This window comes from Cannabis sativa, chromosome 3 (assembly GCF_029168945.1).
Source record: "Cannabis sativa cultivar Pink pepper isolate KNU-18-1 chromosome 3, ASM2916894v1, whole genome shotgun sequence".
In the NCBI taxonomy this organism is placed as follows: domain Eukaryota; kingdom Viridiplantae; phylum Streptophyta; class Magnoliopsida; order Rosales; family Cannabaceae; genus Cannabis; species Cannabis sativa.
Window position 1 is genome coordinate 22,246,926 of NC_083603.1, and position 72,089 is coordinate 22,319,014.

The 72,089-nt window shown below is 33.9% G+C and overlaps 3 protein-coding genes across 3 annotated transcripts; 2 read left to right on the forward strand and 1 right to left on the reverse strand.

Annotated features, from left to right (window-relative positions):
* Positions 1 to 2,748: 2,748 nt before the first annotated feature.
* On the reverse strand, positions 2,749 to 17,664 carry LOC115697656 (uncharacterized). Its single transcript, XM_061112444.1, has 4 exons — positions 16,465 to 17,664; positions 15,376 to 16,348; positions 3,550 to 5,432; positions 2,749 to 3,408 (listed from the first exon to the last, which is right to left on the reverse strand). The coding sequence occupies exons 1-4, from the start codon at positions 17,662 to 17,664 to the stop codon at positions 2,749 to 2,751; spliced, it is 4,716 nt and encodes a 1,571-aa protein (XP_060968427.1).
* A 3,693-nt stretch (positions 17,665 to 21,357) lies between these two features.
* LOC133035983 (uncharacterized) lies at positions 21,358 to 22,154 on the forward strand. The gene is made up of 2 exons (XM_061112445.1): positions 21,358 to 21,639; positions 21,735 to 22,154. The coding sequence occupies exons 1-2, from the start codon at positions 21,385 to 21,387 to the stop codon at positions 22,152 to 22,154; spliced, it is 675 nt and encodes a 224-aa protein (XP_060968428.1). The 5' UTR covers positions 21,358 to 21,384.
* An 8,691-nt stretch (positions 22,155 to 30,845) lies between these two features.
* Positions 30,846 to 33,393, forward strand: LOC115709383 (phenylalanine ammonia-lyase). The gene is made up of 2 exons (XM_030637471.2): positions 30,846 to 31,360; positions 31,495 to 33,393. Exons 1-2 carry the CDS (start codon positions 30,981 to 30,983, stop codon positions 33,242 to 33,244), a joined length of 2,130 nt encoding a protein of 709 aa, XP_030493331.2. The 5' UTR covers positions 30,846 to 30,980; the 3' UTR covers positions 33,245 to 33,393.
* Positions 33,394 to 72,089: the final 38,696 nt, after the last annotated feature.

Genomic DNA, 72,089 nt, shown 5'->3' on the forward strand with positions numbered 1-72,089 from the left:
TTTTATAGCAAAACTTTTTATAATTTAAAATTATACACATATAATTTCATAATTTAAATTTTATTATACTTGCAATCTTAATTTTAAATTATTACACTTAATTAGTTTTTTTTTTATTTAAATATTTAAAAAGTAAAAAGTGAAATAAGTTGAAGGATTTTTTAGAAAAAAATGGCTACACTTGTTATCGATTAGCTTGATGCCTCATACTTAGTTCATCTAATTGTAACAAAATAATTAAATATCATTTAAAAATAATTAATTATTAAAAATTTTATTATAAGAAGAGAATTTTAATTTGTGTAAAAAGAAGTTTAATTTTTGTAAAAAAAAATAAATTTTATTGCAAATATTATAATCTAATGGCTTAATTATTAAAATAATTAGAGTAAGAATTTAAATATAAATAAAAAAATTATTTATAAATATTAATTGCTAAAAGAAGTCTTATTAAATATTTAATTAATTATTTTAAGAAAATAGTTAATTATAATTAATTAATTCTAAAAAAGAATGTTTACCTATTAGTAACCTGCTATTACAGGTAAAAAAAAATGTAACCATGATGGTTACAATAAAAATATAACCATTGAATAGTAAACCTAATAATAATATATTTTGAAATAAAAATAATTTACACAAACAAAATCAGCACACTCTTAAATAACAATATTGGCTGAGGTCTTGACTTATTTACATGTATACAACATTAAAATAAAACTTATTATATGTATAAATTGAATAATGCACAGTGAAATGAATGAAAAAAGGAGATCCTAACACAAACACATTGATAATATGTATATATATATATATATATGAGTACCTTGTGAATGAATTGTTTGGTGAGATGAGATTCTTGAGCAGCTTTATGAGATAGCCGTTCTACAAGCATAGCAGTTTTCTTGAGGGCCCTATTTTCTGGAAGCTCATCTACCACCTCAGATGACATCTTCTCAGCCACCAAAGCCACCTTTTCTACCATCTCTGCCACATTTTCAACCTCTTTCACAACCATCTCTGCCCTTCCTATACATACATATAATTTCATTTCAAACAAAATCAACCACACATTATCTGGGCTGATGATGAGTGAAAGAAGAGGGGATTAATTTCTAATAATGACTATATATTATACATAATAGAAAGACGAAAAGAGAGAGAAGAAAAAACAAACCAGACCACAAACATCAGCCCAAATATTGTGACTCTTCTGAGAAGAGTAATGCCCTCCTCCTTCACCAATTGCACTTTAAAACCTGATCACCCTCAAAGCCAAAACCGAAGAAGAAGAAAACAATTCTTAGATACCAGATCAAACTTTTGAGATCTACAACTTCAATCCCTTCACCTCTCTCTCACTGTTCTCCTTCGTTGAGGCAAAGTATAGACTTGATTTTTTTTATTATTATTTCTCTCTTCTGAAACCCTAGGAAAAGAATGAAATCCTTCACCTCTCTCTCTGTTTTCCTTCGTTGAGGAAAAGAATGAATTATTTTGTTTATTTCTCACTTCTAACACCTTCAAGAAATTGAAGGAAATGAAATTGTAATCATATACGCCCATTAAAAACAACCAATATATAGAAAGTTAAAAATGTATATAATGATATTGTAATTATTAAGGCCCATTAATTAATGTATATATGGAAAGTGAAAAATATAAATGAGCAAATTAAGATTAAATTAAAAAAATTAGAAGTAGAGAGATTAGGAGATAATGACAATTAGGGTGCCATGTGGAATTCTTTGGGCATTCTTTTATATATATATAGATTGATGATTGATATGATATTCTTTATATATAAAAAGAAAGAGAAAAAAAAACTAGCCATAAGATATTATATAATTCCAATTATATAAATTAAATTTCAAACATGTCTACCAAACTTTTAGTGATTTTTTCTCTAAAAAAAACTTTTAGTGATTTTTATAAAATTGATAATCCACCAAGTAAAATTGCATTCTTGAAAAATTGAGTCCCTCCAAATTCTGTAGATGTAGACTGATCAACCTGTCGATGTGCAATTATAATCTTATAAGAAATGGTTAAAATAAATTGTATCATTTATAATTGTTGATAAAACTAATATACCTATAAGAGTAATCTAGTCGTACTTGTTCTCATGTTTGAATTTTCATGTGTCAAACCAACCTGTAAAAACATAAATATAATATCATACATCTTTAAAAATACTTCTTTGTACAATAATTTAATAAAAAAAATATAGGAAAATATATTTTATGGTTAAGATTAAACAATGTGGTGGAGAATGACAAATCTAGTTGAGAAAGTGGCATGTAGTTATCGATTTGATCATCAGTGTTGAAGTCATGTGAAACCTAGATGATAGAACATTTACCTTTTTTTTTTTTTTGAAAAATGAAATATCAACTTCATTGAAATTTAGCATTCATCATACAGAAGAGCTTGAAGCTCATCAGGAAAATCAATCCTATGAATGCTACGATCAGTGAAAAATCGGGATCGCCTAGCAACAAAGTGGGCAACGCGATTTGCTGATCGTCTTACAAAACGAATACTAACATTATTTAAAGCTGACAATAGACTTTTACAATCTCTAATAACCAAACCAAAAGTAGAGGACATAATTTGATTACTAAAAATTGCTTGCACCATTACCATACTATCAGTTTCCATGTCAACTTTATTCCATCCTTTGTCTTTCAACCAACTTAAAGCTTCTTTGATGCCAAGAGCTTCGACCACCTCAGCTGGGTAGTTTCCTCACTGATATGTGGCTCGGAGATCAACAATGTGGCCCGTCGAATCTCGAGCAACAATGCCGAAACCATAAGCACTTTCTCTCTCAAATAACGCTCCATCAACATTTAACTTGACTGTATAAGAATCGGGTTTAGTCCAACGCTCAATGTTATTATCATGTTGCAAGAGTTGCAATGATAATAAACTAGTTTTATCTTGAGCAGTACGCCAGTGGTCAAGTGTAGTCCATGCTGAATGAATGACTTGAGTTGGAGAGGAAGTCTTCTTCTCCCAAACAAGCTTGTTTCGAGACTTCCAAAGTGCCCAACAGATCATGATGGCACGGCAAGCTATATCATCACCATACAATGCGAATGTAGAGTCAAGCCAATAACCAATAGTTGATGAAGTATCGGATTGGATGGTGAACCCACAACGCTCCCAACAGCTGAAAGCAAATGAGTAATTCATTAGCACATGAGAGGCAGTCTCACCCGCATTGCGGCAGACAGGGCACAAGGAGGATAGATCAACATTCCTTGAAGCCAGTTCAAGGCATGTGGGGAGGGTATTGGTGACAGCGCGCCACATGAAGTTCTTCACTTTTGGTGGTATTTTAAGATGCCAAAACCTGTGCCAAAATCCTGAGTTTGGTTGATTCTGCTGACCATGTTTACTAATCTGCAGCATATCATAGGCACTACGGACAGAGAAGGAACCAGATCTTTCACCCCTCTAGGACCAACAGTCTTCAATTGGTGTAGCACTCAATGGGATTCCAAGGATCAAGTGAGCATCTCGAGAATTAAACATATCTTGAACCAGGGGAATATCCCAAGATGTCTCATGAATATCCATAAGAGAGTTGACCATTTGGTTGGTGAGGCCGAGAGCATTGGAAGTCACAAAAGGATTGACGGGATCGGGGAGCCAAGGGTGCTTCAAGATACTTGTTGACATTCCATTATCAATGGTTCGTTGACAACCCAATTTAACCAAGCTTTGTGCACTCCAGATGCTACGCCAAACAAAACTTGGATTGTTGCCAAGCTCTGCAGAAAGAAAATCAGAGTTGGGATAATACTTGGCTTGGAACACACGACTGGCAAGGGATGTTGGGGAGACAAGAAACCGCCACCCTTGTTTGGCCAGCATCGCAAGATTAAAATCATGTAAGTGACGGAAGCCCATACCACCGGAATGTTTGGGAATTGCCATACGATCCCAAGACATCCATATGATTCCTTGACCTTTAGCACTTGAAGTTTTCCACCAAAAGTTAGCCATAATCTTCTCAATCTCTTGACAAGTTTCCAAGGGAAGAAGGAAGACGCTCATAGCATAAGTTGGAAGAGATTGGATAACAGATTTAAGGAGAACTTCTTTGCCTGCACGAGATAGGAACTTGCCATTCCAACTATTGAGCCGGTTTATAATCTTGTTTTTGAGGAAGCCAAGTATCACAGTCTTCTTTCTACCTATAATGTTAGGTAGTCCCAAGTAAAGAGAGCCATCAGTAGCTTCTGTCATGCCAAGAACATTACATATCTCATTACGGTTTGGTGTTGCATTGTTGGGGCTGAAAAAAATAGAAGACTTAGCCACATTCACCTTTTGTCCAGATGCAATTTCGAAGGAGTGAAGCATTTGCTTGATGTTGATAGCTGTGGTGGGATTTGCTTGACAAAAAAGGTAACTATCATCAGCAAACAACATATGAGTTATGGGAGGAGCATTTCTAGCAACACGGCAACCTTGAATAACCTGATCTTCTTCAAACTTTCTGATCAAGGAAGAGAACCCTTCAGCACAGATGATGAACAGATAAGTAGATAAAGGATCTCCTTGGCGGATTCCACGAGAGGGAACAATCGGCCCCATGAGATGGCCATCATGGAAAACAGAATACTGAACAGAAGTAACACATTTCATAATAAGGCTGACCCATTTACCAGCAAACCCCATATGATGCATGACAGCAGACAGATAATCCCATTCAACACGATCATAAGCCTTACTCATATCAAGCTTCATGGCCATGAATCCTTTTTTACCTTTTGTTTTCCTCTTGAGGTAGTGCATGATTTCAAAGGCTATCAGGATATTATCAGAGATAAGCCTTCCAGGAATAAACGCACTTTGAGTAGGAGAGATGATATGATCAATTAGCACTCTCATTCTATTGGCAAGGACCTTCGAAAGAATCTTGTAGGAGACATTACAGAGAGCAATAGGACGCAAATCACCCATAGAGGAGAAGTTCTTCTTCTTTGGAATCAACACTAGATGAGTGTCATTGAGACCAATCGGCATGCATTCATTGTTGAAGAACTCCATGACAAGCTTAACAATATCAGTGCCGACTATATCCCAATGTTTCTGATTAAAACCGGGACTCATACCATCAGGACAGGGAGCTTTATCAGGATGCATTTGGAAGAGAGCTTGCTTAACTTCATCAGGTGTGATTGGGCAAAGTAAGGCATCATTTTGTTCAACAGTTACAGTACGCCGAATGCCATTAACAACAGAGCCACATATAGCATGATCAGTAGTATAGAGAACTGAGAAATAATCAATAATTACCTGATCAAGACCAGAATCCCAGCCTTTCCACACGCCATTGCTATCCTGAAGCTGAACTATTTGGTTATTCCGTTTGTGAGAGCTTGCGGTAGCATGAAAGTATTGTTGGGTTTTATGCCCTAAATAAAACTCATTACAATCTGATTAGTTATCAATTTAGAAGTGAATTATGATTACATGTATGTTACATGTTTATGGTTTAATACATATACTTGATATATGCACAAAATCAGTTAAATCCAGAACATATAGTTATTCACAATTACAGTATCGTCAATACAATGGAATGTGATTGTGATTATATGATTCAAAAGATTTGGTCCCTGTTCATCAGTGTTTTGGATTTACATTGGTGTGATAATCAGCGATGAAGTATACTTACACTTGGAGTAAGTGTTATGTTCTTTCCAGAACATTGGCAAAGTATACTGGTTTCGAATGCATGGAGTATGCATTGGACTGGACCGATATTGAACTTGGTTAAAGATATTGTAAACTTACCGTTGTATCTTTCCAAGTCAATGTCAGAAGTTGATCTTAGATTAAGAGAATCTAAATCCTGATATGCTTAGGCTCAATCTCAGGAGTGTTATTCTTGTTCTTTGATTTATTAGTTAAAGCCTGTTTTGAGTCAGGATAATACATATATTTTGGGAACATGATAGCATAACTGAATAGGGAGTGCTAAACATAAATATGGAAATCTATAGCTTCTACTGGTGTATAGAAGTAAAGTGATGATTCCTTTTGAGCTTAGTTAAATAGAAGTAAATGGATGAGCTCTTGTTTCAGTGACTATATATTAGATCACTAAAACATCATTTACAGGTAACTAAGTGTTCAAATGGGCAAAATACATTGAGGGGTGTAAACGGTAAATTGGTCCCGTCTCGATGTAAATCATCTATATAAAGGATCTCTAAATCACATTAAGATTATAACAATGGTTAAATGAGATAACATATTGATATCGTGAAACATATGATATGCTCTATATAAGTCTGAGAGTGCAATTCCAAGTTCTAAGAGTGGATTCAACGAGGAATTAATAAGTTAGGGATTTACTTGGTAAATCGGTTCAACTTATTGGAAGCTCAGAATATAGATCCACGGTCCCCATTCTAGTTGAGATTATACTGTTTGTAGGACTCTATAATTGATTTATGATTAATCAATTATAATTCTAAAAGTTAGACTATGTCTAATTTGTGAATTCTCACAGTTTAGGGATGAAATTGTAAATAAGAGGGTTTCTAGGTTTAATTAATAATTAATTTTAAATGGCAATATTATTTAATAATCTATTTTAGTTATTAAATAATTAGTTTTGGCATTTAAATGATTAGAATTGGAAAAATGGCTTTTTTTGGAGAAATAGAAATAAAATTGAGGAAACTGCAAAATCCATGTGAGGTCCATTCACACCATGGCCGGCCACATCATTGCTTTTTCCCAATTATTATTATTCAATTTAATTTGTCATTTAATTGCTAATCAAAGCCTAGTCTAAATAGGAAAGTGGTGAATCACACTAAATAAGGCAGTTATTCAATTACACAGTAAAAGAGGAAACTGTTTATTTGGAAAGTTGTGATCTTCCCTTTTCCTATTTATAGCAGCCCCTCTCCTCTCTTTGTATGCATGTGTTTGCTTGAGAAAACTTTGCTCTGCAAAGTGTGTCACACGAAATCAAGAGAGAAAAACAAGAGAGAGATTTCGAAATCCCTAGTGAGAGAGAAGTGCCCACTCACATCATTCAGTATCTCATCATAGTTTGGAAGACTGTGAAGGATCACCCAACTGAAGAACTTTCGGACTCAGATCTTGATTATACTCTGCTACAGACAGGAATCAAGGGTTAGAGATCTGAGTGGAAGGAGACATTAATTCCGCTGCAATCACTGTAAGTTATTCTTAACTTTTATGTGTTTAGTTCATCGTTTTAGAAGTTCAATATTAGGTTGTTAAATCAACATACTTGCAAATAGATCTAAGATCCTGGATAAATATAATACCAACAACTGGCACCAGAGCCATGGTAATTGATTTGCTTGCAAGAAATTTGGACTTAAAACGATTTGCTTGTGATTTGGATGGTTTCATGTTATGTCATATTGATGTTTGATTGATGTTTGTGAATTCTGGGAAAAATAATTGATTGTTTGTATCTGGAATTATTTTTATTGGATAGTTTGGAAAATTCTAAGCAATTTACTTTTTTACAGAACTCGATTTCGATTTAATTTGAATTAGTTATGAATTTTTGAAAATCGGGAAAAATCTGGGTGGTGATCACCCTACCCACGCGCGCGGAAGGGCTGCTGGCAGCCCCCCTGCGCCGAGGAACCTCGGCTGATCTCCTCCCCTGCTGCATACCATCCGTACAGTGTGCTATTTTCTTCGTTTTCTTCAATTTTTCATGCTATTTCATGGAATTAAATTCCGATTTTTTGTGTAGTTTTGTATGTTGATTTTTGTTTTTCAAATTTCAAATCTAATTATCAGAAATAAATTAATTTTATTTTTTAAAATTAATTTTAGATATTAGTGTAATTTGATTTTGAAAATAGGAAAAAATCAAGTTTTGCTTACCTTTTTCTTATTTCCTTTAAAATTTGATTATTTTATTTTTTTTAAGGTCAGATATTTTTTTTTTTGGTAACTTGACCTTAATTAAAATAAGATCATAATAATCATGATAATTTTAAAAGAGGAAATAAGGTATTTTTGTTAACTTTTTAAATTTTGTTATTTTTCAATTAAATTAAATTGTAAAATAAGAAAAGGGTATGTATTTACCATTTTCTATTTTATTATTTAATTTATTAAATAACATGAAATTTAAAAGGAAAGTTAGCAATTTATTTTGAAATGACATTTAGGTTACCCAAAACCTAATTTTTCAAAATGGTAGGTTTAATTTTAATATTATTTTTCGAAATATAGATTTAAAATTAAATAAATCCTACATCCAACTATCCAGATCTAACCTTGTTGCAGGAGTATGTGTTTTAGATTGTTTGTAAGTTTTTCTAAAACCTATTATTACTTGATCTAAATTGCCAGGGTTAACTTGTTGACAGATCAAATGATCTGATTTTAACCCATGGTTCAATTGATGATAGATCAAGTAGATAATTTATAACAGGTAAAATTTTACAAACTTCTTTCATCTGTGTATGACCTAGTAACATGATAGGATCCATCCAAATCTGTGTGCCTGTGTGAGCCTATATGTTTAATTTCTATTATAGATACATATAGGTTGTTGTTGCTAAATAAAATGTCATAACCTGATAGATTTTATTTAGGCTCATTTAGTTAATGGGCCTATTCAATTAATAACAGTTGTTCATTTTAAGGTTAAATTCCTCTCTTTTGGGCCTTGTGTGAGAGTTGGGAGCCTTAGAAGTGGGTGCGACATACTGGACCCAACCCCCCCTCACATGAACAACCCCAATTGTGAAGGCCCATTTGCCTGATTTGGATAACTGTGCTAGGTTAATTATATTATTTTGACCTAATAAAATTGAATAGCAACATAATTAATTTCTTCGAAATTAATTTAAGAAAAACATAGTTTAATGAATTTCATTTCTGGATAAACTATTTGTATTTTTCTTGTATTTGATTAAATAAAGAATTTTAACTAACTAGATTCTTTCTGAAACTTACTTTATTATTTCATTAAATATTCTTATTTAAGTTATGAATTAGTAATTACTAATTTTTCATAATGACTTAAATTTGAATATATTTTGATAATAACATTAAGCTGAGGAATTCTAGGAATTAGTTATTGAAGATTCTTAGAAAATATTATTTTAAGTTGGTTTTAAACTTAAAAAGGGAATATCTTTAAATTAGGTAGTCACCACCTAATTTTGATATTTAATTAAATGATGTTTGGAAAATTTTAAGTTAGTAAATTATAGATTCTTTCTATAATAACTTAAATCAGATATTTTTCAGATCTTGAAAAGATACTTAGTAGAATTGAGATATTTTCTAGATAGTTATTTCCATACTAATTATTATTTCTAATCTAGGAAAATATCATTGATTGTGAAATTAATTGGTTAATAATTAATTTTGATACAATTCAATTAAGGATATTTTTCGTTGTATTAAATTGGAAATTAATGATTAAGCCTTCTCTATACTTAATTATTTGTTTCGTGAATTTAATACATTTAATTAAATTGAAAATTAAATGTCTAAGTTGATTTTCATAATGATACTTAGATATTATTATTTTCATGATATTTAATTAAATAAGAAAATTTATTTTAAGTTGGGTATTTCCATAACAACTTAAATTTGAATAATTTTCATAATATATTCTATTTATTTTATTAATCATTTTTCAAAATAGCATTTAATTATGCAAGATGATTTTGAATTTATCTTGAAAGATAGATTGAAGTTGTAAATTAATTATTTTAATTAATTTTGAATCAACTTAAATCAATGATTTTTTTATTTAATGATTAATTTAAAATAAAGGAACTGAAATATATTATTAGAAATTAGATTAATTAGTCAAGAAAATCTAGATAGATAATATTTTTGCTTGAGGTATTTTTTCTAAGTAAAGTTTGATTTATTTTAAATGTATTTCAAAAATTGTATATTTTTGGAAATACAATATATATATTTGTAGAAAATTTTAATTTGAGTTGCAAATTAATTTAAATTAATACAACTTAAATTAAGTAATTTTCTTAATATTTGTTGGAAAATTAACACTAAGATGGAAATAATTCATTTTATTTTCTTAACCATCTAAGTTTAATTTTACAAATATTGAATTAAATTTTATTTAGATTCTATTCTAAATTTAAAATTTAATAAATATATATATAGATTTAAAATAAATAAATAATAGAAGAAAATACAATTTAAATAATGAGCTTTATTATTGAGATATTCGATCTCCATTGTTGGTTTTACATAGCTATTGTTTTAGTGAGTAATCCTCCCTAATGGAGGAACGTTCATTAGCAAGTTAGCGTCGTTTAATCTCGAAAGATAAGTATGTTTATAAGTGTTTTATATTGGTATTAACCACCCTAATGGTGGGTACTGTATAAGACTTACAAACATATGAAACAATGGTAGAAGCTCATGAAATAAGAATGACCTTGACTCTTGCCTAAACGGGACAACGTCGGATTCTCCTTTCGATCGAATAAAAGGTTGCTAGAATGTTTGCCATTCTAGATGAGCTGACAACTCTATTCAATGAATGATAGCTTTGACTCTCGCCTAAACGGGACACTGATATCAGTTTGTTGAAAACCTTGGAAATTATTTAGGTTTGATTTTTTTTTTTTTTGTATTTGCTCTAGTCATTCCTACTTGCTGTATGCTGATAATTTCTAAATGAGATTTTGTGATAAACCATAACTGATATCTATATATTATCTCGTAGTATCCTGAGTTGAAATGTCAAATCCCATGTTGTCTTTCTTAACTGAAAATAAGCTAAATGGGTCTAACTTCCCAAAGTGGAGAGAGAACATTCATATTGCTCTCATAGGTGAAAGTGCCTCGTTTGTGTTGACTGAGCCGTCCCCTGAGCAGCCAAGTGACAATGCAACCAAAGCTGTAAAAGAGAAGTTCGAGCGTTGGCATAATGCTAACAATAAAGCTCGTTACTTCATGCTTTCCAGCATGGTTTACACCTTGAAAACAAGGTTTGCAAACACTGTTACGGCTGCAGAAATCATGACGCAGTTAACTGAGCTATTCGATATGGAATCTATTCAGTCTCGTTTCGACGCGACTAAGAAATTCATCAACGCACGGATGGAACCCCATCAGAATGTGCGTGATCACCTTCTCCAGATGGCTAGTTATTTCCAGGAAGCCCAGAATCATGGTGCTGAAATGGATCAGACTACTCAAGTGAGTCTCATCTTGAATAGCCTGACTCCAGATTTTCTGCCCTACACATCAAATTATGTCATGAATAAGAAGGAACAAGACTTTCATACTTTAGTCAATGACCTTCAGACATATGAAAATTTGATTGGAGGTCCCAAGAAAAGAGGGAATAAACCTCAGAATTCTGGAAATGGTAATAAGACAAGTAATCCTGAAGCACTTGTTGCTTCTACTTCCAAATCCCATCATAAGAAGAAGTGGAAAAATGCCAAGAAGCGAGCTCAAGCTGCGAATGCAGCTAGGAACAAAAATGCTGGAGCTTCTGGCAATACACAAAAAGGAAAATGTTTCTACTGCAATGAGAAAGGCCATTGGAAATCCCAATGTCCTAAGTATCTCGCAAAGAAACAAGGTATTTTCCTTATAAACTGATGAGTTTTTAGTGAATTATTATTCTTTTGGATTAATAATTCTGGACTACTAACCTTGTTTATTATTCTTCTTATAGCTAAAGCTTCTTAAACTCGGGTGCTGTCTTAACGAGTTGGATTAGAAAGCTGGATGGTGGATGGAGATTGTCTACAATAAAGAAGAAGCTCTTTTATTTGAATTAATTGTTTAGTTTTTCAAACAATTTGTATTTCAAGTTTTGGGATCTTAATTCCCTGTTTGATTCTCATAAATATTGCAAACAATTTCTTTTGGTTTATAATAAAATATCTTTTTCAATTATATTGCAATTTATGAGTTGAGCTTCAGTTCTTTATTTTATCTATTACCGATTATTATATTTATTATGTTTGAATGTGTATGTGTTTTTTTTTATTATTGATGCAAATTCAAAAAGTATTTAAACTCTTTACAGAGTTATTACTACATAAACACTAGAAGTTATTTCTATGTTTATGAATAATTGTTCGTTTCAAAAACAATTATTTGAGAATTTGTTTAATAAAAAGATCTTTTGATCTGATAGGGGTGGAGAAAAGTTAAGAATAATATGCAGTTTAAACGATTTTTTATATCTAATGAACTCTGGATTATATTCAACTCCACAGACTCTCTATCACACTTAGAGATTTACAACCTTTAGGGGTGGACCATAATCTCTATAAACTTAGGGGTGGATTTTATTCTACAGTACCCTTTGTGACACATAATTTTAAACATGGAAACAATATAATAAATTAGCTATTATCAGAATAAATTCTTGATCTTGATTATATGTTCCAGTTTAGATTTACTGTTGTAATAGTTATTGATACCATTAAAGTTCTTTGATAATGTTTCACATTACCTTGGTTGAGTGGGACAATATTAAAATTCTTTACCCATCTTCTTTTGGTTGATAATTGTGATAGGAACTTAAGAACACCTCTGATAAAAACAAGTCTAACCATTCACATGGATAGAAATAACTTATCAGAATTATGAGAATAAGATAGAAGAATTCTTGCATAGTCTATTCGAAAGACTGATTCAAGATGTCTATTTCTCATAACATTTTATGGTATCTTGATTTGATTGCTTAAATCTCTAGCAAGTATTTTTCACTTCAAATACTAGACTGCAATGTTGTTGAACTAATCTTAAAGAAACTTACAGTTTCGGCTTAAGATAATAAGTCACAATGAGATGTTCCCAGAAACAATAGTAAAAGGTTAAAAGTTTCTAACCAGACATCTGCTATTGAGTGGGAGCCATCTGAGATGTAATCAAATGGGGAACATTAGGGGACAATCAAGAAAGATTTACAAAAGTGACGTATATATTATTAAGGAACTATGCATTAGTGATCCTGATATGCACACCGACTCATTGTGAGATGGTGGTTACTCTGGGGGTGGAGGAATCATTATAGAAGAGTGTTAAAACCCATCTATAATAATTCAAGCTTCATCAGAGAAGATATAACTTTGTAAATTCAAAATTACCAGAAAGTTATTTTACTGAAGAAAATTCTACACTGCTTTATCTCAATTCCAAATTTTAAAATTTGAGAGATATGTCTTCTGGTAGTTCAGATGTACTTAATGGGCAGTAAGGATTTCAGTATCCCTTGATGAGTAAAGCATAAGTTAGGGAGGTTTAATGTGTCTCATGAACCTGATTCCAGATATATGGGTGAATTCAAAGATACTACACTTGATCAGAGGATCAAGACAAAAGATTGATTGTAATGCACAACTTGTTTTATGTTAGTGCAAGTGGGAGTTTGTTGGGTTTTATGCCCTAAATAAAACTCATTACAATCTGATTAGTTATCAATTTAGAAGTGAATTATGATTACATGTATGTTACATGTTTATGGTTTAATACATATACTTGATATATACACAAAATCAGTTAAATCCAGAACATATAGTTATTCACAATTACAGTATCGTCAATACAATGGAATGTGATTGTGATTATATGATTCAAAAGATTTGGTCCCTGTTCATCAGTGTTTTGGATTTACATTGGTGTGATAATCAGCGATGAAATATACTTACACTTGGAGTAAGTGTTATGTTCTTTCCAGAACATTGGCAAAGTATACTGGTTTCGAATGCATGGAGTATGCATTGGACTAGACCGATATTGAACTTGGTTAAAGATATTGTAAACTTACCGTTGTATCTTTCCAAGTCAATGTCAGAAGTTGATCTTAGATTAAGAGAATCTAAATCCTGATATGCTTAGGCTCAATCTCAGGAGTGCTATTCTTGTTCTTTGATTTATTAGTTAAAGCCTGTTTTGAGTCAGGATAATACATATATTTTGGGAACATGATAGCATAACTGAATAGGGAGTGCTAAACATAAATATGGAAATCTATAGCTTCTACTGGTGTATAGAAGTAAAGTGATGATTCCTTTTGAGCTTAGTTAAATAGAAGTAAATGGATGAGCTCTTGTTTCAGTGACTATATATTAGATCACTAAAACATCATTTACAGGTAACTAAGTGTTCAAATGGGCAAAATACATTGAGGGGTGTAAACGGTAAATTGGTCCCGTCTCGATGTAAATCATCTATATAAAGGATCTCTAAATCACATTAAGATTATAACAATGGTTAAATGAGATAGCATATTGATATCGTGAAACATATGATATGCTCTATATAAGTCTGAGAGTGCAATTCCAAGTTCTAAGAGTGGATTCAACGAGGAATTAATAAGTTAGGGATTTACTTGGTAAATCGGTTCAACTTATTGGAAGCTCAGAATATAGATCCATGGTCCCCATTCTAGTTGAGATTATACTGTTTGTAGGACTCTATAATTGATTTATGATTAATCAATTATAATTCTAAAAGTTAGACTATGTCTAATTTGTGAATTCTCACAGTTTAGGGATGAAATTGTAAATAAGAGGGTTTCTAGGTTTAATTATTAATTATGAGACTTTGCATGTCTGAATTAATAATTAATTTTAAATGGCAATATTATTTAATAATCTATTTTAGTTATTAAATAATTAGTATTGTCATTTAAATGATTAGAATTGGAAAAATGGCATTTTTGGAGAAATAGAAATAAAATTGAGGAAACTGCAAAATCCATGTGAGGCCCATTCACACCATGACCGGCCACATCATTGCTTTTTCCCAATTATTATTTTTCAATTTAATTTGTCATTTAATTGCTAATCAAAGCCTAGCCTAAATAGGAAAGTGGTGAATCACACTAAATAAGGCAGTTATTCAATTACACAGTAAAAGAGGAAACTGTTTATTTGGAAAGTGGTGATCTTCCCTTTTCCTATTTATAGCAGCCCCTCTCCTCTCTTTGTATGCATGTGTTTGCTTGAGAAAACTTTGCTCTACAAAGTGTGTCACACGAAATCAAGAGAGAAAAACAAGAGAGAGATTTCGAAATCCCTAGTGAGAGAGAAGTGCCCACTCACATCATTCAGTATCTCATCATAGTTTGGAAGACTGTGAAGGATCACATCCAACTGAAGAACTTTCGGACTCAGATCTTGATTATACTCTGCTACAGACAGGAATCAAGGGTTAGAGATCTGAGTGGAAGGAGACATTAATTCCGCTGCAATCACTGTAAGTTATTCTTAACTTTTATGTGTTTAGTTCATCGTTTTAGAAGTTCAATATTAGGTTGTTAAATCAACATACTTGCAAATAGATCTAAGATCCTGGATAAATATAATACCAACAAGTATTTACTGTTCTTGTCTCCTCCATTTAACCAGAATTGTTTAGACCTCTGCTTCCAATAGAGTTCTTGCTGAGCCAAAATCTCAAAATAGTTGCATTTCTCAATCAAGAAGTCTTCATGAGAATCCGGATTGTCACGGGACTTAAGACACGAAAGCCTCTTCTTACTAGTAGCCAACCGCTTCTTAAACTGACCAGTAAGATCACGGCCCCACTCAAGAAGAGTATCAAGACAAAGTTTAGTTTTCTCAGCAAGGGAAAGTGTAGCATTGAGCTCCCAACAACTTCGGACAATTTGACTACATAGAGGCTCACGGCTCCAAGCATTTTCATACCGAAAAATGACCACTGGTTTACTCATCACACAAGGTGCAGGTTCAAGAAAAATAGGCGTATGATCGGAGGATGAAAAATCAAAATTTGACAAACGAGCCTCATTAAAAATAGTTAGCCAAGACTGAGTAGCAAAAGCTTTGTCTAACCTTATTTCAATGTGATTTTGAGTCCCTTTTCCACGTTCCCAAGTGTACTTATGACCACGCAGTTGAAGTTCGCACAATCGGCAATCATGGAGAGCAGTATTGAAGCCGTTGATCAAAGATTGAGGGTAAGGACGACCGCCCTTTTTATCATCATGCGTGGTAATGTTGTTGAAGTCTCCAAGGATACACCATGGTAATGGTGAAGAATCGACAAGCTCACGAAGAAGATTCCAAGTTGTATGTCTTCTCGCACGGTTTGGCTCACCATAGAACCCAGTTAGACGCCAATGAACAAAGCCAGGAACATGAATCTCTAAGTCAATGTGGTGGGCCGAAAACTTAAGCAAATGGGCACCAGTAGCAACTTTCCATAAAAAAGCAATACCACCTTTTCTACCTTGGGTCGGCACAGAAAAGCTATTCTCAAAGCCCAACCAAACCTTGAGTCTATCCACAATGTCATTGTTGCATAAAGTTTCACAGAGGAAAATAAAGTTGGGCTTCTTTTGTACACAGATATCAATAAGGAATTAAATAGCCCGCGGGTTCCCAAGCCCACGACAATTCCAACTAATGGCATTCATAATGATTGGTGGGCCTGAGCACCAGGACCCACCTGTTCCACGTTTTTTGGAAGCCCATTAGCATCACTACCATGAAAACTAATTGCTTCAGAAATACTCACCACCCCTTCTTCCACTATCTTGGCCGAATGTGTAGAGAGAGAATCAATTCTCTTCCTCTTCAATTCATAAAGATCCATGTTATCCTCTGACATAAATGTTGATTCATTTGCATGGATATGGAAAGTTGCCTCATTTGTATTTTCCAAAATTGGATGACCCAAATGCCTAGAATCAAGGAGAGAATTTTGGAAGGTAACATTTGTGACAGGGAGTTGATTACTCTGCCTTGTTGGACTCGCAATCATAGGCTGCGATTGAGGCAGCGATTGAGTCTTCATGTTGAATGCAGTTGGTTGTGGTGATTTGCTACCGTCGGCCATGGGAGGTTCAGGCTTGCCGGTCCTAAGCCAAGGAGAAGCCGTGAGGAAGTTCTGACGCCGTGACGGAGCTCGCATATCTTTACTGTATGGCTTCTTGATCAATTCCGGTGGTGTATGATAGAGTTGGCTACAAAAATTCTTCGAATGGCCCATGATGCCACAGATAAAACAAAAGGTGGGAACGTACTCATACTTGAAATTTGCATAGAACACATCACCATTCTTCTTCTTGAACTTCATACGCCTTTTTAGAGGTTTTTCAATATTCAGACGAACACGAACACGTAAATATTCACGCCAAATACCTTGAAAGTTATTAGGATCCGATTCAAGATACGTACCAATGTAGTTCCCGGCTTGACAAATAGCCCTCTCGGTTTTAAACCCGGGTTGTAGATCATGGACTTGCACCCAAATATCAAGATTGTTTAGAGGAATTGTTCTCGGATTTTCACCTTGTTTGAGTCGCTCGATGATGAGTTGTTTGCGGTCGTATGTCCACGGGCTGCCCGCCAAAACACGTTTGATATCTATTTCATGGTAGAACTGAAATAGAAATCGGTTTTGCTCAAGAATCTTGATATACATGCCTTTCCCGGGTTTCCATAAATCCGCTATCATATTTTGAAATATTTGAAAATCAGATATTTTCCCAGTCAATAATCGCCCGACAAGACACCAACGATCATCAAATTCAATCTCTTCCTCTTCCTCTTCTTCGTAAGCCACCTCGTTATCTTCTTCTTCTTCCAAACAAATATCCTTCCATTGTTGTTCCAAGCCAGTGGTGGATTGGCTACTAGACGCCATGATGAGATTCAAACAAAACACTTTGACACAAAATAACAAAAACTCTATAGGAATAGAGACAAATCACATGTCAGAGGACATGACATCCATTACATTTACCTTTTAATATTGTGAAATTACACAAGGGAAATTTGAATTAATATGCTTACATTACCCAAAAAATTTTCCCCTAAATGCAAAGTTATTAAAATTGGTAATATATGACCATTTAAGCAATTTTCCTAAACTACCCCTCTCATTTGAAATCAGCCTCTCTCATCCTCTCTCTTAGTCTCTCTGCCGAAACCTGCCTAAACCAAACCCACCCCAAACCCAAAACGCACACAGTCGGCCGATTTCCCACCCCCAGCGTTGAGCACACAGTCGGACCAACTCGCAACCCCGACCCACTCCGACGAACTCCCAACCCCGACCCACTCCGAAAATGTCAAAGGTATGTGTTTTTTTTTTGTTTTTTTAGAAAGACTTTAGATTGTTTCTGAAATATTATTGTTTAGATTTAAGAATTTTGTTGTGAAAATGGGATTCGGGTCCGTGATCGGACTGTGAAAATGGTGAAAATGGGACTGTGTGGCCATTCAGATCTGGGGAAGATGGTTGTCCGATTGTTCCATCTGGTCCGATGGTCCGATGGTTCATTGGGCTCGGGTCCGATGGTTAGATGATAGGACCGATGGGGCTGGTTTTGGGGTGATGGGCCGATGCTTAGTGTATGGACCGATGGGTCCGATGGGCACTATATCGGGCCAATCGGACCCATCGGTCCAAAGTTTTTTTTTGGCTTTCGTATTTTAAGGTGGGCCGATGTATAGTGTATGGACCGATGGGTCCGATTGGACCGATGGGTCCGATGGGTACCCAATTGGGCCAATCGGACCAATCGGACCCGATATTAATTTTTTTTTTTTAATATTAATGATTTAGTAATTGTTTTAGGTATTAACTTATTATTATATTATTTAGTGATTGTTTTAGGTATTAATTTATTTTTAATGACTTAATAAGTATTTTTTAATAAGTAATAATTTTTAATTTATTATTAATTATTAATTATTGTTTTAATTTTTATTGTTTTATTAATTATTGTTTTAGTATTAATTAGTAATTATTGTTTTAGTATTAATTATTAATAAGTATTTAGTGATTGTTTTATTTTTTTTTTGATTAATAATTGTTTTATATTATTTATTAATTATTGTTTTATTATTAATTATTAATTTTTGTATTATTTTTTATTGTTTTATTAATTATTGTATTTTTATTAATTATTAATTAATGTTTTAGTATTAATTATTGTAGTAATTTGTATTGTGTTATTATTTATTATTTTTTACTAATTATTAGTTATTAATTATTAATTTTTATTAATTATTAATTAACATTTTATTATTAATTATTAATTATTGTTTTAATTTGTATTGTGTTATTATTTATTAATATTTTACTAATTATTAATTATTAATTATGAATTTGTATTATTTATTAATTATTGTTTTATTATTAATTATTAACTTTTGTATTAATTTTTACTGTCTTATAAATTTGTATTATTTATTAATTATTGTTTTATTATTAATTATTAACTTTTGTATTAATTTTTATTGTCTTATTAATTTTATTATTTATTGATTATTGTTTTATTATTAATGATTAATTATTGTATTAATTTTTATTGTTTTATTAATTTTTAATTATTGTTTTATTTTTTATTGTTTTTGTAATAATTAATTATTATTTTATTAATTATTAATTATTGTTTTATCTTTTATTATTTTATTACTTATGTATTATTTTTTTAGTATAAATTATTGATTATTTTTTTTAATTTTTATTGTTTTATTGATTATTGTTTAATTATTAATTATTAATTATGAATTATTGTTTTATTTTTTATTGTTTTATTCATTATTGGTTATGTTTTATTATTAATTATTTATCGTTGTTGGTTATTAATTATGTAAGTATATTACCAATTGTATTTTTGTATTATTAATTATTAATTATCGTTGTTGGTTTTTTTTTCAGGGAAGTGCACATCTTATAATTCCAGTGTCGGACCATTACCTTTGGCGTGTCACATGGCGTGGGGGTAGTTACTACTACCGAAGATTAAGAGCTAAATTTGAAGAATTTAACCTATTGGACGAGGTGAGGAATCCCCTTTCAAACGAGTTTTCGAGAGAGCGCCCATACAATTTTCTGGAGCATTTTTTCATCAGTTGATGCTTCACAAAATAAAATCTGACAAGCCGGACGAGGTCCATTTCTATGTGGGAAGGAAGAGATGTAGATTTGAGAGGGTGGAGTTCGGCTTGGTCACCGGGTTAAACTTATTGCCCGGCCCTACTGAGGAAGACATCAAACAAAATGGAAGCTCTGACCGGTTGATTCAGGAATATTTCAACGGTAGTGCTTCGATCACCTTCGGCCAACTGCGCAGAGTTTTTGAGAGCTGCACAGAAGCTGATGATGTTTACAAGTTGGGGATGGCCTTGTTTGTTATGGGCGTCCTCACTGGTAAGGAGGAGAAGGCTAGTTCCTCCTTTTGTGATAAGAATGGTTGATAACCTTCCATTCTTCTATGAGTATCCACAGGGAAAGATTTCTTACACCAAGCTGATGGAAAGTTGTAACAAGGATTACTTGGATGTGAAGAATAAGATGTTGAAAAAGATTGAGAAGGGAGTAACTCAGAAGGAGGCAAAATACTCAGCCTACGGCTATCTTTGCGGCGTTGCGGTATTGGGCATACGAGGCCATATTACAAATTTGGGCAACGAGTATGCGGTGAGGAGGTCGCATGGCTTTCGAGAATGGTCAGGCGGGAGAGGAAGCCGACAACTACACTCGGGAAGGATGAAGTCACCAGATTATTTGCTAAAAATGTAAGTTTGTTACGCTTTATTTTGAATTCATGTTAATTTCCATATATTATATTAATATATTTGTTATATTTTTCGGTTGACGGTGTACTTTCCGTGTTATGTCCTCGGCGAACGAGATTGAGTTTGTGAGTTACATAACCGGGGTCGGACCTCCGTTATTTGTTGACTTGGAGGAACTTGTGTTGGGTGAGGATGGGCAACCAACACAGGATGCTTTGCGAAGCCAGGCTGAAAAGCTTGCCTCCACATTGGAAGAACGAGCGGAGGCAGCCGAATATTTAAAGACTCTACACCACCTCCACCGTCTCCTCCACGTGCACCGCCCGCGGTTCCGGATGGGTGCGGTGTTGACCCATCTCCGGCTTCGGTTCACGATGGGTCCGGTGTTGACCCATCTGCGGCTTCGATTCACGATGGGTCCGGTGTTGACCCACTTGCGGCGTCACGGGGTCCTCCCTGTTCCCCGTCGGCTTCCATTCCCGGCCACCTCGGAGGCTCGCGATCCGGTATACCACTGCCATTTCGGCAAGGTTGGAGGCTTGTGGAGAGGGGGCAGGCCGCTGCTAAGAGGACAAACAGCGATTATGGATCAGTTGAAGACCATAATGACGCTCCTGCAAGATCCTGGAAGGCCGGCAGCAGATTCACAGCCACAGCCACAGCCACAGCCACAACCGGAAGAGGAGGCTCGGACACCGGAAGATGACTTCATTCTCCCAAATGATTACCAACCGGATGATGATGACATGTTACGTACACACGAGAAGACGAATATCACCGGCATCGGGGATACTCGGGATTCGAGGTGCAGGTGTTAGAGACAGCTCCAGAAGTCATGGAGAACCGGAGGAAGAGAAGGCGGCCTAGGTGGTTCGCTGAGTACACTGAAATGAAGAAGAAGGCTAGGGCTACTTCGACACTCGTGAATGCGGACCCACTTAGAGTGGTTGATCGGAAGCTGCTCAAGACTTTTCACAATTGGGTACTCGGCCAGATTGGGAACAATTACCCGAGAGAGTGCTTCACCGGTCGATACCATTCGTCTTGGTTCCTCGAACTGCATACTCCGAAATTTTGGCTTGGGAACGATGTAAGTTTTTAAGACTTTTTTACTGCTTTTGCTTTTAAAGACTTTATCTAACTCTTTTTTATTTAACTCTGACATATTTAATTTTCATGTTTTAGCATTTGGATGCGGCATTCCATTTGATGAGGAGGCGGCAACACTTTTATCCCGAGTCCTACCCGAATAGATGTGTCATAATGCCGTGTATTTTCCCAGCAGGAGTTATTGCTCGGTGGGAAGCTGCGGGTGATGAGCAGGCTAACTATCAGTGGGACGAGGGCATATTAGATTTGATTCGAGGGGATGAAAGTCAGATCTTGGCCAGTTGGAAGAACAAGGAGAGAATATATATGGCCCTCTACTTCGATGGAGCAAAGCATTGGGTGGCATTAGAGATAGATCTGGATCATTGGTTGTTGAACATATTTAACTCCAGCCTCGGATCGATTTCCCCGAACGAATTGAACCGTCACACAGCAATGTGGGAAAAATTACTACCAAATTTCTTCTTTGCAGGCTGGCCTATTCGAGAGTCATGACATGATCCTCTTGCCTCAACTTACCGCCTCAGAGAGCCAGGTCAGAAATTTCACTTCAAAAGTCATGGATCGGGCCGTTGTTCCACAGACAAAGACAAGGTAACTTAATGACAATTGATTTTTTTGTTATTTAACTTGAATTTAATTTGCACACTTTTATTCATTTACTTTTTATTGTCTCATACAGCGGTAACTGCGGGATGTACGTGATAGAGCACATCGAGCATAGTATGCTGGAGACTACGTTTGATAATGTGCACGATGAGAATATGAAGCAATTTAGAGAGCGGTGGTGTGTAGATTTGTTTTACCAGAATTTAGCATGAACAAATGTTTTTTTTATTTGGTATTTATTAAGATAACAATGTAAATGGTTTTTTTTTATTGGTATGTTTATGTTTTTTGAAGAGTTCATACAAATTTTACGCCTTTCTTTCGTGCAACAAATTATAATAATTATGTAAACATAAAATATCACAAATTCTAATGTTTAAAATAGTCCAACATTAATTCAATAACAATACATAATAGTCCAACCCATCACGATACAAATAAACTAAAAATTTATGTTAAACCTCGGTAGGTGCAAGTGCTTCTGTTGTGTCCCGTGGCACCGCACTTGCTACATTTTCGTGATTTGATAATCCTTTCACCATTACAAGCAGTTCGGTTGTTCTTAATTCTTCCAACCTTTTGCTTCTTGGGTCGCCCTACTGGTTGCTTCTCAACAGGCACTCCAACTGTCATGTTCTTTATGTCATCAGGTAATTCCCAATCATCCTCGTCACCAACTGGCATAATTGTTCCTTCGTATGTTCTCCTCCAATATTCTGTTGTGTAATATGGTGAGCATAGTGTGTACACGCTAATACTTCGCTCCTGAGATGCAGCACATGCATGAGGACAAGGAAACTTCATGCATTGGAACAAGCCGCAAGTGCAACTCTTTTCCTGCAAGTCCACTACGCCACCGGTGAGAACTGTTCTTCCAGGGTGAACCTGCAACGTGTAAGGCCCGCATGAGTCAACGTTCAAAAACCGACCTTTTTCAAAATGCAATGCCAAGTCCTCCTCCATTTCTGGTGCTAGGGGTTTCGTCCACTTGTCAGCTTTTTCTTTTCGTGAAGCAAACCACTTCTGGACTTTGGACCTCAGGAATGCTACAGCAGCAGTGATCGGGAAGCCTCTTGCATCCTTAGTTGTGTTGTTGAAGCTCTCAGCCCAGTTGCTCGTCATTACATTGTAACGTACCCCTGGAATGTACGACTGGACCCATTTTTCAAATCCGATTTCCTCAAGATATTTTGCAACCGCTGGATTCATGGCCCGAATGTTCTCAAATTCTCTGTGAAACTCTGATCTTGAATACGTGTACGCACACGTGTAAATGTGATTCGTGAAGACGTCAGTCTTGAACTTGTGGTTGACGTTCATAATAATGTGGTGGTAGCATGCACCGTGGTGTGCATCAGGGAACACGATATCCAAAGCACGAACAATACTTTGATGCCTATCCGAAACAAAAGCTAAGTTCTCAACATCACCAATCGTTTCTTTCAATTTTCTCATAAAATAGGTCCAGGAATTGTGGTTTTCACTGTCAACTATAGCAAAAGCTATCGGAAAGATATGACTCCCTGCATCCAAAGCCACTGCACACAACATTTGCCCACCATACCTAGTCTTCAAGAAAGACCCATCAACGCATATAACAGGTCGACAAAACTTAAAACCCCGAATAGAAGGACCCAGAGAGAAGAAACAATACTTGAAGCGACCATCTTCTACCACAAAATCCGTGATGGTACCTGGATTCCGCAACTGTAGCATGTGCAAGTAACTAGGTAATAAAGAGTACGAATCTTCAGGTGTACCCCGAGTCAGGTGTATTGCCTTCTCTCTGCACCTCCATGCCTTTTCGTAACTCATTTGGATCCCGTAATCCTTGTGCATACTTTTTCTTATATCAGAGGGCAACTGATCCGAGCCGTCAGTTGTGAACTTATCCTTAATTAGATGGGCAACTATTACAGGTGATGCTTGACGGTTATCTTTTCCTCGAAGATCAAGGGAACATGTATGTACATTATGAAATGTACTCACCTCAAACATGTTAGAAAGTACGTTCTTCTTCGCTCTTAATCTCCACCCACAATACGTATCCTTACATGTGACGTACCAAATATCAGTACCGGACTTCCTAACGTAGTAGTCAAACCCTTTCTTCATTGCATACAGGCCAACAACCATCTTTAAATGCTTTTTGTCTCTAAAAAACTTTCCCACATGTAACTCCCCGCCTGGTGTGCCACCCGTAGATATATAATGACTATGATCCTCGATGTCTTCTCTTGTATACATTTTCTCCTTGAATTTACCGTAACTTGTCGAAGAAGAAAATGGATCGCTCCATCCAGTCACATTGGTACCTCGAGCATCAGTAGGACCACTAATATCATTGGTCTCTCTACCATTATTAGGACTGTCTTGTCAGTAGTTCCTCTAGCATGACTGGTTTCGCCTGGACGACTACTACTAGTACCAGGTGTTTGACAATTTTCTCTACGGGGCATTCTTTTCCGTGTCGGTGGCCTCGGTGGTATTTGGTACGATAGTGGAGTCAAGTTCAAAGGTACAGCAGCAGGGGCCTCTGCACCTTGGTCGTCTCTTACGCCATCATTGCCCTCAACATAACATTCAGGGTCTGGACCATTAAAAAAACCATCGATGAACGACATTTGTGCTACAATATCAGCACTCGGCATCATATTGTTTAATTCAGGTAATACATCTGCAACCAACACCTCTGGATTTGTTTCTGCACCAACAAAACTCCCAACCTCGCTACGATTATCCTTAACAAAACTTGGTGTGGGACTAGGATCGACGCAAACATTCTTCTTTAACAAAGTCACAAACAAAGGAATAAATTCATCTGGCTTCTTCGCAAGTGTAGATAAAAAGTACTTTGCACGCTTATCATTTCGAATAACTTCAGGAGGATACTCATAGCCTTTCCTGTACTTGTAATTTACTTCCAATTTCAAGTCATACTCCGCTTTGTCAACATCCAGTTCTTCGTACAAAACATCAACCAAACCTGAGTAGCTTAGGTTCGGATCAATGTCAATTGTCAAAGCGGCACTCCCTTTATAAATCCAATCTCTACCATCAAGCTCCCAAACACCATTATACATAACATACGCATTAACAGTTGAATCTGTCACAAACATTTAAAAAAACACAGTTATAATTTACAACAAAAATCTCACCGAAAAAAATCTTAATTAATCATTAATAACAAAACAATAATACTTAATTGATAATAAAATAATAATTCATAATAATTCATAATTCATAATAAAACAATAATTAATAATTCATAATAAAAAAGATTTAATAATTAAAAAATAATTATTAATTGATAATAAAATATAATTAATAATTATTACTCAAACCATAAAAAATAAACAATAATTAATAATAATTCATAATTTATAGTTAATAAAATAACTAAAAAAAAAAATTCTTAAATTATTAACTAAAATAATAATTAATAACTAATAATGATTAATAAAAAAATAACTAATAACACAAATAATAAATCAATATAAAATAAATTAATAATAATAAATAAACAATAATAATAGATTACAAAAATAAACAATAATTAATAATAATTCATAATATATTAAAAAAATAATAATTAATAATAATTAATAATAATTAATAATAATAAATAAAAAATAATAATAGATTAAAAAAATAAACAATAATTAATAATAATTCATAATTTATAGTTAATAAAATAACTAAAAAAAATAATAATTCTTAAAACATTAACTAAAATAATAATTAATAACTAATAATGATTAATAAAATAATAACTAATAACACAAATAATAAATCAATATAAAATAAATTAATAATAATAAATAAAAAATAATAATAGATTACAAAAATAAAAAAAAATCCCGTAGGGTCCGATTGGTCCGACCATCGGACCCCACAAGGATGGATCGGACCTTGTATTAAAAAATAAATAAAAAAAAAATTATTTGGGCCGGACCATCGGACCCCTATGGGGACCATCGGACCCTTGTTCCAAAAAATAAAAAAAAAATAAGAAAAACACATCGGACCCGAGGAGGGTCCGACCATCGGACCCAGTGGTGGACCATCGGACCCATCGGGTCTTCGCCCCTGCCAACAAATTTTCTCCCACGTCGGGCCACCCTTCGGGCCAGCATCGGGCCCGACGAAAAAAAATGCAGAAAAACAGCAAAATCCCAGTTTTCACATGCAGCAAAAATTATAACAGAAAAAATAACAAAATAACAGCAACAATCCACAGATCAATCATCAAACACAACATTCTTAATTAAAAATGACAACAACAAACAAGATTTAGAAAAAAAAAAAATTAATTACTTACCCATTGATGGAGCTTGTATGTGTTCTTGCTTCTAATGTGGTGGATTAGTGTGGTAGCTTGTAGTGTGGAAAGTTGTAGCTTTTAGTGATGAGTGAAGAGAAAAAAAAAATTTTGGTGGTTGTGGAAGCTTTCGGGTGGAATGTTTGTTGAATTGATGAGAAAAAGGTTGGAGTGGGTAGATGTAGGTGGGGAGGGTATTATGGGAAAAATACAAAAAGTGTCATATAAAATTAATTATATATAGTTTTAGTTTAGGGGAATAATATATGGGTTATTTAAGCATGGAAATTCAAATTTCCTTACACAATTGAGACATAAAGTAAATAAAACAAAAGGGCTATTTACAAAAATATGGGAAAATAATGATATATTTTGATATATATGGCATAAAAACTTAATTACACTAAATATGACATTTTTTTAAAAAAAAACTTACAAATATGGGAAAAAGTCATGAGGAATGCCATCAAAAACTTTAAATTTGTGTTTCTTTTTATTGATTTTTTTTTAAAGAATAAAACACTAAAATAAATAAAAAAAATGATCTCAACTGTAAATATTGTTTTTTTTTACAGAAATTAAACTTGTTTTTTTATTTAAACTATTGTTTATTTTTTTATTAAAAACTAATTATTTCATTAAAAGCAGCAGAAAAAAATCCAGTTTCATCAACATCATCTAGAAAAAAAAAAACTATATAAAAAATTATAATCTAAAAATAATACAAGCTTTAAAAATCAGTTTCATCAACATTGAAAGAAACTAATAATTTCATTAAAAGAATAAAAAAATAGTTTTATTATGTTATTACAATTTTTTTTTATTTTAAGTTACTTTTTTATTATTTTATTTCTAGGTTCAAAACTTATACTTATATTTTGTTTTTAAATTATTGGTATGCATGGTGTGTTGTTTTGATTATATTTGTGATTAGTATTTTTTTTTTTGTATTTTTGTGTGTGCATTTTTTTTATATGATTGTCTAATGAACTTGTTTTAGTTTACTTTATAATTAACATTTATATTTTGTTATGATTTTTTATAACGTCAAAACTGGTTTCACAGGTTTTAACTATTCTGTAATGGGATTGCTCCATTCTTATGATACTATTGTATATTTTTTAGTTTGTATAAAACCAGTTTTATTATTGTATGATAATTGAACAATAATTTTTATTTTATTTTAAATAATCAGTTTCTGACACACATATTATTTTATTATTTTCAGAATTGGTTTTTTTAAGTAACTAGTTTTTATAACTGGTAAAAGCTTAGTTATTAGGCATTGTGTATTTTTTATTATGTTATTGATGAAACTATTTTTTTTTGTCCCTTTTAATGAAATAATTAGTTTCTTTTAATATTGATGAAACTAATTTTTAAAGTTAGTATTATTTTTAGATTGTAATTTTTTTCATTATCTTGTTGATGAAACTATTTTTTTATTCTTTTAATGAAATTATGAGTTTCAATGTTGATGCAACTAGTTTTAAAAATTTGTATTCTTTTTACATTATGATTTTTTATATTGTTTTTTTTTTTTTTTAGGATGATGTTGATGAAACTAGTTTTTTTTTTACTGTTTTTAATGAAATAATTAGTTTTTAACAAAAAAAAAAAAAGATAGTAGTTTAAATAAAAAAAAAAACAAGTTTAATTTCTGTAAAAAAAAATGAGATACAAAAATGTATACTTATTATATATATATACAAAGAGAAAAAAAGTTTAAAAAAAAAAAAAGAGACACAAAGAGAAATTAGAAAAAAAAAATTAAAAAAAAAATATAAAGAGAGAAGAGAAAGAAAGAAAAAAAAAGTCAGCAACTGACTTAAAAGATGAAAAGAAGAAAGAGAGTCAAAATTAACTAAAAAAATATATTAAAAAAAACAAAAAAAAAAAAAAAAAGCTTTTTGAAGCTTTAATAAGTAAAAAAGTAAAAAAGAAAAAAAAAATTAAGAAAAGTATAAATATACAAATTTCCTTTTCAAATTATAAATGTAATGTTTGAAAAAAAAAGTTAGTATTTGGTGTAAATTTTCTAAATAGAAAGAAACCCTAAAATGTAAATGTAAAATAAACTAAAAAAAAAAAATAAAACTAATTAATCTAGAAACAAAAACATGAAATATGAGTTTGGATAATAGGTTTACAAAAATATGGGATATCAAATACCATAAAAAATCTTAAATGTAAAAAAATGCCATAGAAGAGTGACAAACCTATAAATGCCATATTTTTGTAACTTTTTTTTTTTTTTTTAATAAAATCTCATATTTCATGTAATTTTCACAAAATAAAATAAGTGTTAGTCCCTTTTTTGTTGCCAAGTTTTTTTTCTTTTGGTAACTTTTGGTTTTTTACCTATCTTCTCAAGAGCGTTATTTGAATGTGAAGAACCACCACTAATGTTCTTATTATTTGTGTTTACACTTTTTATTGTTATATCAATTTCACTGGCAATATAATTTTTCTCCTTACTTTCAACTCTTTCTGCTTTCAAATATGCATCGACATCATCCAAGAGCCTTTTAAAGACCTCCTTAACAAGTTTATAGGCTTTTTTTTACTTTCTTATGCTCTTGTTACAATATGATTGCAAGATCTAGACAAATCTTGGTAACACATTGCTAAACATGTCTTAGAATTATCTCTATCTATAATTTGAGATGTACTACATGTAACTCCCATCTTTGCATGTTTTTTGTTCATCTCTTTAAAATATATTGATAAGATATTCTTACAACATTACGAAAAGAAAATACTTTAAGAATATATGAACATAGTATATCTACAAACTCAAAATTCTTGCAGCTACACATTGATATATTAACTAATGAGTCATATTAAACCATGTGATGAAAATACTTACCATTAGGAGTAAGCTTATACTCTGTTATTGTTTCTTTCTCGGTACAAATTTTCATAGCACAATTGTAAGCTTTATAAAAATTCAACCTCAAATATTCTTAATATAATATTAGTCGTGAAATTCAATTGTTTTACTAAGAAAGAATTAACAAAACAAAATAACTATACTTTGAAAACATAAGCAATTTAATTAGTATATAATATTAATTTAATTAATAGATAATTATATAAGTACATGTGATTTTTTGTTATTTGAGCAAAGGAATAGAAAAAAAAATGTCAGTTTAAAAGGAAATATAAAAGACTAATAGTTGATATTAATATTAAATTAAAAATACAAAGTTTGTTTAAAAAAATTATAAAATTTAACAGTTGGAGAGAGAATAATATTTTGGTTATTAATTTATTATTATTTTTATTGGAGAGATAAAATAGTATTAATTAGTTAGAGAGAGAATTGAGTAATTGTTAATGGATGCTATGGTTAACTACTTTGATAAAATGGCTTGAAATTATTGGTGGCACAAAGTGAAAATTATAAGAAATTGGGGAGAGCAGATTTTTTTATTTATTTTTTATTTCAAGTAATACATCAATAGCTAGCTATAGTTATAGATACAAAACTACAAAGAACTTACCAAACACAATATTGTAATTACATAGTACAGTACCCTGATAAATATACCCATATATGATAGTTTCCTAGAAATTATTTCCTTTGTTGGGATTGTTGTCTAAATTGACTTTTCATTTTAGTTGGGGGTGGTTAAATTGAAAGTTTATCTTATTTACAAGGGCCCATTGTTTGGTTGGGACCATCATAACATTATTAATCATTATGCATGAGGGACCAGTGGGTTGGTGACAACAACTGAAAATGCCCTTCTTTCCTAGTTTCCCCACTAACCAAGTCAATGAGAACAATACATGTACCCTTCTTCTTGCTCTTTTCCTATTTTTATATTAGAGTAATAAAACACATCATTTGACTTGACCAAACTATAACCTTTACGTACCCATTTCTTTAATAATAGAAGATTAATTATCAATTATAATGATAGGATAATAAGCCGGTGTTAGGTTTAGTTGCATTTCTTTTGACTAGCTATTTGCATTTCTATTTCTTTTATTCATTTCCAAATCCCACTAAGAACATCAAAACAATCTCAACCATTGATTTCTACCAGGTTACATCATGGCAGAGCCTATATACCAACCAAACTCTTTCACTGAGTAGTCATTTATGCGTACGTACCACCTAGGGTCCACTTGGCACCTACCAACCTCTTTCTCTTTATCTTCAGCCATCGTCTTTGACAAGGCCCGCTTTCTCTCTCTCTTCGCGCAACCCCACCTTCAAGGCATCTATATATAAGACCTTCATACCTTCTCCATACAATTCAAACCAAATCCCATACTTTCAAAATCTATTTCTTCTTTATCTCTCCTAACACTCTCTAGCAATACACTTCAGTAATACTATTTGATAAATATATAAAGATTCTTACTTTTCTGTACTACAAATGGAGAGTTTCTGCAAGAGTAAGCCAGCACCCATCGTCTCTAATGACCCACTCAACTGGGGTGCTGCAGCAGAGTCCATGACTGGCAGTCACTTGGACGAAGTCAAGAGAATGGTGGCGGAGTACCGGAAACCAATCGTCCGTCTTGGTGGTGAGACTCTCACTATTGCGCAAGTGGCTGCCATTGCTGCCGGCGGTGACGTCGACGGCGTTAAGGTAGAACTTTCTGAGTCGTCGAGGGCTGGAGTTAAGGCTAGTAGTGATTGGGTTATGGAGAGTATGAACAAAGGCACAGACAGCTATGGTGTAACCACTGGCTTCGGTGCCACCTCACACAGGAGAACCAAACAAGGCGGTGCCCTTCAGAAGGAGCTAATCAGGTAATTATTAATATAACACTTTATTATTATATATGTAATTTGACAGAACATGGTATCTATAATTAAAATTGGATTAGAAAGACAAATTCAAGATTGCAGTGATTAATCTATCTCTAAATTTTATTGTTTTGCAGATTCTTGAATGCTGGAATATTTGGAAACGGAACAGAGTCATGCCATACTCTTTCTCGCTCATCTGCAAGAGCAGGTTTGCTTGTTAGGATTAACACTCTTCTTCAAGGGTACTCTGGCATTAGATTTGAGATCTTAGAAGCCATGGCCAAGCTTCTCAACAACAATGTTACGCCATGCTTGCCATTGCGTGGAACAATCACAGCATCTGGTGACCTTGTGCCTCTGTCGTACATTGCCGGTTTGCTCACTGGCAGACCTAATTCCAAGGCAGTCGGACCCAACGGTGAGCTCCTTACCGCAGAGGAAGCTTTCAAAGTAGCTGGAATCGATTCTGACTTCTTTGAGTTACAGCCAAAAGAAGGGCTTGCTCTTGTTAACGGTACTGCTGTTGGTTCAGCTGTGGCCTCTACTGTTCTTTTTGAGACCAACATTCTTGTTGTATTGGCCGAAGTCTTGTCGGCAATATTTGCAGAAGTAATGAATGGTAAGCCTGAGTTCACTGATCACTTGACTCACAAGTTGAAGCACCACCCAGGTCAAATTGAAGCTGCAGCCATTATGGAACATATTTTGGATGGCAGCTCTTATATTAAAGATGCTCAGAAACTTCACGAGATGGATCCTCTTCAAAAGCCAAAACAGGATCGCTACGCACTTAGAACTTCACCCCAATGGCTTGGACCAATGATAGAAGTGATTAGATTCTCAACCAAGTCAATTGAAAGAGAAATTAACTCAGTGAACGACAACCCTTTGATTGACGTTTCGAGGAACAAGGCTATTCATGGTGGCAACTTCCAAGGGACACCAATTGGAGTTTCCATGGACAATACCCGCTTGGCTGTTGCTGCAATTGGTAAGCTCATGTTTGCCCAATTTTCTGAGCTTGTGAATGACTTTTACAACAATGGTCTCCCTTCAAATCTATCTGGTGGCCGCAATCCAAGTTTGGATTATGGTTTTAAAGGAGCTGAAATTGCCATGGCCTCCTATTGTTCTGAGCTCCAATATCTTGCTAATCCAGTGACTAGCCATGTTCAGAGTGCAGAACAACATAATCAAGATGTGAACTCTCTAGGATTGATATCTTCAAGAAAAACTGCAGAGGCTATTGATATTCTCAAGCTCATGTCTACAACATTTTTGGTAGCTCTTTGCCAGGCCATCGACTTGAGACATTTAGAAGAAAATTTAAGGCACACAGTTAAGAAAACTGTGAGTCAAGTTGCTAAAAGAGTGTTGACAACTAGCGCAAGTGGCGAGCTCCACCCATCAAGATTTTGCGAGAAGGAGCTGCTAAAAGTTGTAGATAGGGAATATATCTTCACATACATTGATGATCCTTGCAGTGCTACTTATCCATTGATGCAAAAACTAAGACAAGTACTAGTAGAACAAGCTTTGGGTAATGGTGAAAGTGAGAAAAATCCAAACACTTCAATCTTCCAAAAGATTGGAGATTTTGAGGATGAATTAAAAATCTTTTTGCCTAAAGAGATTGAGAGTGCGAGGATTGTTATCGAAAGTGGGAATGCACATATATCAAACAAGATTAAAGAGTGCAGGTCTTATCCGTTGTACAAGTTTGTGAGAGATGATTTGGAGACTGGGTTGCTTACTGGAGAGCATGTTAGATCACCTGGAGAAGAGTTTGACAAGGTATTCACTGCAATGTGTCAAGGAAAAATCATCGATCCAATGCTTGAATGTCTCAGTAACTGGAATGGTGCCCCTCTTCCAATCTGTTAGTTGTCTTAATAATTTTTTTTTCTCTTTTTGCATTTTAGTGTCACTTATCCTTTAAGTCTTTGTTGTAAAATTATTCTTTGTAAGATGTGATGCAACTTTGTATTCTTACTTTTATGGTATTTAAATAAAACACTATTTTTGAATACCAATTCTTACAGATTTCATATTTTTTTTATTTAACTATTCTATAGAATTTTTTTTACATCTAATTAAGCAACAAAAATTGATAAATTCTAAAATAAAATACTGGAATAGTTATATATAAAGGAAAGAATGTCCATTCACGAGGATATAATACCAGTCAAAATTTTATAAGGTAACCTTACTCAATCTCTCTAAAGCACCCAACATAAATCATAATAATATAGCATATGAAACAATATCCTAAAGCCCTGAATGGCAGATATTTTTTTTTTTTAATAAAAACTATGGAATAGAAAATCAAGTGATATTCTCCTTTAAAAAAAAAACAAAATAAGATTTGACTGTAGGAGTGTGCAGAAAGTCATCCGATCCAATTACAATCGGCCAATCCAATAGAATTGGATATCCAATCATAATTGGATCGGATCGGACGTAAATTTTGAAAATTTAATCGGATCGGATCGATTGTTGTATGGGATATCTTATCCAATAGATAACTGACCAAATCGATCCAATTATCATGAAATGGTCATCCAATTATATTTATATATTTTTAAATTATACTTATAATTTTATATATTTAATATATTTTATTTAAAAATATATATTAATTGATTTAAAATACATTTAAGACATGAGATTAAAGAAAAAAATCTTTAAATCTAAAATATTAATTCTCATCTTCTTAAACGTTAATAAAATTGTCAATGTGTATTGAATAAATTTTATTTTTTAGCAGTTTTATTATGAGATTATGAGAATTAGGTTGGACTAAAGTAATGTTTATTATGGTATGTTGAATTATTAAGTTTTAAATTATGTTCATATATATTTTAATGAAATCAATTTAAATAGTAGCTAAAATAGATTTGATAGATCCAATCCAATCTAATAGAAAACTAGTCAATATAGCCAATGGTTAGCGTAAAGAATCGATTTTGACAGAGTCAAAAGATATATATATATATATATAATAATAAATAAATAATAACAATAATATATATGTATACATAAATGTATATAAAAAAAAACCCCTCAAAGATCTCTCTCTCTCTCTCTCTCTCTCTCTCTCTCTCTCTCTCTCTCTCTCTCTCTCTCTCTCTCTCTCTCTCTCTCTCTTCAGACCAACCATAAGAAAAAAAAAACCCACAAACCCATCACCGGCATAGCCCTGGCAACCATTCTTCGGCTACCGTCTAGCCCCACACACTGGACCATTCGAATCCCCAAGTGTGGGAGACCTCACACTACTACAATTTTACGTTTTAGTGATACTATTTAGTGACATGCAATTTTGTGCATGTCACTATAGAGTTGAGAGTGATTTTTAGTGACATGCACAATTAGACTCTAATCAATCTTTGTTCATCTCCTACAATGTGGGTCACTAAACATTTGAAGTGTCACTAAAGAGTGAAATCTATTTTTTTTTTAATTTTTATTAAATGAAAAATACTGAGTTATAGAGATGCGCCATGCGGGACTGCAAAAACATATCCCAACATACATGGAGTGTCACTAAAGCTAATTTATAAATTTAAATATTATTTATTTTATTTATTTATATTAAATATAGCCCACAGCCCAAGGTGGGCTGACCATAATAACAATTAAATTTTATTTTTTTCTCCAACAATATAAAATGTTTTTTTTTTTAAAGATAAAATGCTTAATTACATTCAAACAAACCCTAACATTTAGCTAGAAAATAGAGAGGTGGCTGTTCATCTTTCTCCTTATCGTCCCTCTTCATCTTTCTCCCTCTTTGATCGTCCCTCTTCTTCTTCTCGTTTTGGGCCGCAGCTATTCATCTCTCCTCCCGCGAACGACAACTTAGCTCCACAGATTTCTGATGTCTGCGCCAGTATCCTCAAGCTCATGGACTCCAACCTAATTCCCTCAGCCTCTTCCAGTGATTCGAAGGTCTTCTAATTGAAGATGAAGGAGGTTGAGAAAGGGAGGACTAAGGAGGAGTTGGGTTTTTTTGGTTAGGATTTTTGTTTTGAACAGAGCTCGACCGATTGAGAAATGGGTGTTGTTTGTGAGAGTGAGATTGTTGGAGTAATCGTCGGTTGTGGCGTTGCCGTAGAGAAGAAGGTTGTTGTTTGAGTTGTTGAAGCCATTGAAGATGAACTATACTGACAGAGCCAAAGGAAGAAGAAGAAGATGAAGGGTTTGTAGTATGAGAAGGAAAGTTTGAAACTTTGGTGGTGTTTTCATGGTTTGATTATAGAGGAAAAAGTTATGAAAATGGTACTTTCTTTCAACTCAAATCATAATTTCACATGTTTGCTTCGTTGGGCCACTGCTTGGAATGTTATGTGATTATTTATATAAAATTATTATTATTATATATTTTTTAAAAAAACAAATATGTGGTCAAGTTCAGTGTTTTTAATAATTGTATGCGACTCGGCTACAGCAAGATTTAGACTTGAAGGGATGGGTGCTACAGCTTTTTTTTGTCACCCCCACTTTGCATATCTTATTTTTGTTATAATCATTATTAGCGTGATATGTGCTCAATTGACTTGTGTGGTTTGAATCTCATCTGTGGTACTGATTCTTGTTGTGATCACTTTTGAAGCTCGGATTGAATCTGAAATATTTTTAGGCTTTTTTAGTTCCAATATTGTATTGTAAACACGAGTATATTGTTTGTTTAATGAATTTTGATTTCAAGTTCTGGCTGGGATTGAGGAGGCAATGTTTGGATTTGATAATTTTATTTGTTTTTTTGTTGTTGTATTGTTCATACCAATTTCTGGGTTGTAGTCGTATTTTTTTTCACTGTTATTGTATTTTGTTTATGTATTTAATTTAAATTATACTTGTATTTTTTTGATCACATATTCTGTATTACTGTTATTAATTATAATATAATTATTTTTGTGTATTTTTTTATTATTAATTTAGATGTATTTATATTACTTACATAAAATCTGAATGTATTTATATAATTTATAATTTAAATGGATAATTATACCCATTTAAATTCTTAATAAATCAAATTAAATATTATTTTTTTTAGAAAAATATTTAATATAGTGGCACTTTTTGTGTATCACTATATCTCTAAAAATATTAATAAAAAAGGAAAAAAAAGAAAAAAAAAAGAATATAGTGACACTTTATGTGTGTGGCTGTTACCTTTTTAGTCTGACAAAACCTGACTCTATACGCCTATAGTGACACGCAGAAAGTGAATGCAAAAGGTTTCAGTGACACTTGTGAAGTGTCACTAAATATTGTCTTTCCAGTCACCCTCATTAGTGACGCGCGTTGAAGTGTCACTATACACTTTTAGAGTTACTCAATGTATGTCACCAAAACCCAATTTTCTAGTAGTGTCAACCGCCAAGCGGTGCCTCCCTTTCGCTACCGTTAGCTCGGAATCACAAGTCAAAGTTTGGAGGTTCAAACTTTGAACAGATTTTTTGGCCACCTCTGTTGTCCGCTTGACGAGTCGTCTTCACCACTAGACTCAGCTCATCATGGAGAACAACATACACTAAACCATTTCTCCCAACTCGCTACTTTTTTTGGTGATAATTTTGTAGCTCCGCCCCTTTCCGTCAACTTTCCGGCGATATCGTGTACTATTTTGACAAATGGTTGGCATGGGTGTGATCTACTCGTCAAAGTGGTTATTTTGATATATACAATCTCTATTTTTGGCAAAATTTCTGGTACACCGATTTTTACTGCTACCGATAGTTAATGTGCACCACTTAGGTGAAGTTTCGAAACTCCAAATTTTAAATATAGTCATATTATATGTTGTTGGACTCGATTTTGAATGCAGAATGCAATGATGATAATTATTTAGCCATTTGATGGTATATGTGAGATGAATATCTAAGATTGGACTAAACAATTGGAGCTCAAGACTTAAGAGCTTAAAATTGTCTTTTGGACAAAGTTTAACGACTTGGGAGAGGTATGGACTCAACTTGATTATTGGACTTAATTTTTATGTGTGTTGAATAACATTAGACAAATTCTAATTTTTATGATTTGCAAATTGATTGAAAAATTGAAAACTTTATCTGCACATTTTTCTGGACTATTCTGGGGCACGGAGTGCCAAATATATTTTTTTACAAATATTTATACAGATTATTATTTTTGGGGTTATTCAAAATACAACTGTTATGCTGCCGAATTTTCTAAAAAATAAAAAGGAATATTTTCTTTTATTATTCTTATTATTTTCCTACTTTGGTTATATTGATGAGAGCCATGTTGATCATGATTTGTGCATATTGTTGTTTCATGACCTAATCTCTTTGTCATCATAGGTAGATCGGGTGTGCACTCACCTATAGGTGAAAGACCTAGAATCTGTACAGGGAGTAAATTAAATCTGAGCCCTGGTATTATGGTGGTTATTAGGTGCGACTATCCAGTTTTAGATGTCATTTTCTATAATTAGTATTGAGAGCTAGGGGTCTAGTGGACGGTGTGATATGCATTTGATGCTTGATTTTATGATTATTTGTGGTCTCTCTCTACTTTATTTATACATCTTGATAATGGTGATGAGATATTTTATTTTTAAAGTTAACCATGCAGGAAGTTTTATTAAACCAAGGGTCCTTTAATATTAGTTGTTTTTTCCTACTGGGCTTTATAATCTCACCCCCTATTTTCTCTCCTTCCAAGAGCTCAGTTTGATGCTAGTGAATGAGGATGGTACCGTTGAGGAAGAAAATCATTATCTGTTTTATCTCATTCTACTTATTAAACTTTCAATGAAATTGATTTTGTATTTAAGCTGGAGTAGATGACCTGGATGACTTACATTAGCTATGTACTAGTGAGAAATGAGAAATGATGGATGCTAGATATTATTTTAGTATTTTATTGACTAATTAAATCTATCTATTCGGTGACTACATGACTGTGAGAATATTATTATTCTTTTATATTAATGATTGGTCCTGATTTTGTTACTATTTTTTTTATCAATATAGGAGTTAGTCCATTATTTTTAAATAAGTAATTTGTGATATAGATTAAATGATCATTTATAAGCGTTATCTTCTTACAAGGGTCAAAGTGTGACCTTTGACCACCCAAGTTATGGATATTATATATTTGCCACGGCCTAGACCTCGGGTCGTGACAGAAAAATAGTATCAAAGAACCGGGTTTAATTACCTCGGTGCGTGTCACCAAATTGTTTAGAATTATTTAAATAATAATGGTAATAAGTACCTTGATACTTATATGTATAAGACATATTTATATTATTAGCATCCAATTCTCACTAACTAATTAGCCTGTAGTTCTCAGACCTAAGAAAATGCTTCTAAAAGGAAAGAAGACAAGGAGAACAGTTGGAGAAGATGCCCCTCAAGTTGATGTCCAACCTCCACAAGCTGAATTCCCTATGAACACTCTTCTCAAAGCCTTAAGAGTAGTTCCCACTCAACAGATGGATCCTGCCACTCGACAGAGTCATCAGTTTTAGATCTATCATCGAATCTAAGTGCTTGAGTTTAAGGGTGGACAAGATCCCATGGTACCTGAAAGGTGGTTGAGGCAGATAAAGAAAAATTTCAACACAATAGGAACACGTGAGGAATTCCAAGTTACTTTTGTTATGTCCAAGTTAGAGGGTGGTGCAGCATATTGGTGGGAGACCTTGTCTAGGATAATGGAAACTGTTGGGATGACTTGGCGAGACTTTGAGAGAGTTTTTATGGAGAAATATTTTAGTCCATCTCACAGGAGGGCTCTGATTGGAGTATTTGATGGTTTAAGACAAGGGCATATGATTGTGAATGAGTTTTACATGAAGTTTGTAAAGCTATCCTCTTATGCATATCCTGGTGTTGTTGACTAACCCTTTGTGATTGAACAGTTTATGCGTAGTTTGAGGCCTATGATACGTTTTCCAATAGCCCCTTTAACTGTTAACAACCTGACTGGGTGTGTGACAGCAACCTTGCAAACTGAGGCTCATGTAGAAGGGAATGAGAAGAAGAACAGAAGCAGAGGAAAAGGAAATAACCGAAAGATGACCAAGAAGAATCAATGGAAATAGTCCCAAGGACAATAATTTAGTGGGGGTAGCACTAGTAGTGGTTCATTTGGAAAGACTCGTAGGGACCGTACAGGTGTTTCAGTTGTGGTCAACAAGGTCACGAGAAGAAAGATTGCCCACAATGACAATAAAGATTTCAAGCATCTCAGGGAAGACCCATAGGGAGCTATGTAAAGTCTACTCCTTTTCATGGACAGCCCTGGACCAACGAGTCTCATTCCTCATCCTACGGTTTCACACCCCAATCAGGCCACCAATCTCAGTTTCAACATCAGTTTAGGCCACAAGGTTCAGGGTTCAACATGGGGTACTCACAAGGTTTCCAAACTCCTGCTCCTAGTGGGAGTCAAAGAGGGTATTGTTGGGTTTTGTGCCTTAAATAAAATCCATTTCAATTTAATCAGATTTACTAATTGATAAAAGATCAGAAAGCGTTCTATGTTTCATGGTTCGCATGATTTATTTCATGATTATGTTTAATGTATAAATTCTATTAAGTCCAGAACATATATAAATATATATATATATATATATATATATATTTGTTCATAATTATAGTATCGTCAGCACAATGGAATATAATAATGATACTTTGTTCAAAAGTTTAATTCCTCTGATTTGTCAGTTCACTGGATTTAGACTGACATGATAATCGGTGATAAGGTATACTTACACCTTGGATAAGTGTTATGTCCTTTCCAGGGCATTAGCAAAGTTTACCAGTATCGGATGTATGGAGTATACATTGGAAGAGACCGATATTGCTCTTGGATAAGATATCATAAACTTACCATTATATCTTTTTAAGTCAATATCAATTATTGATCTTATGTCTATGGATCTTAATCCTGATATCGTTAGGTTTAAGTTAATTGTATTATTTATGTTCTTTGAGGTGTTCGTGGAAGCTAACAAATGGTTCTTACGGATAATTACATCTTGGGAACATGGTAGGTCAATTGAGTGTGAGCGCTTATCATAAATATTGTTAACGTAGATTTTTCATTAACCAAATTTGAGCCTCACGATTATGATTAAACACAGAAATGATAAAAACTATAGAGAAAATAAAAATATGGACATCGGATTTTTACGTGGTTTTGCAGTTAAAATTATGCATAGTCCACGAGTCAATCTTATTCAGATTTCTGAGTATATTTTTTAGGGCCTCTTGTATAAGAGTTTTTTTCCTCCCTTTTTTGAGATTGTCTGCCACTATTTATAATTGCATAGTGGCAATTAATTACAAGGCTGACAAAAATGTAATTATAGTTATTATCCCTTAAATCATGGGATCTGATTACATATTACAAAATATAAACGCGGTGCATGATTTTGAAAGTCATACAGCTATGATTTTCCCACTTTTACTGGGTAAGAAATATCGTGTATTAAACACGTCTTTAATTATTGATTCTGGAGATGTCTCGACAGAAACTTGATAGTAGTGATCCCAATGGCGAGCTGGAACTACTCTTCTTTTCGAGATCGACAAGATGTGTCTTGCGTCAATCGAGGATATAAGGAAATCTGCTAACTTGCCAGGGTTGTGAGTCTCGCTTGCGTTAGTTGGATGAAACTATAGGAAGTTTCCTCGTAGCGAGATGGTCGTCTCACATTCTTGTATTACGAGCCGGTTTGACTTTTATACTTAGTTTGCTTATTGGAAGTTGAGGTATGTGTTACTCTTCTCTGGTGCCTCACTATTATCCCTTAGCAACATATGGTTTCTCATTAATGGTCTAAGTACTAGTTCGTATATTGATTCCTCGCCTAAGACTTTACTGTCAGCGGGTTGGAATATACTCTAGTACTTACACAATTAATGAGTTATTCCATAAAAATATATGGCACCGATTCACATTCCCTTTATCTTGACATGTGTCCTCCAGCCGAATTTCGAGTATAATAGATCTGGAACCTATAACTTCTATAAGTATTTAAAAGTGAAACGATGATTTCCTCTGAGCTTGGCTAAATAGAGATAAATGATTGAGGCCACATTTCAGTAATTATATTAGTTTACTGAAGTATCATTTATAGGTGACTAAGTATTTTAAGGATAAAATACATTGAAGGGTAGAACGATAAATTTTTCCCTATTCAGTATAGATTATCTATACAGGATCTTTGACTATTAGGATTGTAACAATAGATAATCATAACGTATCTATATCGTTGTACATATAGAGCGTTCTATATAATTGAGAGTGCTATTCAATTCCAAATTTATAGTGGCGCAAGACGGAATAAATAAGTTAGAAAATTTACTTGGTAAATTCTAGAACTACTAATTGAAAGCTCGGTTATATAGGCTCATGGTCCCCTCACTAGTTGAGATAATACTGCTTGTAGACTCAGTTAATTGATTTTAATTAATTAATTATTATTCTATAGTTGGCTATGTCTTATTTATGAATTTTCACTAAGCAAGGGCTTAATTGAGAAGAAAAAAGATTTTTGGTTAATTTGTTAATTAAGAGACTTTGCATAGTATAATTAATAAATAATATAAAATGACAATTGGATTTGATTATTAATTATAATTATTAAATAAATAGTTTTGGCATTTATATGATTGAATTGGAAAATATGGTATTATTGAAAGAAGAATAAGTTGTTGAAATAAAGTGACAAAATTGTAATTAGAGAATGGTCCCTTTAAGTGGCCGACCTTAGAGTGTTTTTTGTCCAATATTTTATTGTTTTTTGATCCATATAATTCAGCCCTAATCCCTAGTTAAAACACTATAAAAGAAACATGATGCTCTCACTCATCCACTTGATTTTCAACCTGCCAAAAATCTAGTTTTCTTTGTTAGACAACTAGTAGATGAGAGACACCTTCAATAGTGATTTCAAACCTCCTTCATTGTTCTTTATATTCGAACACTTAGTGAAAGAGTGCCATGCCCACACATAGCAAGTCAAGTACTCAATCATAGTGAGTAAGATGGTGGTAACCAAACCCGAAGGAGAGAAAGAGATCCAGGCTCTGATCTTGATAATACTCTGCGAGAGAAAGGAACAAGGGTTAGAAATCTGAGTGGAAGGAGTCATTATATTCCGCTCAACCAATTTAAGGTTTTCTAAACTCTTATGCATTTAATTTTATTGTTTTAGAGATATTTATATTTAGGATGTTATTTGACATAATAGTTAGTAAATCTAGATCCTGGTAAAATATTCTCAACAATTGGCCTCAGAGACATGGTAATGATTTACTTTCATGAAATATGAATTTAAAATAATTAATATTATTGTTGTGTTAATTTGGATGAGTTCATGTTGGTTTATGTGTTATTTGATGAATGTATGTGATTTACAAAATTTTTTCATGAAAATAATTTTATTTTCATCCTGAAAATATTTTATTTGGATTCCTTGTGAAAAATTAAGTAATTTTGGTTTTTAAGGAACTCAATTCCAATAAAAAAATGAGAGAGATATGGTGGTTTGAAGTTTCGAGACCAAGAGGTGTCGAGTGGGGTGCATCGCATGCACCAGGCACTCGGACAAGGTGGGGCATCTGCGCGCGTGACAGGGATAATTCCCTGTCTAAAGACCCGTGCGTCCCTTGCCTTCAGACACGATGCATAATGCATCTGCCCCAGCACCTTCTAAACGCCGATGTTTGCCGCTCATGGACCCTGCCAACCCTTGCTCTGCACGGGCTCCTACTGGGCAGCCAAGGTGCTTTGCACCAAAATTTGATTTTTGGGGATTTTTTCAACCAATTTCGAATTTTTTAGCTTTTTCAAACCACAAATATCTTAAATAAAAATTATTTTTAATATATTTAAACTCAAATATCAATTTTACAAATTAATAATATTTTATTTTAATAGATTCTTATTAATTTATGATATTTTGAGATTTAAATTTAAAAATTGCATAATTTTTTTAATTATGGTCAAATTTTAAAAATTTGTTAATTTCTTGAATATTTAATATATTATTTAATTATAAGGTTAGATACTTTAATATTGGGTATATTTTAAATTAAATGATAACATTATCTTTTTAATTTGAAATATTATATTAAAATTATCTTATATGATAAATTAAATAATTAATAAATTTGAAATTAACTTAGATATTTTTATAGATATTCTAACCATAATATTTTTAAATTCAAAAAAAGGTTAATTTGTGAAATATTGAATTGTTTATAAAGTATAAATTAGAAAAATGATATTTTATATCATATTACTTATTAGAATTTATAAATAGTATTTTAAATATTTAAATGACCTAGATATTTTTTTGTAGAAATTTCTGTTGTACCCGAAATTCGACTGGTACTTCAGAAGGTGACACGTGTTAATCTCAGAGAATATGAAACATCAAATATAATGGTAATTATATTAATAAATATTAAATAAAATAACTCATTAAATGCAGAGTTAATAGGGTATATTTATAACTCGAAGACTGCACAGTCTTTAGTGAGACAAGGATGTACGAAGTATTGATTCACGTATTAACGAGAAACCATTTCGTGCCAGAGGACGTAATCGCAAGGAAGACATCGATAATACATAGCGAGGTATCTACCTCGCAATATGTAGGAAGGTGTTGATAAGGCGAATTGGCTGTTAGAACACTTAGCGTATAATATATATTATACTAACTAAGTATAATAGCTCGAAGGACGTAGATAACACATAGTGAGACTGTTGGAAATTATTTTACCAGGATCTAGATTTACTAACAAGTATGTTGGATTAACAACCTAATATGAATTCTAAAACAATGAAAATAAACACATATAAAGTTAGAAAACCTTACAGTGGGTGCAGCGGAATAATATGACTCCTTCCGTTCAGATTTCTAGCCCTTGATTCCTTTCTGTAGCAGAGCATCACCAAGATCTGAACCTGGATCTTCTTTCCTCCTTCTTTGATGCAGAATTTCCATAGTCTTACATACTATGATTGAGATACTACTTGATGTGTGTGGGCACTACCAATTCACTCAAAGTTTCGAAATTTAGAGAGAAGAAAAGAGAGAGAGGCATGTGAGGCTTTTTTTTGAGAGAAACAAAGTGATCAAAGATGTTTGTCTTAGTTTCCTCAAGCCAACACTTTCTATTTATAGAAAACCCTCTAGGTTTAGGTTAGAATTGTATGGCATTAAAATAATGGAAACTACAAATGGTATTTTTCATGCATAGGGCCGGCCATACAAAGGGTATTGGGCCTCATTTTGCAAATTTCCCATTTTGTTATTTTCCATTCCCATTTTCTCAAAAATGCAAATTTTCCAATTTACCCTTTTAAATGCCAATTCTAATTATTTAATAACTTGGAAATAATTATTAAATAATATTGCCATTTAACATAGTTATTAATTTAGACATATAAAGTCTCTTAATCAATAAATAAACCTAAAATCTCTTTTCTTTACAATTTCGCCCTTGCTTAGTGAAAATTCATAAAGTAGACATAGTCTAACTTTTAGAATTTTAATTGATTAATTAAAATCAATTAACTGAGTCTTACAAGCAGTATGGTCTCAACTAGTATGGGGACCATGGGTCTATATAACCGAGCTTCCAATAAGTCGAACCGAATTTACCAAGTAAATTCCCTAACTTATTAATTCCTCATTGAATCTACACTTAGAACTTGGAATTGCACTCTCAGTCATATAGAAACGCTCTATATGTTCCACGATATAGACACGTCATTAGTTATCAATTGTTATAACCATAATGTGATCAATGATCCTCTATATAGATGATTTACACTGTAAAGGGATTAAATTACCGTAACACCCTACAATGTATTTTATCCTTAAAACACTTAACCATGTATAAATGATATTTCACCTAAGTGAAATGAGATCTCCACCATTTATCTTCGTTTGGTTAACCTCGAAGGAAATCATCCTTTACTTCTATTTGCCAAATAGAAGCTATAGATTCCATATGTATGTTAGCGCTCCCACTCAATTGCACTACCATGTTCCCAAAATGTAAGTATCACCCTAACCCAAAAGTAGGCTTAACTTAACAAATCAAAGAACACGAATAACACTCTTGAGATTGAGCCTAACCATATCAGGATTGAGATCATTTGATCTAGGATCAACAGGTGATATTGAATTGAATAGATATTACGGTAAATTTTAACATATCTAATCAAAGTTCAATATCGGTCCCTTCCGATGTATACTCTATACATCCGATACTGGTAAACTTTGCCAATGTCCTGGAAAGGACATAACACTTTTCAAAGGTGTAAGAATACCTATCGCTGATTATACCATGTCAGTCTAAATCCAGTGTTCTGACAAATCAGGGAATAAACTTTTGAACATATGATTAAGATTATATTCCACTGTGCTGACAACACTATAATTGTAACACCCTAACTATCTTAGGCGTATTACGTGATTTTTAAACGTACTGTGCAGCTCGTTGCTAATCAACGAGGTTTATGGAAAAACGTGATTAATTAAAATTTTGCTTTTTCATTAAACTTATAAACCATTTTACAAAAGTCTCGGGATCCCGATTTATAAAATATTTACAAAAGTTTTAACTGATTAACTTTTACATCAAAATGAAAGTCGTCTAACGACAGTTACAAAAATCTCAGCCGTGCTGTCCCGAGGATCGTACGCTCCAGGCCTAACCGCCCCGACATGTACAATCTCATAAGCTCGCTCACGGTCCATCAGCTACAGCCTTGCCTTTACCTACACATGAACATAAACTGTGAGTCGACAGACTCAGTAAGAAAAGCATAATAATACCATACATGAAACTAACTGCCGTGTCCAACACGATACTGAGTCCCGCTACTGCCATGTCCAACATGGTACTGAGCACTACTGCCATGTCCAACATGGTACTGAGTTTTGAACGTTCGGGGGACGGTACTATTGACAAGTATCCTCCCGATCGGTCGAACCGGTCATACTCCGCCGCCGGTCATACTCCGGCTGTACCGACGGGATAGGTCAATAGCACCGAACCACCAACCAAGTGTCGGCTGATCGGTCGAGCCGGTCATACTCGGCCGCTGGTCATACTCCGGCTGTACCGACGTGACATGGTTGGATGGTTCGAAGCCTAAATACATATCTAATGTAATCTAGCAGGCTTCCTACATGCACGCTAAACATGTAATCTACATATGCATACTGTTATACTAATCTTACCTGGATTCCGATTTCAGGTGTGTGGTCAACTTGACCGGAACCGAAGCCGAGCGGCGGACATCGGCTCCTAAACCATAAAAATCACAACGCTATAAGTGACACGCTAAATCACTTCCCGGGGACTAAAACTTGAAACTAAAAGTTTCCCTATCGATAAAAAGCATGGCAATACCCCTAAAAACCTAAAAACGAGGAAAACTAGGGTTCGGAAAAATTCCCCAACGTGACCGGTTGCCCAACCGGAATTCCGGTTACGGGAATTACGAACCCCCATCCGAATTCCGGATGCACAACCGAATTCCGGTTCCTCGCGAGCAAGAACCATAAAATTTCATAACTCGACCAATTCAACCCCAATTGGTCCCAAACTTTCCCGGACACCGCTCTATATGTCCCAAATAACATATCCAAGGCATCAAACCTACCCAGAAACCACAGATACAAAATTTGCCATTGGAGCTCAAGCTTTGAGTTCCAAACTCAAGCTTGAGCAAACCACCTAAACAAGCATGCAAACCAACTTAATTCTACATAACTAAGCATAATATCACCTCTGCAAACTAACAAGAACATCCAGCAACATCACAGAACAAAATGAACCATTTCTTTCAAAAATTCACAACTTTTTCACATAAAAACTAAAAGCTTGAACAACCTAGCTACTCATGCTTCAAACAACTCAATTAACATCAAATAATCATGCTTTGAACCTCAGAAAATAACAATCAAACACAGCAACAAGAACAGCCACAAAAGCATGCATGCATCATCACTTTCATCTATTTTTTTCCAATAATTTAAAGAGAGGAAGTTAGAGACCACATACCACAACAAGAGTTCACAATTATAAGATGAATCAAGCTTGAATTTTGAAGAAAATCCCAACCTTTGCACCCCAAGTTCCCAGCCGAAAAGAGAGAAAGAAAAGAGAGTGTTTTTGCTTTGGAAAAATTCTATTTTCAACACTTAGCCTAATTTTGTGAAAATGAAAGAATTAAACATATTTACCCACTTATCCCACTTTATTTCAGCCAACAAATAATTAAAATAAACAATTAATTTTCAAATAAAAAGTCACTAAAAGACAAAATATCTTTGGGGCAAAAAGACCATTTTGCCCCTCCATACTAAAACCACATAATAATCACTAAAGGGGTATTTTTGGGAAATTCTAAATTCCCGGCCATTCCCGACATTCCCAATGTCTAAAACCCGTCCCCAAACTACTAACATACTAAGTTGTGATTTCTACTGAGCCAAACGCCGAGTTCCAAAATACCGGACACCGGAAATGCGAAATATAAAAGCTACTGATGACATAATCATGCATATCTGAATTCCATAAATAACAGCAATAAATTATTTAAATAGCTATAAATAATTCCATGATTAAACATAAACAACTGCTAATTTCCAAATTAACTAAGCGGGCTTTACAACTATCCCCCCCTTAAAAGGATTTCGTCCCCGAAATCTAACCTGAATAACTCTGGATATTGAGCTCTCATATCTGACTCTAGCTCCCAGGTGGCTTCTTCCACCTTACTGTTTCTCCAGAGAACCTTGACCAACGCTATGGTCTTATTCCGAAGGACTTTATCCTTTCTATCCAGGATCCGCACCGCCGTTCCTCATATGACATGTCTGGCTGAAGCTGAAGACTCTCATAACTGAGTATATGAGAGGGGTCTAAAACGTATTTTCTCAACATTGAGACATGGAATACGTTGTGCACTGCTGATAAGGCTGGAGGCAATGCTAACCGATATGCCACTCGACCTATCTTCTCGAGAATCTCGAAAGGTCCTGTAAATCTAGGGCATAACTTGCCTCTTTTCCCGAAACGTTTAATCCCCTTCATCGGAGATACTCGTAAAAACACATGGTCCCCTACTCGGAACTCAACATCTCTACGTTTCGGATCTGCGTAACTCTTCTGTCTGCTCTGTGAGGCAAGCATTCTAGCTTTTATCTTTTCTATCGCCTCATTGGTCCGCTGAACTGACTCTGGACCCAGATATTTCCTCTCCCCTGTTTCATCCCAGTGGATAGGGGATCTACACTTTCTACCGTACAACAGTTCGTAGGGTGCCATCCCTATCGTACTCTGATAACTGTTGTTGTACGAGAATTCTATTAACGGTAGATATTTACTCCATGAACCCTCAAAGTCCATAACACAGGCTCTCAACATATCCTCCAATATCTGAATTGTCCTTTCGGACTGACCATCTGTCTGAGGATGGAATGCTGTACTGAATTTTAGCTTCGTACCCATTGCCCGTTGCAAACTTTTCCAAAATTTGGAGGTGAATTTCGGATCCCTGTCCGAAACTATAGACTTCGGTACCCCGTGAAGTCTCACTATTTCCCTGACGTACAGTTCTGCCAACTGATCCACTGAAAATGTTGTTCTGACCGGCAGAAAATGAGCAGATTTCGTAAATCGGTCCACCACTACCCAGATGGAATCATGCAAACCCGTGGTCCTAGGTAACCCGACCACAAAATCCATCGTAATATCCTCCCATTTCCATTCTGGTAGGGTTAGAGGTTGCAACAACCCTGCTGGTCTCTGATGTTCAGCCTTGATCTACTGACACGTGAGGCATCTCGATACGAATTCTACCAAATTCTTCTTCATACCGCTCCACCAGAAGTACGGTTTCAAATCCTGGTACATCTTGGTGGTGCCGGGATGCAGAGAATATGGAGTAGAATGAGCCTCCTCAAAGATCTCGTTTCTCAATTCCACACTGTTCGGAACACAAACCCTGGCTTTATACAAAAGCATCCCACTATCTGACACTGAAAAGTCTTTGGCTTGACCAGCCAATACCTCATCTCGGATTTTCACTAACTCCGGATCTGTCATCTGAGCGACTTTTATTCTTTCTAATAGATCAGATTGCAGCGTCAAGTTGTGAAGCTGACCTACCACAAACTCGATGCTGGATCTAACCATATCCTCAGCTAGCTGAGATGAGATCTGAACCATGCTAGCTACTTGCCCGGGACCCTTTCTACTCAGGGCATCAGCCACTACATTGGCTTTTCCGGGATGATAGAGGATCTCGCAATCGTAGTCCTTCACTAATTCCAACCAACGCCTTTGTCTCATGTTCAAATCTTTCTGAGTAAAGAAATACTTGAGACTCTTATGGTCGGTGTAGATCTCGCACTTCTCCCCATACAGGTAATGCCGCCAAATCTTCAGCGCAAAAACCACTGCGGCCAATTCTAAATCATGAGTCGGGTATCGCTGTTCATAATCCTTTAACTGACGGGAGGCATAAGCGATAACCCGATCGGCTTGCATCAATACGCACCCCAAACCCTGTTTGGATGCGTCACAGTAGACTACGAACTTCTCCTTGTCCGAAGGCAAAGCTAGTACCGGAGCAGTAATCAATCTCTGTTTCAGCTCCTGAAAACTAGCTTCGCATTTATCTGACCAGATAAATCGCTGATTCTTCTTTGTAAGCTCGGTTAGGGGCATTGAAATTTTGGAGAACCCCTCCACGAACCTACGGTAGTACCCAGCTAATCCCAAGAAGCTTCTGATCTCTGTCACTGTCTTCGGTCTCGGCCAATCCCTGACGGATTCAATCTTCCCGGGATCCACCTTGATCCCATCTTTACTCACAATGTGCCCTAGGAAGGACACCTGAGACAACCAGAACTCACATTTCTTGAACTTGGCGTAGAGCTTATGTTCTCGAAGTCGTTGCAGTACCATCTGAAGATGTAACTCATGCTCCTCTTCTGATTGAGAGTACACGAGGATGTCGTCGATAAACACAATCACACAGATATCGAGGAAATCCTTGAATACTCTATTCATCAGGTCCATGAATGCGGGAGCGTTGGTTAGTCCGAATGACATAACCAGAAACTCGTAGTGTCCATACCTAGTGCGGAAAGCCGTCTTTGCAATGTCCTCCTCTCGGATCCTCAACTGATGATAACCCGAACGGAGATCAATCTTAGAAAAGACCGTCTTCCCCTGAAGCTGATCGAACAAGTCATCGATCCTAGGTAATGGATATTTATTCTTCACCGTCGCCTTGTTCAACTCTCTCGTAGTCGATGCACATCCTCATAGATCCATCCTTCTTCTTCACGAACAAAACCGGGCTCCCTGTGGTGACACACTGGGCCGAATGAACCCTATGTCAAGCAACCCTTGGAGCTGAATCTTTCATTCCTTAAGTTCAGTGGAGCCATCCTATACGGGGCTTTGGAAACCGGATCCACCCCCGGTGCCAAGTCAATCACGAAGTCAATCTCCCGCCGAGGTGGTAACCACAGAAGTTCTTCGGGAAAAACGTCCCAAAATTCCCGAACCACTCGATGTCCTTCTCGGCCGAATGGTGTCTGGCCGAGTGGTGTCCACCACCACGGCCAGAAACCCTAAGCACCCACCGTGCAATAATTCTCTCGCTGACATAGCCGAGATCACCGGGATCCGAGATCCCTGAACCGAACCCACAAACACGAACGGTTCTTCACTTTCCGGTTGGAAGACCACCATCTTCCTCTTACGGATCAATGCTCGCCGAATATTTAGATAGGAAATCCATTCCTAAAATAATATCGAATTCGACTAAGCTCATCTCTATCAGATCAGCGCTTAACTCTCTACCATCTATCCTGATCGGCATAGACCTAATCCACCTATTGGAGATAACCAATTCTCCGCCGAGTAACGGGGTTCCAAACCCCGATTCATATCTATCATAGGGTCTACCCAACTTACTAAAGACTGCGGCCGCCACATAAGAGTGTGTAGCCCCGAATCAAACGACCGAATAAAGCGAGTTGTTAATAAAAATCGACTGTAACAACCGATGGGCCGGCATCCGCATCGGCCGCGTGATAGCGAACACCCCGGGCCGGGAGTGGGTATCGCTGGAGCTCTCGGTGCCTCTGGCCGGAGCTGGGGACATTCCCTCTTGAAGTGTCCGGGCATGCCACAATGAAAGCATCCCTGACCCTTGCACTCACCCCGATGGTGCCTCTTGCAACTAGGGCACTCGGGATAGGAGAATCGGGTCTCATTACCACCAGGACGACTCCCTCTGTTCTGGTTCCCCCGGAACCTCTTGTTCTGACTTGAGCCGCCGGAAGCAGTAGGTGCCCTCTTCCTCTGATCAATGGCCGAACCACTACTCCCCCTGCTAAAGCCTGATGCAGGAGGGGTAGGAGCCCCGCCACCAACCGGAGTACTGACTGAATCTGACATGCACCCCACTGCGCCCTCAGCTCGCAGTGCCTTCTCCACCATCTGAGCATAGGTGGTGCTGTCGTCGGTGGTAATCATCAGGTCATGCCTGATCTTGGGATTCAACCCGTCCAGATACTTCTCCTTCCTGCTGAAGTCGGTCGGCACAATTCCCAAGGCTAACCTCGCCAACCGATCAAACTGAGTAGTATACTCAGTGACGCTCATGTTCTCCCGCTGGGTCAGGTGAACGAACTCTTTCCTCTTGGCGCTTCTGACCGCCTCATTATAGTATTTCGCGTTGAAGAGTTCCTGAAACCTTTCCCAGGTCATGGTGGTGACATCGTGAATGCGAGACACCATGTCCCACCATACCGGGCGTCCTCCCGGAACCGAAATGTGGCGCACACCACTGCTGTCATTACGGTGACACCCATGAAATTCGAATTACGGTAATCACCGTCGCCCATCGCTCGGCTTTCGATACATCCGGACCTCCCGGGAATACCGGAGGTGCTTGCTTCCGAACCGCTCATACAATGGTTCCAATCTATGGGCCGCCACCACTATCTCGGCACAGGCGGCGAGGGCGTGTGCCACTGGAACTACGGGCACTGGAACTGCAGGAGCACCCTGCTGTCTCAACCTCTGAATCTCGAGGTCTTGCTCTTCGATCCTGGCTTGCATCTCCGTAAACCGTAACTCCCAATTCGGGGCTCCCTGATCGGCTGGGGGAGCCTGGGCAGCCTGTGGCGGGTTCTCATCACCCCGGCCACGAGCCCTGCCTCGGGGACCTCTACCTCGGCCCCGAGCAGGTGGGGGAAACTGAGCTCCCTGTCCCTGATTCGACCCTACGGAGTTGCCCTGACTCCTGGTAGTCCGCCGGGCGTCCATCTAGTTAGAACCCCCTGCGAAACCAAGAGTTGGCATATCAGGTCGTATTCAAGGCGAGCTTACTAATGCCGCTTAATTTGGAAATTAGAAATGAAACATGCGCCTATTCTACTATCAGGCTACTAACATGCTTCCTAACAGGCTTTTCTTTTTCATAACTGAATAAAATAAACTACTAAAGCAATAAAGGCTTACTGAACCGTGAACCGAGCTAAGCTGGCGATGATGATTGTACATGTCGTGACGATCTTCGGAAGACAACACAGCGGCTACGATACCAAATTGTAACACCCTAACTATCTTAGGCGTATTACGTGATTTTTAAACGTACTGTGCAGCTCGTTGCTAATCAACGAGGTTTATGGAAAAACGTGATTAATTAAAATTTTGCTTTTTCATTAAACTTATAAACCATTTTACAAAAGTCTCGGGATCCCGATTTATAAAATATTTACAAAAGTTTTAACTGATTAACTTTTACATCAAAATGAAAGTCGTCTAACGACAGTTACAAAAATCTCAGCCGTGCCGTCCCGAGGATCGTACGCTCCAGGCCTAACCGCCCCGACATGTACAATCTCATAAGCTCGCTCACGGTCCATCAGCTACAGCCTTGCCTTTACCTACACATGAACATAAACTGTGAGTCGACAGACTCAGTAAGAAAAGCATAATAATACCATACATGAAACTAACTGCCGTGTCCAACACGATACTGAGTCCCGCTACTGCCATGTCCAACATGGTACTGAGCACTACTGCCATGTCCAACATGGTACTGAGTTTTGAACGTTCAGGGGACGGTACTATTGACAAGTATCCTCCTGATCGGTCGAACCGGTCATACTCCGCCGTCGGTCATACTCCTAGCACATGCCAGACGGGATAGGTCAATAAGACCGAACCACCAACCAAGTGTCGGCTGATCGGTCGAACCGGTCATACTCCGCCGTCGGTCATACTCCACTGTACCGACGTGACGGGGTTGGATGGTTCGAAGCCTAAATACATATCTAATGTAATCTTGCAGGCTTCCTACATGCACGCTAAACATGTAATCTACATATGCATACTGTTATACTAATCTTACCTGGATTCCGATTTCAGGTGTGCCGGTCAACCTGACTGGAACTGAAGCTGAGCGGCGGATTACTGGCTCCTAAACCATAAAAATCACAACGCTATAAGTGACACGCTAAATCACTTCCCGGGGACTAAAACTTGAAACTAAAAGTTTCCCTATCGATAAAAAGCATGGCAATACCCTTAAAAACCTAAAAACGAGGAAAACTAGGGTTCGGAAAAATTCCCCAACCGGCAGACCGGTTGCCCAACTGGAATTCCGGTTCTGGGAATTACTGAACCCCCATCCGGAATTCCGGATGCACAACCGGAATTCCGGTTCCTCGCAGGCAGCAACCATAAAATTTCATAACTCGACCAATTCAACCCCAATTGGTCCCAAACTTTCCAGACCTGCTCTATATGTCCCAAATAACATATCCAAGGCATCAAACCTACCCAGAAACCACAGATACAAAATTTGCCATTGGAGCTCAAGCTTTGAGTTCCAAACTCAAGCTTGAGCAAACCACCTAAACAAGCATGCAAACCAACTTAATTCTACATAACTAAGCATAATATCACCTCTGCAAACTAACAAGAACATCCAGCAACATCACAGAACAAAATGAACCATTTCTTTCAAAAATTCACAACTTTTTCACATAAAAACTAAAAGCTTGAACAACCTAGCTACTCATGCTTCAAACAACTCAATTAACATCAAATAATCATGCTTTGAACCTCAGAAAATAACAATCAAACACAGCAACAAGAACAGCCACAAAAGCATGCATGCATCATCACTTTCATCTATTTTTTTCCAATAATTTAAAGAGAGGAAGTTAGAGACCACATACCACAACAAGAGTTCACAATTATAAGATGAATCAAGCTTGAATTTTGAAGAAAATCCCAACCTTTGCACCCCAAGTTCCCAGCCGAAAAGAGAGAAAGAAAAGAGAGTGTTTTTGCTTTGGAAAAATTCTATTTTCAACACTTAGCCTAATTTTGTGAAAATGAAAGAATTAAACATATTTACCCACTTATCCCACTTTATTTCAGCCAACAAATAATTAAAATAAACAATTAATTTTCAAATAAAAAGTCACTAAAAGACAAAATATCATTGGGGCAAAAAGACCATTTTGCCCCTCCATACTAAAACCACATAATAATCACTAAAGGGGTATTTTTGGGAAATTCTAAATTCCCGGCCATTCCCGACATTCCCAATGTCTAAAACCCGTCCCCAAACTACTAACATACTAAGTTGTGATTTCTACTGAGCCAAACGCCGAGTTCCGAAATACCGGACACCGGAAATGCGAAATATAAAAGCTACTGATGACATAATCATGCATATCTGAATTCCATAAATAACAGCAATAAATTATTTAAATAGCTATAAATAATTCCATGATTAAACATAAACAACTGCTAATTTCCAAATTAACTAAGCGGGCTTTACAATAATCTTTAACCAACTCATATGTTCTGGACTTAAAAAGAATTCATACATTATATACATATAATCATGAAATAAATCATGTGAATCATGCAACATAAAATGTTATTTCTGATCTTTATTAATAAGTAAATCTGATTATATGAAATGAGTTTTATTTAGGGCATAAAACTCAACAAAGTCCCACTTGCACTAATATAAAACAAAAAGTGCATTTCAAATAATCATTAACACCTTGATATACCAATCAAGTGTAATAGTAGTAAACTCCTTGTAATAGGATCTGACAGGTTGAATTAAACACAACCTCTTCTCTACCATTACTCTTCCTTAATCACAAAATCCTTGATAATGTGAAATTCCTCTCTATATGTCTACTTTCTTGGGATACTGGATTCTATACTTTTGGGCAACTACTCTTTGGTTATTCAGGAAGTAACCCTAGTAGTTTAGGCAAGTTGGAACAGTGCCACAAATGTATAGAACTTTCCTTAGACTGAATAAGTATCTTTCCTGCAACTTTTAACATTCAGTGTCTCTCTGGTAGACCAAGAGATTTCAGATAGGTTTTTACACTTCTCCAAAATCGCTACTCCACCCCCAAAGTAATCACCATCTCATCAGCAGACTTTCTAGCACACAGGCAAGTCACGAAATCTGATGTGGTGTAGTCTAAGAGTTTCAAAAACCACCCTTATTGACTAACATATAGTTCCTCTTCTTAATCTTAAAAATTACTTGATTGTCTTCCAATGTTCCTCTCCTGGATTAATCTGATACTTACTCATTACTCCCACTCAACAGCAGGTGTCTGGTCTAAGGCATACTAAAGCATATCTGAGACCTCTCACTATTGATTTAAGAAATTCTTTCATGGCTTTATCTTCTCTGGAATAGTTGAAACTTTTCCTTAGATAAATATAATCTATGCTTAGAAGTTGTGAAGCTTCTATAGATTGCCATTGGAAAGAAAATGCTCCAGCATCTTACTAAAGTAAGTTGCTTGCATTAGAGTAAGTAATTTCCAAGTATACCACAAGCCATAGGTTTATATAAACTCAAACCTACAATACTAGGAACAGGAAGTTTTGTTAAGTCCATTGAATAGACTTATTAACGAAAATTTCCTTTCATGTCCTTGTAACAAAAAACTTAAGGTTACTCCATGTGAATGGATCAAACCATAGTTCTCTTGGCTTTCTTCTTAGTTTCTTATCTTGACAATCCATTACTTGTTTAAACTCACAATGGATTTTAATCACTAGTGTCTTCCAAGTTATGAGAAGGTGAGTTCCTAGAAACTCTCCCACTACAACAAGGTACCGTGAACTATGTCTAAGAAAACTAAATGGTATAGACCTCTCAGTTGTGTTAAGACAACAGAGGCAATGGGATCATCTTGTAAAATAAGATGATAGAACACTTTTGGAATCAAGAAAAAATATCTCCTTTATTTGCTACTTTATTTTCAGACTTAGTCATTTTCTTAGAAAAGTAGTATTTGTTTAAACAAACACTTTCTTATCTAATGACTATGGGATGCTCCACCCCTAATCACTTAGAATAGCTAACAAACATGCAAACAAAGGTTAGCAGCTCTAGCTTTTCTTAAGATTTCGATTAGGTTATCCATGAATCTAGTAATGATTTACATTAAGTATACAACCATTACATCATTCTGAAATTTTATTACCATATAAAGATTTAGGCAACGACTAGTAACTAATCATCAATATGCAACTCGAATTTCTGGGGAGGTAAGTTTGGATATAATTCAAAAATCAAATTAATGATCTTTGAACTGCATATCTACTACCTTTTTCTCCACCCCTATCAGTTCGCAAGATCTTTAACCACTTTCCATTGCTAGAAATTCATGAAATTTTTCAAACATTTCAAATTTCTTTTGCACAAGGTAAAATCTAGAGTGATCGTTTTAAGAATACAACAAAAACTCATATCCACCCCTGAATGTACATCCATCTGCAAATGAGATGAATTTACTTTCAGTGGATATAGGCATATTAACTCTTTGCAGAGAATGATCTTGTCAAAACCACTATGAACAAGATACAAATGCCATAGATTTATAAAAAATGTGGTTGTATCTTTTGATGACTTAAGTTACATCAAAGAGTTCTTAGAATAGTGCAAGTGGATTCTGGTCACAGAATACTAAACTCATACAGTTTAAATCCATTGAAATAAAATGGTCATGAAACACTTGTGAAAGTGTAACTGTATAATTAGTAATTCTTTCTTGGACCACCACTACTAATCTAACTCTATGATTTGCCAATACAAGTAGGAGATATCTAAGATTGAGGATTTATATCATTTTGGGATAGAATTCCGGGAATACAATCATATGCGTCATCTAATTTCTTAAGAGAAAATAAGACTTTATATGATTTATAGACCATTCATCCAATGATATGTTATTAAGCTGGTTCGAAATGAATAAGATAAGAGGAATTAGGATAATTTCGTTTTAAATAAGAATCCAACGATGCTCCGATTAGCGAGAGTCAAAGTAATCTTATTTATACAATCTTCTTGTTTCATATTGTAAAACACTAGTCTAAGGTGTCATAAATTGATGAACAGCTAGATGTTGCATATACAATATTTATCTTTCGAGATCTAACACTATTATGTTAGTCTAATGGTGAAAATCCATTAGGGATTTATCTCATTAGAAAAACAAATCAAGTTAGACCAACAATGAAGATTCGAAATTAAACTACAATTTAATAACAGAAAATAACATGGTTCAATACAAATTCATACACAATTCAGAAATTATGAAGCGCATAGCAAGTAGGAATGACAAGTGAAAATACTAAAACATACAATCCTAAATAATTTCCAAGGTTTTCAACAAACTGATATCAGTGTTCCGTTTAGGCGAGAGTCAAAGCTACCAATCATTGAATAGAGTTGTCAGCTCATCTAAAATGATCAACATTCTAGCAACCTTTTATTCGATCAAGACGTGAATCCGCGTTGTCCCGTTTAGGCGAGAGTCAAGGCTATTCTATCTTATGAGCTTCCACCATTGTTTCATATTCTTGCAAGTCTTGTACAGTCGCCACCATTAGGGTGGACATAAACTATATAAAAAACTTACAAGATTACTTATCTATCGAGATTAAACGGCGCTAACTTGCTAATGAACGTTCCTCCATTAGGGAGGATTACTCACTAAAACAATAGCTATGTAAAACCAACAATGGAGATCGAATATCCTTATAATAATAAAGCTCATTATTTAATGAAGGGTTGTATTTTCTTCTAATATTTATTTTAATCCATCTATTTTAAATATATATTTATTTAATTAAAATTTTCAATTTAGAATGAAAAATTTCAAATATAAATTTTAATTTAATATTTATAAATTATACTTAGATGGATACGAAAATAACGTGAATTATTTCCATAAATATTTAGAAAATTATTCAATTTAAGTTGTTTCAAAATTAATTTAAATTAATTCACAACTCAAATTTAATTTTCTATAAATATATATTTCATTTCGAAAATGCTTTAAAACAAAATAAAATAAATCCTGGAAAATTACTCTAATTTTATGTTGTCCCATAATTAATTAAAAATTAATTTTCAACAAAAAATATAATTTTCCTATTTAATTAAATATCTAAGAAAAATTTCAAATATTTAAGTATTAAGAACCAACTTAAATATTAATTTTCTATTTAATTAAATACACTAGAAAAATACTTCAAGCAAAACAGATAATATCTATCTAGACTTTCATGGACTAATTAATTCAATTTCTAATTACAATATATTTTAGTTCATTTATTTTAATTAACCATTAAATGAAAAAATCACTGATTTAAGTTGGTCCAAAATTAAATGAATAATTTTCAACTTTAATCTATTTTTCAAATAAAATTCGAAATTTCTGCATTAAAGAAATGCAATTTCGAAATTTTGGGAAATGATTAATAAAATAAAATAAAATATATTTTGAAAATTATTCAAAACTTAAGTTATTCTGAAATAAGATTCCAAACTTAAAATAATTTTCAACTTTAATTAAATAACATGAAAATAACAATATTAAAGTATCATGATTAAAAAATCAACTTAAATATTGAAATTTTCAATTTAATTAAATGTATTAAATTCAAGAAATAAATAATTAAGTAAAGAGGAAACTTAATTATTAATTCTAGTTTAATACTAGGAAAATATACTAAATTTAGATTGTACCAAAATTAATTAGGAAACAATTAATTTCACAATCTATGATATTTTCCTATTTAATATTAGAAATAATAACTAGTACTAGAAATAACTATCTAGAATATATCATTGACTAAGTGTTTTTCTAAAATTAACTTTAAAATATTACAATGAAAAATAAATTTCATATATTTTAAAAGTTAATTATGTTGCTAATTCAATTTTAATTAGGTTAGACTAATATAATTAACATAATACAATTATTTAAATAAGGCAAATGGGCCTTCACAATCGGGGTAGTTCATGTGAGGTGGAGCTGGGTTCAGTATGTCGTACCCACTTCTATGGCCCCCAACTCTCACACAAGGCCCAAAAGAGAGAAATTTAACCTTTAAATAAAAAATTGTTATTCATTGAATAAGCCCAAATCTAATTGGACCTAAATAAATTTCCTTATGTCAAATTTTATTTTAACAACCTAGTCCATTTACTTAGTAAAAACTTAAATGGGCTTCCTATATGCATCTAAGCCCAAAAGCAAACATATAGGCTCACACAGGTCAAATGATTTGGATGGGCCCTATCATGTTACTAGGTTTACACAGATGAAAGAAGTACAAAATTTACCTGTTACAAATTATTTATAAGATCTATCGTCAATTGGACTATGATTAAAATCAGATCATTGGATCTGTCAACAAGTTAATCATACCAATTAAGATCAGATAAATAATAAGTTTGTTAAAAACTTTTTTGAACAAACAATATAAACAAACAAACATTGTCCATGTAACAGATGTGAAAACAAGATATTAATATAATTAAATTATTATTCTTAAACTAACCAAATAAAGGAAACTAATTTTAAAATATCTAGGTTTATTTGAATCAAATTAAATTAAATATCTAATAAGATCAATGATTTGAAAGGAAAGAATCTTCAATATCACTTTCAGATCTTATAATTTAATAAAATAAACCAATTTTAAAATAGATTTGGTTAGATAATTATTATTTTAGGAATAAAATAATAAATGAATAATAATTACCAAAATTATATGTCAAAATATCTCAAATTAAGCAATATTCAAATCTCTACAAAAATATCTATGTTATTTAAATATTTAAGATATGATTTATAAATTTCCAATAAGAAAAAAATGATATATATAGAAAAATATCATTTTTAAACTTATAATTTATAAATAATTAAATATTTAACAAAATAACAAATTTTGAATTTGAAATTATTATGGTAAGTATATCTATAAAAATATCTATGTTAATTTCAAATTTATTAATTATTTAATTTGTCATATAAGATAATTTTAATATAATATTTTAAATAAAAAGACAAAGTTATCTTTTAATTTAAAATATCTTAAATATCAAAATATCTAATCTTATAATTAAATAATAAATAAAGATTAAAGAAGTTAACAAATTTTTAAATCTGACCATAATAGGAAATATTTAAAATTGGAAACATTCCAAAATAGAAATATTTAAAAATTGGAAAAATTCCAAATTGAAAATATTTAAAATTGGAAACATTTCAATTTAGAAATATTTAAAATTGGAAAAATGAATTTTGGGAAACAATCCCATGAAAAAAATTGGATTTTTGGGAAAAAATCCCGAAAATCCCAATTTTGGGTTTGGCTGCCCAGTAGGGTGCAACTGCAGCCCAGGAGGGCTGCTAGCAGCCCATACGCTCGCGGAGAGGGTGAAGCTAGGCGAGAAATCTCGGCGCCAGCAGGGTTTTCGTGGGCGTATTTGGGCGGACAGCAGGGTGCACATGGGCTGGATGCTCAGCTCACGCGCGCGGAGGAGGAGCTTGTCCGAAGCTCCTGGGCGTGCGATTGAGCATCCATGCATACCCGAAATCCAATTTTTTCAAAATTCATAACTTTCTCAATTTTTATCGGAATCAAGTTCCGTGAAAAACAAAATTGCTTAATTTTTCACAAGGAATCCAAATAAAATATTTTCAAAAATTCAAAAAAATATTTTTCATGGAAAACGAAACTGTACAACATCAACATTCATCAAACAACACATAAACCAACATGAAGCCATCCAAATCAACACAGAAACATGCAATCATCGTTTTAATTCATATTACATGAAAGTAAATCATTACCATGGCTCTGATACCAATTGTTGGAAATTATTTTACCAGGATCTAGATTTACTAATAAGTATGTTGGATTAACAACCTAATATGAATTCTAAAATAATGAAAATAGACACATATAAAGTTAGAAAACCTTACAGTGGGTGCAGCGGAATAATATGACTCCTTCCGTTCAGATTTCTAGCCCTTGATTCCTTTCTGTAGCAGAGCATCACCAAGATCTGAACCTGGATCTTCTTTTCTCCTTCTTTGATGCAGAATTTCCATAGTCTTACATACTATGATTGACATACCACTTGATGTGTGTGGGCACTACTCATTCACTCAAATTTTCGAAATTTAGAGAGAAGAAAAGAGAGAGAGGCGTGTGAGGATTTTTTTTGAGAGAAACAAAGTGATCAAAGATGTGTGTCTTAGTTTCCTCAAGCCAACACTTTCTATTTATAGAAAACTCTCTAGGTTTATGTTAGAATTGTATGGCATTAAAATAATGGAAACTAAAAATGGTATTTCTCATGCATAGGGCCGGCCATACAAAGGGTATTGGGCGTCATTTTGCAACTTTCCCATTTTGTTATTTTCAATTCCCATTTTCTCAAAAATGTCAATTTTCCAATTTAACCTTTTAAATGCCAATTCTAATTATTTAATAACTTGGAAATAATTATTAAATAATATTGCCATTTAATATATTTATTAATTTAGACATATAAAGTCTCTTAATCAATAAATAAACCTAAAATCTCTTTTCTTTACAATTTCGCCCTTGCTTAGTGAAAATTCATAAAGTAGACATAGTCTAACTTTTAGAATTTTAATTGATTAATTAAAATCAATTAACTGAGTCTTAAAAGCAGTATGGTCTCAACTAGTATGGGGACCATGGGTCTATATAACCGAGCTTCCAATAAGTCGAACCGAATTTACCAAGTAAATTCCCTAACTTATTAATTCCTCATTGAATCAACACTTAGAACTTGGAATTGCACTCTCAGTCATATAGAAACGCTCTATATGTTCCACGATATAGACACGTCATTAGTTATCCATTGTTATAACCCTAATGTGATCAATGGTCCTCTATATAGATGATTTACACTGTAAAGGGATTAAGTTACCGTAACACCCTACGATGTATTTTATCCTTAAAACACTTAACCCTGTATAAATGATATTTCACCTATGTGAAATGAGATCTCCACCATTTATCTTCGTTTGGTTAAGCTCGAAGGAAATCATCCTTTACTTCTATTTGCCAAATAGAAGCTATAGATTCCATATATATGTTAGCGCTCCCACTCAATTGCACTACCGTGTTCCCAAAATGTAAGTATCACCCTAACCCAAAAGTAGGCTTAACTTAACAAATCAAAGAACACGAATAACACTCTTGAGATTGAGCCTAACCATATCAGGATTGAGATCATTTGATCTAGGATCAACATGTGATATTGAATAGAATAGATATTACGGTAAATTTTAACATATCTAATCAAAGTTCAATATCGGTCCCTTCCGATGTATACTCTATACATCCGATACTGGTAAACTTTGAAAATGTCCTGGAAAGGACATAACACTTTTCAAAGGTGTAAGAATACCTATCGCTGATTATACCATGTCAGTCTAAATCCAGTGTTCTGACAAATCAGGGAATAAACTTTTGAACATATGATTAAGATTATATTCCACTGTGCTGACAACACTATAATCTTTAACCAACTCATATGTTCTGGACTTAAAAAGAATTCATACATTATATACATATAATCATGAAATAAATCATGTGAACCATGCAACATAAAATGTTATTTCTGATCTTTATTAATAAGTAAATCTGATTATATGAAATGAGTTTTATTTAGGGCATAAAACCCAACAAACTCCCACTTGCACTAATATAAAACAAAAAGTGCATTTCAAATAATCATATAACACCTTGATATACCAATCAAGTGTAATAGTAGTAAACTCCTTGTAATAGGACCTGACAGGTTGAATTAAACACAACCTCTTCTCTACCATTACTCTTCCTTAATCACAAAATCCTTGATAATGTGAAATTCCTCTCTATATGTCTACTTTCTTGGGATACTGGATTCTATACTTTTGGGCAACTACTCTTTGGTTATTCAGGAAGTAACCCTAGTAGTTTAGGCAAGTTGGAACAGTGCCACAAATGTATAGAACTTTCCTTAGACTGAATAAGTATCTTTCCTGCAACTATTAACATTCAGTGTCTCTCTTGTAGACCAAGAGATTTTAGATAGGTTTTTACACTTCTCCAAAATCGCTACTCCACCCCCAAAGTAATCACCATCTCATCAGCAGACTTTCTAGCACACAGGCAAGTCACGAAATCTGATGTGGTGTAGTCTAAGAGTTTCAAAAACCACCCTTATTGACTAACATATAGTTACTCTTCTTAATCTTAAAAATTTACTTGATTGTCTTCCAATGTTCCTCTCCTGGATTAATCTGATACTTACTCATTACTCCCACTCAACAGCAGGTGTCTGGTCTAAGGCATACTAAAGCATATCTGAGACCTCTCACTATTGATTTAAGAAATTCTTTCATGGCTTTATCTTCTCTGGAATAGTTGAAACTTTTCCTTAGATAAATATAATCTATGCTTAGAAGTTGTGAAGCTTCTATAGATTGCCATTGGAAAGAAAATGCTCCAGCATCTTACTAAAGTAAGTTGCTTGCATTAGAGTAAGTAATTTCCAAGTATACCACAAGCCATAGGTTTATATAAACTCAAACCTACAATACTAGGAACAGGAAGTTTTGTTAAGTCCATTGAATAGACTTATTAACGAAAATTTCCTTTCATGTCCTTGTAACAAAAAACTTAAGGTTACTCCATGTGAATGGATCAAACCATAGTTCTCTTGGCTTTCTTCTTAGTTTCTTTTCTTGACAATCCATTACTTGTTTAAACTCACAATGGATTTTAATCACTAGTGTCTTCCAAGTTATGAGAAGGTGAGTTCCTAGAAACTCTCCCACTACAACAAGGTACCGTGAACTATGTCTAAGAAAACTAAATGGTATAGACCTCTCAGTTGTGTTAAGACAACAGAGGCAATGGGATCATCTTGTAAAATAAGATGATAGAACACTTTTGGAATCAAGAAAAAATATCTCCTTTATTTGCTACTTTATTTTCAGACTTAGTCATTTTCTTAGAAAAGTAGTATTTGTTTAAACAAACACTTTCTTATCTAATGACTATGGGATGCTCCACCCCTAATCACTTAGAATAGCTAACAAACATGCAAACAAAGGTTAGCAGCTCTAGCTTTTCTTAAGATTTCGATTAGGTTATCCATGAATCTAGTAATGATTTACATTAAGTATACAACCATTACATCATTCTGAAATTTTATTACCATATACAGATTTAGGCAACGACTAGTAACTAATCATCAATATGCAACTCGAATTTCTGGGGAGGTAAGTTTGGATATAATTCAAAAATCAAATTAATGATCTTTGAACTGCATATCTACTACCTTTTTCTCCACCCCTATCAGTTCGCAAGATCTTTAACCACTTTCCATTGCTAGAAATTCATGAAATTTTTCAAACATTTCAAATTTCTTTTGCACAAGGTAAAATCTAGAGTGATCGTTTTAAGAATACAACAAAAACTCATATCCACCCCTGAATGTACATCCATCTGCGAATGAGATGAATTTACTTTCAGTGGATATAGGCATATTAACTCTTTGCAGAGAATGATCTTGTCAAAACCACTATGAACAAGATACAAATGCCATAGATTTATAAAAAATGTGGTTGTATCTTTTGATGACTTAAGTTACATCAAAGAGTTCTTAGAATAGTGCAAGTGGATTCTGGTCACAGAATACTAAACTCATACAGTTTAAATCCATTGAAAGAAAATGGTCATGAAACACTTGTGAAAGTGAAACTGTATAATTAGTAATTCTTCCTTGGACCACAACTACTAATCTAACTCTATGATTTGCCAATACAAGTAGGAGATATCTAAGATTGAGGATTTATATCATTTTGGGATAGAATTCCGGGAATACAATCATATGCATCATCTAATTTCTTAAGAGAAAATAAGACTTTATATGATTTATAGACCATTCATCCAATGATACGTCATTAAGCTGGTTCGAAATGAATAAGATAAGAGGAATTAGGATAATTTCGTTTTAAATAAGAATCCAACGATGCTCCGATTAGCGAGAGTCAAAGTAATCTTATTTATACAATCTTCTTGTTTCATATTGTAAAACACTAGTTTAAGGTGTCATCAATTGATGAACAGCTAGATGTTGCATATACAATATTTATCTTTCGAGATCTAACACTATTATGTTAGTCTAATGGTGAAAATCCATTAGGGATTTATCTATTAGAAAAACAAATCAAGTTAGACCAACAATGAAGATTCGAAATTAAACTACAATTTAATAACAGAAAATAACATGGTTCAATACAAATTCATACACAATTCAGAAATTATGAAGCACATAGCAAGTAGGAATGACAAGTGAAAATACTAAAACATACAATCCTAAATAATTTCCAAGGTTTTCAACAAACTGATATCAGTGTCCCGTTTAGGCGAGAGTCAAAGCTACCAATCATTGAATAGAGTTGTCAGCTCATCTAAAATGATCAACATTCTAGCAACCTTTTATTCGATCAAGACGTGAATCCGCGTTGTCCCGTTTAGGCGAGAGTCAAGGCTATTCTATCTTATGAGCTTCCACCATTGTTTCATATTCTTGCAAGTCTTGTACAGTCGCCACCATTAGGGTGGACATAAACTATATAAAAAACTTACAAGATTACTTATCTATCGAGATTAAACGGCGCTAACTTGCTAATCAACATTCCTCCATTAGGGAGGATTACTCACTAAAACAATAGCTATGTAAAACCAACAATGGAGATCGAATTCTTATAATAATAAAGCTCATTATTTAATGAAGGGTTGTATTTTCTTCTAATATTTATTTTAATCCATTTATTTTAAATATATATTTTTTTAATTAAAATTTTCAATTTAGAATGAAAAATTCAAAATATAAATTTTAATTTAATATTTATAAATTATACTTAGATGGATACGAAAATAACGTGAATTATTTCCATCTTAGTAATAATTTCCATAAATATTTAGAAAATTATTCAATTTAAGTTGTTTCAAAATTAATTTAAATTAATTTACAACTCAAATTTAATTTTCTATAAATATATATTTCATTTCGAAAATGCTTTAAAACAAAATAAAATAAATCCTGGAAAATTACTCTAATTTTATGTTGTCCCAAAATTAATTAAAAATTAATTTTCAACAAAAAATATAATTTTCCTATTTAATTAAATATCTAAGAAAAATTTCAAATATTTAAGTATCATGATTAAGAACCAACTTAAATATTAATTTTCTATTTAATTAATACACTAGAAAAATACTTCAAGCAAAATAGATAATATCTATCTAGACTTTCATGGACTAATTAATTCAATTTCTAATTACAATATATTTTAGTTCATAGGTTGTTAATTAACCGTTATATGAAAAAATCACTGATTTAAGTTGGTCCAAAATTAAATGAATAATTTTCAACTTTAATCTATTTTTCAAATAAAATTCGAAATTTTTGCAATAAAGGAATGCAATTTCGAAATTTTGGGAAATGATGAATAAACTAAAATAAAATATATTTTGAAAATTATTCAAAACTTAAGTTATTCTGAAATAAGATTCCAAACTTAAAATAATTTTCAACTTTAATTAAATAACATGAAAATAACAATATTAAAGTATCATGATTAAAAAATCAACTTAAATATTGAAATTTTCAATTTAATTAAATGTATTAAATTTAAGAAATAAATAATTAAGTAAAGAGGAAACTTAATTATTAATTCTAGTTTAATACTAGGAAAATATACTAAATTTAGATTGTACCAAAATTAATTATTAGGAAACAATTAATTTCACAATCTATGATATTTTCCTATTTAATATTAGAAATAATAACTAGTACTAGAAATAACTATCTAGAATATATCATTGACTAAGTGTTTTTCTAAAATTAACTTTAAAATATTACAATGAAAAATAAATTTCATATATTTTAAAAGTTAATTATGTTGCTAATTCAATTTTAATTAGGTTAGACTAATATAATTAACCTAATACAATTATTTAAATAAGGCAAATGGGCCTTCAAAATTGGGGTAGTTCATGTGAGGGGGAGCTGGGTTCAGTATGTCGTACCCACTTCTATGGCCCCCAACTCTCACACAAGGCCCAAAAGAGAGGAGTTTAACCTTTAAATAAACAATTGTTATTCATTGAATAAGCACAAATCTAATTGGACCTAAATAAATTTCCTTACGTCAAAATTTATTTTAGCAACCTAGTTCATTTACTTAGTAAAAACTTAAATGGGCTTGCTATATGCATCTAAGCCCAAAAGCAAACATATAGGCTCACACAGGTCAAATGATTTGGACGGGCCCTATCATGTTACTAGGTTTACACAGATGAAAGAAGTACAAAATTTACCTGTTACAAATTATTTATAAGATCTATCGTCAATTGGACTATGATTAAAATCAGATCATTGGATCTTTCAACAAGTTAATCATACCAATTAAGATCAGATAAATAATAGGTTTGTTAAAAACTTTTTTGAACAAACAATATAAATAAACAAACATTGTCCATGTAACAGATGTGAAAACAAGATATTAATATAATTAAATTATTATTCTTAAACTAACCAAATAAAGGAAACTAATTTTAAAATATCTAGGTTTATTTGAATCAAATTAAATTAAATATCTAATAAGATCAATGATTTAAAAGGAAAGAATCTTCAATATCACTTTCAGATCTTATAATTTAATAAAATAAACCAATTTTAAAATAGATTTGGTTAGATAATTATTATTTTAGGAATAAAATAATAAATGAATAATAATTACCATAATTATATGTCAAAATATCTCAAATTAAGCAATATTCAAATCTCTACAAAAATATCTATGTTATTTAAATATTTAAGATATGATTTATAAATTTCCAATAAGAAAAAAATGATATATATAGAAAAATATCATTTTTAAACTTATAATTTATAAATAATTAAATATTTAACAAAATAACAAATTTTGAATTTGAAATTATTATGGTAAGTATATCTATAAAAATATCTATGTTAATTTCAAATTTATTAATTATTTAATTTGTCATATAAGATAATTTTAATATAATATTTTAAATAAAAAGACAAAGTTATCTTTTAATTTAAAATATCTTAAATATCAAAATATCTAATCTTATAATTAAATAATAAATAAATATTAAAGAAGTTAACAAATTTTTAAATCTAACCATAATAGGAAATATTTAAAATTGGAAACATTCCAAAATAGAAATATTTAAAAATTGGAAAAATTCCAAATTGAAAATATTTAAAATTGGAAACATTTCAATTTAGAAATATTTAAAATTGAAAAAATGAATTTCGGGAAACAATCCCATGAAAAAAATTGGATTTTTGGGAAAAAATCCCAAAAATCCCGATTTTGGGTTTGGCTGCCCAGTAGGCTGCAACTGCAGCCTAGGAGGGCTGCTAGCAGCCCATACGCTTGCGGAGAGGGTGAAGCTGGGCGAGAAATCTCGGCGCCAGGAGGGTGCACATGGGCTGGATGCTCAGCTCACGCGCGCGGAGGAGGAGCTTGTCCGAAGCTCCTGGGCGTGCGATTGAGCATCCATGCATACCCGAAATCCAATTTTTTCAAAATTCATAACTTTCTCAATTTTTATCGGAATCAAGTTCCGTAAAAAACAAAATTGCTTAATTTTTCACAAGGAATCCAAATAAAATATTTTCAAAAATTGAAAAAAATATTTTTCATGGAAAACGAAACTGTACAACATCAACATTCATCAAACAACACATAAACCAACATGAAGCCATCCAAATCAACACAGAAACATGCAATCATCGTTTTAATTCATATTACATGAAAGTAAATTATTACCATGGCTCTGATACCAGTTCTTGGAAATTATTTTACCAGGATCTAGATTTACTAACAAGTATGTTGGATTAACAACCTAATATGAATTCTAAAACAATGAAAATAAACACATATAAAGTTAGAAAACCTTACAGTGGGTGCAGCGGAATAATATGACTCCTTCCGTTCAGATTTCTAGCCCTTGATTCCTTTCTGTAGCAGAGCATCACCAAGATCTGAACCTGGATCTTCTTTTCTCCGTCTTTGATGCAGAATTTCCATAGTCTTACATACTATGATTGAGATACCACTTGATGTGTGTGGGCACTACTCATTCACTCAAAGTTTCGAAATTTAGAGAGAAGAAAAGAGAGAGAGGCGTGTGAGGCTTTTTTCTGAGAGAAACAAAGTGATCAAAGATGTGTGTCTTAGTTTCCTCAAGCCAACACTTTCTATTTATAGAAAACTCTCTAGGTTTAGGTTAGAATTGTATGGCATTAAAATAATGGAAACTACAAATGGTATTTCTCATGCATAGGGCCGGCCATACAAAGGGATTGGGCCTCATTTTGCAACTTTCCCATTTTGTTATTTTCCATTCCCATTTTCTTAAAAATGCCAATTTTCCAATTTAACCTTTTAAATGCCAATTCTAATTATTTAATAACTTGGAAATAATTATTAAATAATATTGCCATTTAATATATTTATTAATTTAGACATATAAAGTCTCTTAATCAATAAATAAACCTAAAATCTCTTTTCTTTACAATTTCGCCCTTGCTTAGTGAAAATTCATAAAGTAGACATAGTCTAACTTTTAGAATTTTAATTGATTAATTAAAATCAATTAACTGAGTCTTAAAAGCAGTATGGTCTCAACTAGTATGGGGACCATGGGTCTATATAACCGAGCTTCCAATAAGTCGAACCGAATTTACCAAGTAAATTCCCTAACTTATTAATTCCTCATTGAATCCACACTTTGAACTTGGAATTGCACTCTCAGTCATATAAAAATGCTTTATATGTTCCACAATATAGACACGTCATTAGTTATCCATTGTTATAACCCTAATGTGATCAATGATCCTCTATATAGATGATTTACACTGTAAAGGGATTAAATTACCGTAACACCCTACAATGTATTTTATCCTTAAAACACTTAACCCTATATAAATGATATTTCACCTAAGTGAAATGAGATCTCCACCATTTATTTTCGTTTGGTTAAGCTCGAAGGAAATCATCCTTTACTTCTATTTGCCAAATAGAAGCTATAGATTCCATATTTATGTTAGCGCTCCCACTCAATTGCACTACCGTGTTCCCAAAATGTAAGTATCACCCTAACCCAAAAGTAGGCTTAACTTAACAAATCAAAGAACACGAATAACACTCTTGAGATTGAGCCTAACCATATCAGGATTGAGATCATTTGATCTAGGATCAACAGGTGATATTGAATTGAATAGATATTACGGTAAATTTTAACATATCTAATCAAAGTTCAATATCGGTCCCTTCCGATGTATACTCTATACATCCGATACTGGTAAACTTTGCCAATGTCCTGGAAAGGACATAACACTTTTCAAAGGTGTAAGAATACCTATCGCTGATTATGCCATGTCATTCTAAATCCAGTGTTCTGACAAATCAGGGAATAAACTTTTGAACATATGATTAAGATTATATTCCACTGTGCTGACAACACTATAATCTTTAACCAACTCATATGTTCTGGACTTAAAAAGAATTCATACATTATATACATATAATCATGAAATAAATCATGTGAACCATGCAACATAAAATGTTATTTCTGATCTTTATTAATAAGTAAATCTGATTATATGAAATGAGTTTTATTTAGGGCATAAAACCCAACAGAGACACCCATCACGCTATGTACAGGAAGGCATACTCCTGATAAGCTCCAACTCGCTGCCAGGGTTATTGTTGCTATTGAGAACTCCCAAGACATGATTGTCCAGTCTGCAAGGCCTTATAGTCAAAGAGAAGTTCTTAAGTTTGCTCAGTAAACTGGTGCTCATGCCAGTGCTGAAGGACATATGAATAAATCAAGTCGTTTGTGTACTAGGGGAGACACCTCAACGAGATAAGTTTTGCGGCGTGTCTTAATCCACCTCAGCGTTGACCCTTTAAAAGCAGTTTAAATCACAGCTGTGTGATTTTCAAATAAAAACTGCATTTATTTACGTGGACCGTAATTAAGGCCCGCAATTTTGGGGAAATATTGTTGTGGGATTCGAATCTGAATGTAATTAAATTCCTACGTATGTTATTATAAATAGGGGCAGAAAATCCTTGAGAGGAAAAAGAATACACTAATTGCAAAGAACCCTAGTTCTGTATTAGAAAATTTGAATATGATTGACTCGTGGACTGTGCAAAGTTAACTGCAAAACCATGTAAGAA

Excerpts from the sequence above, each read along its gene's own strand:
- LOC115697656 (XM_061112444.1), bottom strand. The coding sequence starts at position 17,664 with ATGGCGTCTAGTAGCCAATCCACCACTGGCTTGGAACAACAATGGAAG. Across the intron at positions 16,349-16,464 it reads TTCCAAAAAACGTGGAACAG|CCCAACTTTATTTTCCTCTG; the intron begins GTGGGTCCTGGT and ends GTACAAAAGAAG. Across the intron at positions 5,433-15,375 it reads AAATGGAGGAGACAAGAACA|GGCATAAAACCCAACAATAC; the intron begins GTAAATACTTGT and ends AGTTTTATTTAG.
- LOC133035983 (XM_061112445.1), top strand. The coding sequence starts at position 21,385 with ATGGAGAACCGGAGGAAGAGAAGGCGGCCTAGGTGGTTCGCTGAGTAC. Across the intron at positions 21,640-21,734 it reads AATTTTGGCTTGGGAACGAT|CATTTGGATGCGGCATTCCA; the intron begins GTAAGTTTTTAA and ends TTCATGTTTTAG.
- LOC115709383 (XM_030637471.2), top strand. The coding sequence starts at position 30,981 with ATGGAGAGTTTCTGCAAGAGTAAGCCAGCACCCATCGTCTCTAATGAC. Across the intron at positions 31,361-31,494 it reads CTTCAGAAGGAGCTAATCAG|ATTCTTGAATGCTGGAATAT; the intron begins GTAATTATTAAT and ends ATTGTTTTGCAG.